This window comes from Seriola dumerili, unplaced genomic scaffold, assembly GCF_002260705.1.
Source record: "Seriola dumerili isolate Sdu_G_001 unplaced genomic scaffold, Sdu_1.0 BDQW01000073.1, whole genome shotgun sequence".
Classification (NCBI taxonomy): domain Eukaryota; kingdom Metazoa; phylum Chordata; class Actinopteri; order Carangiformes; family Carangidae; genus Seriola; species Seriola dumerili.
The window spans coordinates 5,317,662-5,389,750 of record NW_019174328.1 but is presented as its reverse complement, the minus strand read 5'-3'; the positions used below and the strand labels follow the sequence as shown (position 1 = coordinate 5,389,750).

The 72,089-nt window shown below is 40.7% G+C and overlaps 1 protein-coding gene across 1 annotated transcript; it reads left to right on the top strand.

Annotated features, from left to right (window-relative positions):
• The first annotated feature begins 22,810 nt into the window (after window positions 1–22,810).
• Window positions 22,811–30,390, top strand: btbd3 (BTB domain containing 3). Its single transcript, XM_022743932.1, has 4 exons — window positions 22,811–23,749; window positions 25,056–25,146; window positions 27,168–27,286; window positions 28,008–30,390. Exons 1-4 carry the CDS (start codon window positions 23,439–23,441, stop codon window positions 29,038–29,040), a joined length of 1,554 nt encoding a protein of 517 aa, XP_022599653.1. The 5' UTR covers window positions 22,811–23,438; the 3' UTR covers window positions 29,041–30,390.
• The last annotated feature ends 41,699 nt before the right edge of the window (window positions 30,391–72,089 follow it).

Here is a 72,089-nt window from a genome sequence, read left to right as displayed (position 1 = left end):
ATGCTGTTTGCCCATTTTTGGATAACATATTCAGTAGCACTCAAATTAGCAAAAGGAAGAAGCTACTACAAGCAGCAGATGTAAAGTTATCTACAGTGAGATACTTGTTGCCTCCAACACATGATGCATGAAATAATAAATAAAACCGTAATTTGTTTTGGCATGAAAATGTGACGGTGTAGATTCTATTACCCAGCTCTGGTTATTTTAAACTGACATCGCAACCCATTTCACCTCACAGCGCACACAGTGTCGCATCCTTTTCGTGAGATACCATATACAGTCACACTGACACACAAACACACATGTAAACAATATGTAGAAGCATTTTACATGTGACACTATGCATACCCGTTCCTATATACGACACACTGAGGCACAAACACACACTCACACACAGAAAGGGTTTATGGAGAGTGGTTGACGGCGAGTGAACAGGCCAGAGGAGATGGAAGAAGCACACCGGGGGGAATGATGAGAGGAAATGATGCGCATGATGAGTGCTGAATGGTTGGCCAGTGGGACAGACCCTGTTAGACTGTCTGCTGAAGGGGTGGAAGACAGACAGAGAGATGACTGCAGAGAGGACAAGAAAGAGATAGAGCATGTGAGAGCAGGAGAAAAATGATGATCAGTGTCAAAATACTATTACCCCGTGACAGCAAAGGTTTTCCCTGTCTTGTGCTTCATGACCGCTGCACTTCTTAGTGGCTGCGCTGCCACGCAGCTATAGCCCACCAATGGATGATTACTAACTTGAAGGGTTCAGATATAGAAAAGCGGGCCAGCAGCATGTTTTATTCAGCTCTTATTACATAAATTCTGTGGTGCTGTTCCGATTCCTCCTTTGCATGAGTATTTCTGTAGCCCAGAAATGTCTAAGGCTCCCGGTGCTGTATTGAGCATCGTTTGCTCCTCTTGTCTTCAAGCTTTTCATCTGCAGAGCGGGCCCTCACACAGAAACAATGATGACCCAGTTCTGAGTTTGTCTCTGTCTTACAGCCAGTTCTCTTCTGTCCTAATCATAGTCCCTTAGCTCCGATAGCTGCAGCGCTACCAAGACAGGGGAGAGAGAGAGAGAGGGGGAGGAGAAGACAAGGAGAGATAAAAAAGAGAGAGCGAGAGAGAGACAGAAAGAAAGTCGGCATGAGAGGGAGGAAAGAGAGCTAATCTCCAAGGAGAAAGAAGAGAAAGGATGACAAAATATAAGGATGGATAGATACATTCACAGATAGAAATAGAAAGAGAAAGACAGAGAAGGTTAAACCACTGCACCTTCTCTGATTCAGTCCCTATAGGGAGCACATCTAAAGGCAAGATTGATTCCATGACAGGTTGTGGAAGAAGGGAAATGGAGGCCTGATGCACCGCGCTCCTTCATCTGCACAGATGTCTCTGGAGATACAGGAAATCAGGTCATTCTGTTCATCATCAGGTGTGACTATACGTTTGCTAGCAGGGTTGAGGAACCCTGTTGTGCTTATGTAATATATGATATAGGACTACATGTTTCCATTAGAATACCTGAATATCAAATAAGGAAATGCAGCTATGCACACAGATTGTTTTTTTTTCCTGATGCACTGATCTTATGAAATTGAAAATAAAGATGCTGGAGTGACATTAAAGGTTGAAACATTATAACCAAGTAAACCGGCTGATTGAAATCACTGGATTACAGCTTTTCCTGGAAGCATTTAGTGAGAAACACTGCGTCTTCAATGAGCTAATTTCACAGTTTTGTATCTCTATAATCTGCTTAGATGGGTTATATACAGTGTAATAAGTCTTTGCTAATTTCACTGACATTTATTTCAAAGACGCCTGTGAACAATGTGGAGAGAAGCAGGGTTCTAACACTCCTCTGTTAATAAGCTGCGATGTATTGAAACATTTGGCAAGTGAGAAGATGCAAATCAACAAGTGCACTTCCAATTCCCAATTTGTGTTTCAGAACTTCAGAGTCAAAATACGTTTGTAAAGTGATGACTTTCTGGCTGTTCTGGGGGTTACGGCTTGGTTTTACAACTAACAGAGTAGTTTAACATTTTGGGAAATACACTCAGTGGATTTGCTTTCTTTCTCCGGGGTTAGATGAGAAGACCTATACCGGTTCTCTTAGTTTAGTATAAAGATTAGAAGCAGCGGGAAACAGCTAGTCTGGCTCTGTCCAAATGTTAAAAAAAATCTTCGAACATCTCTAAAGCTCACTAATAAACACAATGTCTTGACTTCTAGCTAAAAACATCAAGCTGTAGTTTTATGCGTGGTTGTGTGCTAGACAGTTTTTTTGGCCTGGCTCCAGGAAGCCACTGCCCCTGATAAAGAAATAGTCCAGAATGTAACCCTCTTTAAAACCACAACTGTCATTACATAATTCAGCTTCGGTGCATGGTGAAAAAAAAGCCTAAAGAGGTCAAAACTCACTCGCAACACTTGACAGTATACAGCAGAACTTTATTATTAGACCAATGTGCATCATAATGCAGCTTTGGTACAGTTTAGTACTTTGGACACAGCCAAGCTAGCTGCTTACCCATGCTACCAGTCTTCATGCTAAGCTAAGCGATCTTCTCATCTAATTTTCAAATAAGCATAACTCCCAAAGTGTCAAACTATTCCTTTGACACAATTTTGTTCATGATAAGGTTACAGCTGGGTTTAAGTTGGAGTGGTGACTGTTAATGTTAGAGAATGAATATTGTCCATGAAATGTCCTTGTAATACAAAGACTCTACTGCATGTGTGTACATGCTATTGCTGCACATGTATCTTGTGAAATCATGTGTGCATTATGTGCAGAATTTGGGAGAGGATTTTCAGGGCTTACCAAGAAAAAAAAGCAATAGCATTCTGTGACAGTGGCTTCATGTTTATGTCACTCTGGTCGACTGTCGGTGATGCAAATGGACAGGGCAGTAAACACTGGACAAATTGTGCATCCAGCCTGAAAACGTCTCCCTCTCCCAAACACCCTTGTCACTGGGGTTAGTGCCAGCTGGGGACTGTGGGGATGGATTTGACCTTGCCTGTCTCCCTATATCTGGCAAAGTTCTCAGCGAAAAGGTGATATTTGATGAGCATAGAAAAATTGGTTTATTGGGGGGGGAAAAAGATGAAAAAAAGTGAGTAACTTAGTTTGAGAATGATGCACTTTGTCCCCTTGCGTAGCCCTTCTATCATTAGTACACGTAATGTCACCAGACAGGGTGGTTGAAGTTGATGTGAACTATACACTGCCTCACTGTATCCTCTGTGTCTGGGGGAGGGGAGGTGTGAATGAGAGAGTCAACGGTCAAGGGTGCCAAAGCTGGAGAAGCACAGAGTTGGCATTGTGCTGGCAACGAGCTGGTATGGAGGGGGTGGGGGATTCCTTGCCTGGCAGCGTCTGTCTATAGGAGTAGAGGGACCACATCTCGATGACTCCTAAGCCGTCAGTATTATGCTAAGACATGTATCCTTGAGGGAGCATGGCTTGGAGTTCAATGTCACACAAGGACGGAGATTTAGCAGGGCCAATAAGAAGATGCCAGCTACATGTCCTGGATGACACGCAGCTCTGCATCTGCATACATTTTCTTTGATTAGATATGTTTATTTTGGTTGATATAGCTTCATCTTTTTTAACAAATAACAAATCAATATTGGATTATACTTTTTATACTGCTGCAGTGAAAAGTGAAATTTACAACAATATATGATTTACAGCAATAAACATAGAATTGACAGACTTTATATGCATGGTTTAATAGGCTCATAAATATAGACATCTGTGCTATGTTTGTGTTTGCGTTATCTGCGAGTTTAACTGAATGTGCTTCGATTTCCACTGTGTGATATATATCTCTGACATGAAGAGATGAATTACACCCTCAGCTCATTTCCTCCTCCTTCACAACCTTTACACAAGGTGACCTTGCATGTAACATAATTTACAACTGAATGACATGTTTGCTGTTCATACGGCTGCCAAGCTGCATCAACAGTGCTAGTGTTGTGACACATTGCTTAGCCGCTCTGTAGCACTAAATGCTACAATTCAATGAGGGGGGAAATGTCTTTCCTTCCATATGCCTTCCATCTGCTTTGCTTACACTGATCCTTTCTTTCTACAATGAGACTGCAAACAGTTATGGCATGTATGGGTGGATAAACAAAGCACAGATGTCATTTCAGTGTGATCAACAACCTCCAACTCATCTTCCTGTAAACTGTGAGCTGAACAGCCGCAGAGCAGAGTGACTGAATGTGGATTTAGCACTGAAACAGAAAATGCTCCACAGTGATACCTGGCTTTTGGGCACCTCTACATTTCCTATTGTACAAGTGTAAGATGCAGCCACTAAGCTCTAACTGGACTTCCTTGACTTCTCTTGCAAATCACTGACAGTATTGGCCACACCTCGTCATCCTGTCCCCATGCTCCACCAACCAGTGGCTGATGATGTGAAATATTGATTTGTATGTCCACCCATATCACCACGCGTTGGCTTTGCTGTCAAGTTCATTTAGATGAAGCCTCTTTAATGGCCTCTTTGATGCCAAGCTTGTGGCAGTAGCCAGAGCAGAGGTGGAGAAAGAGGGGGAGGAAGCCCCTAGCACGATGCACACAAGAAGGCAAAAAAAAAAAACAACAAAAAAAAAAACAGCATAATGCTGCGTAGAAATTCTCATAATCTAGCACTGGGTTTAAAATGAAAAATACACTGGCTACTGTGGTGTAAGAAGCTACACATAAGTAAGGTATTTAGGGCATAAACCTGAAGTTATTCATGCAAAGGGAATAAGTTGCTTGGTGCATCAAATGAGGTTGTACACTATATTTCCCAATTAGTCATTTCAGCATGGATACACTCTTCTGCTTCATATAAACAGCCAACAGCCTTGCCTGAACTTAGACACAGAGAGACAGATACACGCATAAATGGATACACACAGGCGCATACACTCAGAGGGTAAGAAATGCTGGTTTATGAGTTCCTTTAGAGACAGAATGGCCTTTGCAGAAAACATGAGGTAAAAGGTTACTCTCCCATCACAGAGTGCGGGTCAGTGTTACGTTCCTGGTTCGGTGGTCTATAGACAGATTTCTGGCTGAAAACTAATGCCACAGGAGACCATGTGAGGGATAACAAGGTGACCTTTTCATGCACAAGATCTAAATGACAAATTGATGTTAATGCCTTGACTCAAAATCCCTTTGGTCTTCTTGCAAACAGCCAGAGTTTTTGGTTTAATTTCTCTTAACAAGAACGACTGCTACAGCTCAGGCTGAACAACTCAGCCGGCGAAAGTTTCACACAAATCAGTTGCTGTTGATAGTTGATGGGTTTGTTTTTTTTTCTCTCTCAGTGAATTTCAGAGGCTGCTTCAGTCAGACAACGACAGTTCATCATGAAGCGAGAGAAACCAGTGGCCTTTATTCTGACTGCCACGGTCCCTGACATCGTCTGAATGGCAGAGTGAAGAAGAAATCAACTGAGACAACAGAGGGAGGCAGACAGACAGACCGGAGGGGGGGGGGTGCGGCTTGACATGGGTTAGGGACAGAATGAAGGAGGAAGGCCACATCACCGTCCATGAGACAAAGACTCTAAAAGCCACCTTGTGTCAATGTCCCGGTGCCTGAAATACACACCACTACATGAAAGCAAAAGTATTCTCTGTGCTCGGCGAAAGTGTGCAGAGAGAGGTGAGTCATGGCAGTATACACTTGAACTAGAAGAGGCCAATTCAAACACAACTGTGCTGGAACAGATAGGCGGCATTGTGGGATAGACTGATTATGGGGGTAGAGGAAAGGAGTAGGTGAGGGAATGAGTAAGACAGGATTGGTCTCCATTACACTCTCAGTGTGAAATCCAAAGTCTTTATTGTTATAATGTCATTAGCTCACTCTGTGTCCCACTTCTGAAGATTTGCATCATCCTCCCTAAACCCCTGTTTATTTATTTATTTTCACTGAAAATATAGGTCATGCATTCATACAGACCATACATTTTTAATAGTTTTGCAGCTTTAATTCAAATGTCTGCAATCTGCCCCTGTGAGCCAATCTGCTGCAGACGCTGAGTATGAATTAAGCACAAACAACACACACAATGCGCAGCAGTGCAGGGCGTCTTTTCAAAAGCCTGAGGTATTTAGAAATACCCCTGCTAATACGTCTGTGGCATGATTAAAAACACCCTCTTTTCAAAATGTGTGCTCTGATATTCAAGGTGAAGAGAGGAGAGAAACCTCGGCTCATAACTGTGGCTGATGAACAAGCCCAGCATTCGTGCTCCGCGCTGGATGTGTTGCACTTTGTGAGTCACTCTGGATGACAACATGAGGCCATGCTATATCCTACAAACCTAGCAATAACCCAGTGATCACCTGCACCAAAAGACATGGCTATAGACTTAACAAGCACAATTTTGGGACACAGCCACAGAGTATTTGATCTGTGTTTGTGTTGATCAGTCTAGCTCCAGGCATAGGGGAGCCCAGAGGCTGAAACTGGCCTTTTACCCTCCCACAGCACGCTCTGTCATTTCCACTCTTCTATCTATCAGTGATGAGAAATGAAGAAAGGGCACTCTGTCTTCATCTTCACTACTAATCACCACCACTGTGATTATAAGAGTCTAACATGGATGCTCAGTCAAATAAGCACCCCAAATGTGCCAAGCTAATAAATCTCTGAAGACAGTGTGTAGTGTAGAGGACAAGTTATCTTTGAATGTGACTCAAAATGTGATTATTAAAATCCTGAAAGTCATGCAGACCTCCTAAGCCAAGGGATTCAGGAACAGTGTCCATGTCAAACATGAAGTACAAGCAAGGGCAAGAAGCAAAATGCACTAACCAACTCCATGTGGTTGATCAGACAAGATAACAGCTTAAGTGTGTAGAATATGAGCGGTTTGGATGTTGTAGTAGCACTGGAGTGCTGCTACCACAGCAACATTTCTGTGGTATTTTAGCGGAAAGAAAGGAGCAGGATTGATATTGTGGTTCCACTGGTTCATTTTACATCCATTTAAATCTGATTAGACTGCGATCAGTGCCCCTCTGTTTGAGAATACGAGAATAATGTCTTTGCTTTTAAACAAGGTTTCCTCTGGGAGGCAACTAAACGTTAACTGTGTCTTGGATCATAACAGGAGAAAAACGACAGTGAGAAGATGTTAAGAACTATCTGATTGTTCATTTATTACTTTTCTCACATCAGCAGTTTGCCAAATGACACTGCATTTCAATTACCATCATTTTCCCCTATGGTTAAATCCCATTTCTTTAAATGTCTGCCAAATTACCATTGTCTGCCACGTTTGTTGCTTTTGATCTCAGTGGACTGGTATTGCATCTGTTTAAAACCTGTTTACATCAGTGTGTATTCTAATCCTTATTGATTATAGTTAACTGCAAATAAAGGGATGATAAAGGGGCAATTCATGCACAGGGGTGCAAACTCATCAGGGACGAGAGCCAGGAGCTTTTCTTTTTTCTTTTTTTTTTTTAACAGTCAGAAGGTGTGATCCTCATTTCCCCATGACAGACCCAGACCCCTCCCCCTTACCCCACCTCAAACTCATCAGATCTACACAAATCACACAAATGACCTACTTTGGATGCAAAATGGTGATTTGCACTGAAAGGTGACAAGTTGGTACCCCAGATGCAAGCTTTAAAGTCACACATAACATATAGTTGTAGTGTAGTGTACATTAACAATTCAATAGGCTCTCTGGCATCTTTATGCAGAGAAGGCATGCAACCATAATCCAACTGTAGCAACAACGCTCCAAATGAAATGTAAGCTGTTATTTTATGCTTGATAAGATAAAGATAGACAGGTTCCTCAGCTGAGTGGATCCGCAGTATTATATCTTGAATGCATTAAATGGGAAAAATCAATAAATGTCTACACTGTCAGCCTGCCAGACCGGAAAAACACATTTTTTTATTTCACGCTCTGTCTAAAAATGAAATTGCCAAGAAAACAGAATTTAACCATGGTTAAGACATTAGAAATGGTTACTTTCACTTTGTGGACACGCTCTCTGCCCACCAGTCCTCTGATTACAGCCTCCGGCTCACATCTTAGAAGCACATAAGAGGAGAAATGTGATCACAAAACGTCACAATTGCAATTGATTACTTTGACTACTTTCAAATACACAGTATAGAGCATCAACTGTCGCAACTATTAGGGAACAATTTGCAATCTGACAGAGAGCCAGCAGTCAGAAATAGCACTAAGCACTGTGGTATTTACTCAAGAACATGTTTTTCTCTCTGGGCAAACAGTGTTATTTAATCATTTAATCATGTTGTTATCATCAATTACTCATTAAAGAAGAATTATATACTTTGTTTGTTTTCATGCTTTGCTCCAGCAGCATGGTGGATGCCCAGTACATGGAGCATCCCAACCGTTGTAAAAAGCAAAATCACGTTCAGCCAGCTGTGTTCACAATTTATCAGGTTACAGTATAATGTCATTATATCATAAGTTAGTGGGAGCAGCTGGAGAGGGGACATCAGGAAAAGGGTAGAGGGAGATTGCACTGATGAAGCACAACACTGATGCTCTGGTGAGTCAGTGCCCTGATTGTGTGTGTTCTCAGTCTGAAACATGAACAGAGCACCAACTTGTAAAACGTCCTCCAAGTCCTGTGCCTCAAACAGCTTTTAACTTTCATTATATATTTCATGTGCAACTTACAAAGTAAGTGAATTAGAGAGAAGGTATTGTTTGGTGTGCATTATAAAACTAGTGGGGAATTTTTGAAATCATAAAAATGAACAAACCAAACACCTGGTATGCAAAATGTGGGATTCCTATTATGGAACATCCAGACTGTATGTGTGAAGAATCATTGTGTGGGTATTAAAAGGCAATGTGGAAAGCAAAGGATAAAGTGTAAAAATTGTAATTTTCATATTGATCCTGGTCTTAATAAAGCTATTACTGTCTTTCTGATATTATACAAACATGATCATAATTTATTGAATGTTTAAAATCATCATGAATGGCCTGATTTTGTCAGACTATTTTGGTAAAACAAGATTCCTCCTGCTGCATGTTAATGTATCATTAGACCTGGCTATGACCGGACCATGATGGTTCAAGGGTAGTCAGTATTTCATTATTTTATCCTTGCAACTGCAAAAACTATGATTGCAGATCTCTATTCAAGACAAAACTGGGAAAGAAAATTATGTATTTCATTTGGTGATTTTGCATTTGTGGGAGCATTTGTGTCAGCGTGTGTGTAGGCAAGTATACATGTGTATATGGGTTCATCTTGGTGAGCGCTGCAGTAAAACAGCGGAGCCGACAAGCACACCATCGGCCCTCTGTGGCACATCAGGGACAGCTGGATGTTGTCAGGCAGCCATAACACTGATGGAAATGGGCTGATCGCAGCTCACGGGCCCCTCCCTCTTATAAATCAGCTTCACAGCACTCAGGGGTGGAATACAGCAGCGACAGGCTGCACCACACCTACTGTACAGTGCAGGAAAGCCTGCAGCAAACAGTATGTGCAAATGTTTGTTTTACTCTTCTGGCAGACAGGTGGGAGTTACTGCATCAAGGTAGTTTTAGTGGAGTTGTACTTTGGCAGTTAAAATACCATACATTACACTTTGTTTTTGGCACTTGATATGTTCTCTTTTGTTAAAAACCCAAAACAGTTATATCATAATATATAAATGACAAATTACATGCAAATCTCTTTGAATTCCATCCTGTACTGTATGTGATGAAATCTCATGTAGTATGTTATTTGCTTTGTTGGTTTATTACTGGATGTACGCCCTTTTAGGCTGGAAAAAAAAAGATATGAAGCTTATCCTCAAGGATTGACAACAAATAATAAATAAATAAATAAATATCCTGTACCATTTCATACTGTGAAGATGTTCTCTTATAATAAGTATGTGCAGTCTTTTCTCTTGGCATGGTGAATATGAGCTGCCAGGCATTTACACCACCCACATGGGCTGCACCACTGTCAGACAAATCTGAAATTAGAAAGCAAAACTGTAGCATGCAGCTCCAAAAGCAGCATCATTCTAATTAGTCACCTTTCCATTCAAAATAAATGAAGATGTGAAAGGTCTGAATAGATTGTTTTATACTCATAATGGTATTCGATTTGACTGACATTAGCACTTTTGAGAATATAAAAGGTTTTACAAACCACAAATATGACAATGCTTCAGGGTAATATCACTTGTTATCCTGTGTATCTAAATTGGTTTGAAGTCAAGAGTATAAAGGAGTGTTTTAATGTGCATCAGTGCAGTCACTCATACCTAAGTGACATGCATACAGCATTAGCAAATAGATCCATCCATCCATTAGTTATACTGCTTATCCTTCAGGGTTGCGGGGAGGCTGGAGTCAATCCCAGCTGACACCAGGCAAAAGGCAGTGTACACCCTGGACAGGTTGCCAGTCTATCACATGGCTGAAATATGGAGACAAACAACCATTCACACCCACCTATACCCTGCATATCATTAAACCGCAAAGGTTCTCCTGTGGGGGAAACTGGAACACCTGGAGGAAACCCACGCAAGAATGAGTAGAACTGCTCCCTGTCAGCCGGCAGGTTCTGACCCAGAACCTTCTAGCTGTGAGGTGACAGTGCTAACCACTGCATCACAACTGCATCAATAGATCCAGACTATTTAAAATCTCCTGCAAGTCAAAAAAGATGGTTAAAAAAAAGCTTTGCATTTGTGTTGACTCACTATCTCACTTTGATCACAGAAAAAAAAAAATCTTAATTAAAACAAGCCATAATCCATCATTCACTGCTGACCTTTTAAGAAAGTTTACTCAAATTAATTGTGCTGAGAAATTACCAGATGCCCAGGGGCTTAGCACACACAACAAAACAGAAAAGAACACAGAATCCTTCAGCTGGCAGTCTAATTGGCACTGTGCATATGTTTGATTTGCATGCATGTAAAGGTTAGACTCCAACTGTCTACAGTGACACTGTTACCTGTGTTGTTATAGGGGGTTGGGCTTCTTGGGCCGGGGAACAGTATACAGGTTGGGTTGAGGTGTCAGGAAATATGAGACTACCTCGCCAGAAAAACAACATCACTGATTATTTGTCCAAATGCCTCAAATAACAAATGTTTACTTGTACTTGACAAGACAAATCTCTTAGCCTTTCTTTTAACCATTACCTCAATATCACCCTAACCTGTTCAAATAGTTTTGTGCCTAAGCCCAAACCAACCTTCACCATAGAGATGGTTGCTCAGAAAACACACAATCTCATGTGTCACCTGACATCATATGAATCCTTTTTATAGCAAACATATGCATTTTTGGAAGACACTGACAAAAGATGTTGTACTTCCGATAAGGACACAAAATGACAAATTACCTTTTTTAGCATTTCGTCTGGAGGACTTGTTGCTGTTATTGTTGTTGTTGGACTTGTTCTCCATCTGGGCAGTTGGCCCTCAGGACTGATTAAGTGGCTTTAATAACCTCTGTTTCCACTCCTCCCTCCAGTCCTCCACAAACTGTTTTGTTTACAGTAATTCAATTTTTTATTCAGCCACACAGTCTTTATAACTGACTGACCACCTTGGTTAATAACTTATTCTAGTAAATAAGTTACTAATAATAATAATAAAATTCCTTAAAAACTCATTCAAACCTGTATGGCTTCTCTTCTGTCACTCACCTCGGGTCTTTTTGTGAAACTGTCACATGTAGCATGGCTCTCAAAGGCACACAAGTGCTTTTGTCTCAAATAGCCTTTATTTTGTCTCTTCCAGGGGCAACAAACCAAAAGCTGTCTTAAAGCTACCACTGTGTGGCTGGATGGACAGACAAATGAACAAAAGTTCACAATCTTCCACAGCAATCTCTGCAACAGGTTTAATGCTTCAGCTGTTCAAACCCAGTGAATACAACACACTGGTCGACAGCCAGAGAACAAGTTTGAGACAAAAACCCCACAAGGCAAACAGGAACATGTATCAAAAATACATTTATTGGCATATTGTCATCTATCGCTATAAATTGAAATGGAATGAAATGCTGTTTAAAGGTGCCAGCACATTACCCTGATTAGTGTCATTTTGTTTGTGATGCTGATAATAAAATTGGAAAAGGTCAGATTTTGCCCCTGTGGGGCTGCAGTGCAGCTTCGGAGAAATCATGAGAAATTAGCTGTGAGAAGGTTAAACCATCCACTCCCATCCCAGCAGTAGGTAATTAGTATAAATGAATAAATCGAGGTGGTCGTGGTGTACACTAGATTCAAATTGCTGTGAAAAATTTAAATGTTAATGCAGTGTCAGAGATTAAACTGAGGGAAGGAGAAGGGAGGAGGTCTGGGGTAGAAAAAGGATTAAGAATCAGCTTTGAAGGGCTTTTCCCGTGTGCTCCACAGAACCATATCTCACTTTTTGCTTTTCCACGCCTTTCTATAGGGACTGTTTTCACTCAGTTCAGAAAACCCAATCTCCTCTCTGACCTTCTCCTGCCCAGCAGTTTCTGTTGATTAACACTCACACATATACACACACACACACACACACACACACACACACACACACACACACACACACATAAACACAAACCCATGTACAATTTCATGTTGCAATACAGATTATTGGGGTCACCCGACAGCATCCATAGTGCAACAACCTACAACATCTGAGCACAATGCTACAGCACCTCAACAGCAGCATTTCAGTGTGAAGCTAAATAAGATATAGTTGTCGACATTGTAATATGTTTAATTGTGTTTACATGTTATTCTTTTACACCACTCTAGCTCCCTTTCTCTCACCCGCTCTCTTTGTATAAATGCCATGGATATGATCTAGACAGCTGAGCACATCATTACCGTTATCCTGCTGCCATTCTCCCTTCTGCTTTGTTAAGACAGTAAGGAGACGTCCCCTCCTCTCTCAACAAAAGGACCCTCATTACAAACTGTCTCTATATCTCTTTTCCATCTGTCTGTTCCCTCTCTCGCTCCTTCCCTCTCTCTCTCTTTGTTTTCTCCATGCCTGTATGTGCGTGGTCAGCACTCTGCTCCTCTGGGGCTCCTTTGGCACAGCTTGAACACATAAGGAGTCTGTTTAGATACTCATATGCATATTTATCACAGTCCAAGACAACACAAGTCCTATGGTAATATGCGGTTCAAAAATGTATACGCTGAAGCCACAGTAAGTTGTATGTTATGACACAGACTTCCTGTGTAAATACACTGGTTCCTGCATCTGTATGGGATACAGACATGTTAAATCACATCTCAAGACGAACCATATGGCCAGTCTCTCCAGCATCAGTGGGACTCCTGCCAACGCTGAAACAGCTTTGTCAACACCTTGCTTTCCATATTTTAGATACAGTGGAGCATGGTGCTGTTCTGCAGGGATAGGCAACTATGTGCCTCAGAGCATGCAGGCTTTAGCTCCTAAAGATCACTAAGCTGCAGATTTTAGATGACAAGCACCTTCTGTCTGGTTGACGTTATGCTAATCAATTAAATCACCTGGTGTGATGTTTGGTTAGAATGCAGACCTGCTTGATTACCTCGTCACTGACTCAAATATTTCAAGATTTAACAACCGAGTGATGGTGCAGATGAGTTGATGCAGGTGAGATGTCTAGAAAGAAGTCTGTGAAATCTGAGGCTGAGCCAGCAGAGGTCTTTGATGCTCATGTGGTGGCCCCATCCCCTCCCCAACACCCAGTGATATGATGATAAACATATGAGGATACAGCATATAAATATTTGACTGCAACTGAAACAGATCTGGCACCAACTTTGAATAAGCTTTACTGAAAGCTGAATATTTTAAGGCAGCATGTTAAAAGTGCTGGGTAGCTCCCTGTAGCTGCCCCAGCACCCACACATCAGTAGCATCTCCTCTTGGAGATGTCAGGGAACACAGTCTTGTACATCAAAACTCATATCCACAGAACATTAAGTATTTCCACTGCAGGGCTTTGCAACCTCAGTGCCTCACTGATCTATGTAAAGGAGATAAGCTGTGTCCACACTGGAGTAGAATCACAGGATAATCAATGTTGGTTATGTAATTTAGTACATTCCACGTCAGTGATTTTAATGAACGATATGAGCTCATAAAGTAGTGGTTTATTACGCTTATAAATTTGTGAAGAAGCATATCCTGCTGCCAGAAGTGTTTGTAATTTATGAATCACATATTGATCTTAATGGTATTAGAATTTAAAAAGAGGAAAAGAGAGATCTTAGTATTTCCTGTGTGGGAATCTAAAATGTAATAATCACAAATAATCTTGAGCTTCACAGGACTAAACGCACTGAAAATCACCAATAAAAGTCCACACAGCTGGATATTCCTGCTAGCACTAAATGCTATTCAGAGAGGGCTTTTCAGTAACTTCTGGCTACAGCGCTCCTTATTGAGTAGCAGTTTGTCAGGATTTGTTCAAAGTGTACATTTCGCATTTTAAAAATGTCCCCAGACAAATTTTCAGCATTTCCCCATCTCCACTGAGCAGTATCCTCCCTCCTACAATGCTTTGCAAGAACCTTTTAGGGGATCAGAAATCAGAAACTAAAAATAAATTTCCATTACCTCTCTGAACTCCACTCACAGCTGAGCTGTCACTTCTGTAACAGCAGGTGCTTTGGTCTCTGTGGCTTGCCTGTTCCTGTGTGTTGAACCAATGAAAACCAGAACCAGACAGCCTTCATCTCATCTTGGCATCTCTAGATGTTGCCATGGCTGGATTTCAGTAAAAGACTAAAAGACAGGTCGGATATTTTGGAAAGGGGTTGTTCTGATCTGATGTTCTCAACCTCCTGCACGATACAAGATCTGATCTGATTCAGATCCATAACCTCGACCATAACCTAACCTAACTTACCACAACTTAAACTTGTTCCCTACCTACCACCATCATCTGATACAACTCATCACCGGGTCTTCATCAGCCAACTGCCCACTTAATTACTTTTGCTATGCCTCTCAAGCTTTCTGTTCACGCACAGCACACATGCAGGTTATAGTGATAACAGTGGCAGATTTACCACTTGATGTCAAGCTAAAAGCCAGCATACTCACCAGCTAATGAGGGTGTATGAGACATGTAAATAAAGGAGCAGCATTTTCTTGTACTGCACTAATAATATGTACAGTATGATAATGGAAAATATTGACAGTTATTTCAGTTATGTCATAACCTTGTTAGGATACTTAGTGCTGGGTTATAATAGAAAATAAATAATTTATATGACATGTTGTCTGACTACATCAGATAGTGTTTATACCTGATCGAAACTGTCACATTCAAAGGTAGAGTGACACCTGTCCTTCACAGAGAGGGGAGGGGACAAAATATCGTTAGCAATGGGGATAACAGCGCTAATTTTCAGTCTCTCTTGAAAACATTCATAGTGTTGCACTTGGTTGTTCACATGAAAAGTGACAGACATAGTTGTGTGTTACACAGAATAGGTGTGAGGGGAGGGGGTTTCCAAAGCTATTTAACCAACTGACAAGCAATTACAGCAGTTTAGCTCAGAGAAAACCATACATGCTGATGTGTGCATCTTACACTATGGCAGACAAAGACTTTCTAATCCATTCCTTACACTGTAAGCTCTTGTGTTTTCCACCTGCAAAGGCTAAAATAACTTGAGTATCTTACCACAGCCCCTACAGTACAATGTTTCAGCCTACACAGACCTGCCAAACCTAGTTACAGTTGTTAAACTGTGGTTTTAGTGAACACTCAGTAATGATGGTGAATTGGATGATCATCAACCTTAGGTCAAAGTTTTCCATTTCTAAGTCATGAACCTCTTTGCACCTTAACATGCGATTGGTTGCAGTAAAAGTTGTAATCTCTCAATTCGCAGTCTACAGCAAAACTGATAAACGGTTGATCAATATCTCTAAAATGTGAACTAATTAAAAATCCTATCTGTTTACAGTTTTGTTTTTAGTAAAGCCCAAGAAAAGGAAGCAAGTTGATTTGATAACAGAAATGTTTGACTAATTAATCTGTTATGTAGAGTCCATATTTAAAACTGCAGCAGAAGTCAGCGCATCCTTAATTAGTGAGATTTCGTTCTTTTTATTTATTTTTTTTTTTTTGAATGTCCGCTTTTATTTTCATGACAGATTTGATCCCTCTGGGCATGAATGGTACCAGTCTCACACAATTCTTCACAAATTACTCTTCAGCTGTTCTTTGCTGGAGGGTGTTTGTTGCTCTGCCTTTCACTTTAAAATACTCCAAACATGTTCTACTAGATTATAGTGAAGAGATGCAAGTCATAGTTTTCCCTTTTTTTCTTCTTTACAAACTCTTGTGTGTGTTTTTTTTCCCAGTGTGTTTGGAAGCACACCTCCACAAAAGCTTCTTGACACTTGGAGTCACTTCACTATTTGGTATACAAACTTGCATTCATAAGTGCCATCTATAAAGGTCACTGTTTGCACTCATGTAGCCTCATGTCAGCACATTGCTACCTCCATGTTTCACAGTCGCCACTATGTAGTCACTGTGGTTGTCCTGGCCAGGTCCAGCCAAACATGCTGGACCATATCCGATCCAAACAAATTTATTTTGGTTTCAACTGACCAAAGAATGTGCTGCCAACATTCATCAGGCTTCATTTCATGTTCTTTGGCTTAATCTTGCTGTTTTTGTGCTGTTTTGTGTTTTCTTCTTGGACGCCGTCTGTAGAGCTCCACTTCGTGCAATGTCCTTTATACTGAATGTATGAGCATTTACTGAAAGACCCATTTCCACAGATAATCCTTGTGCCAAGTCAGGGGCACTTACCCGTCTGTTTTTCAATGCAAGGCTGCGTAAATAGCGAATTGTGTGTGGCATCACTTTTCATGGATGGCTACTGCGCCTTCTGTTATTGGTAGTACGGCTCTTCCTATACTTCCTAACCAGTGCTACAACTGTGTTTCGGCTGATGTTCAATAGCCTATTGATCCTCTTGTGCTCTCTCCCATCTTTATTTAATCAAAAAATTGTAATCAAATTTGCTGCAACAATCACAAGTAAACTGACGTGTTGCAGCGGTCACAAAGGTACTGGCTTATGTTGCACTGAGGCTGTATTTTCATTGTACTCTAGCTAACCTGTTTGTTTTTAATTATACATCAAATACCCTATAGTTCAACATAAAAATAATACCATTATTGTAAGATGGTATGTTTTTAAATCATTTAAGCACAGGGGTACACTCAGTTTTGTTGTATACTGTAAATATGGAGTTAAAAGGTGAAGTACCATTAGGTGTGTAGGCACATACAAACCGAGACCAGGCTCAGACAATAACTCCCACAGTTAATGGTCTACACTGAACCCTCTACCACAAAAGAACTGTCAATTCTTTAGGAGGGCACCAAACTAGACTCAAAACAAAGAAACTGAATTAACCGCAGTGCAGAGTATGTAATGCATTTGCAAAGACCGCGTCATACCACGCGTGAAACATTTAATCACACTGAAAATTACGGCTATCAACTTCTATATGACAGCAGAGAGAGGGCGAAGAGTGAGCAACGGTAGAAAGTGCGTGGGAGTCGGCGCGTGAACATGTGGTGGGCTGGGGTTGTAAGGTCTTCTCTACACTGTCATTATTGTGTCCACGCACTCAGCAGCACCCATACACACATACACACGTATATATGCAGCTGCAGGATTGACAGAGAGAAAGACGGACATACATAGACAGACGGATACGTAGATGCAACAACAGATAGATACTGTGTGGGGTAAATGTGCCTACTTTAAAATGGCTGCTCTTGTGCATGTAATCCAGAGAGGCTTGTGACTCTTGCAGCCATCCTACACTCTGGCTTTTCTGTGCTCTCGAGGCAAGTAAAATTACCCCCATACATCTTCTGACTGTGACATATTGATTGTAAGCCAAAGGAGAGGCTATCATCTCATCTACTGTGTTAGACCATTCGTTGGAAATTGACATTGTTAAAAATTCCACACCAAACAATACATGATGGGTTTTTCGAATTAAATGTTTATCTTTGACATTGTTAAAAGTTGTTATTCAATTCAAATTTTGACAAGCTGATTATGCAACTGAAGCTAAATCTGAGATGACTGGCAAAATTACTGCTGTGATGGTTTTTGTGAACATGCAGAAAAGAAAAACGGAGACACAGTTCAGTGTCAGAAAGAGAACCTGGCTACACCACAAGTTTCAGTTTCATAAAATGCATTAACTTGCATATTGGCATTTACTTTCACTCAAACACACACACACACACACACACACACACACACACACACACACACACACACACACACACACACACACACACACACACACAAATGTCACACTGTTCTTGTGCATGACTGCAGGCTCTCTCCCAGACCCCGCTGACTAACAGTTCTCTTTTTCAGGAGTTCTAAGCCCCGTCTCTGGGCAGACGCCATCACTTCCGCCCCTTCCACCTGTCAGGTGCCCTTGCCTGCTTTAATGGTGGCAGAGGAGGAGCGTGTGTGTGGGTGTGTGTGTGTGTGTTGTGAGGGAGGTTGTGGGGTGGGGGTGGTAGGGGGGGGGGGGGTCCATGGGGTGAGGGTGAGGGGGTTTCCACTGGACGAGCTGCTGGATCCTGTCCCTGCCTCCATGTGCCAGGCCTGCATCACAGTTCATTTCCCATCCTCCTCTCTCCTCCGCTGTGCTCAGCCAAGCCTCTCAGCAGGTGTCTCTCTGCAGAAGAGTTCTGCCACTACACAGGGCTGCATCTCTGTGCTCCAACTAAGAATGGCAAGCAGTCACCTCCACAACATAACTACTGACTTCAGTATTCAGTGGGTTTCAAAGCAAATTTTTTGTTAGAATTTCAAATTGTTGTGTGGCAGGTCATTGTGAGCACAGGCCGGTCATTGCAATGTACTGTCTGAAAGCCACTAAAAGTATATTTCTTTAATTCTGATAAGACAATACAATATAATTATCTAATTATTTATGAATTAGCCACCATGCATTTATATTGCAATTAGAAGTGTTTTCTTTGCTCACACATTAATTACTGGAAACTCCTTGAGTGTGTTGACAAAATCTACTTTGTGCTGGTGTAAACAACCACAGATACAGAGTAACTTGATTTATTTCAGGTACCTTACTATTTCTACTATTTCCACCTTTTCTGGCTCGTATTATTTTGCGACAACTGAAGTTACTTCTTAAAAGATGAAGGTGTCCTGGTATAACTACTTTGAAGATAAAGGTGCTGTACTGAGTACTGTCATCAAGAAGCAATCAACAAAGGCGCAGGTGGATTTCTGCTGCTTTTTAACTTCACCTTTTGAAGTTAATACACTGAGGCTGGGGTTTTGCCAAGCACCGAAATATGAGGGAAACATTTAAACTGTGTACTATGTACAGAAATTAAATTATCTAATAGTCTTCACAGTGCCGTTATCTCAAAATCATACAAAAAAAGAAAAATTGCATTTGAGGTATGTTGAGGTTGTTAGGTATGTTATATCAAAATGGTTAATAAATAGTTCTCAAATTTTTGTGCACTCTTACATCAGCTTATATTTTAGTTAATTCTTACCATTATTTACCATTACCAGCATTTATTTTAATCAGTGATTATCTAAGGACTGTCGGCCTTTGTCGATCATAATGCAGATTTCTGTGCCACTACTGTCGTGCTAATGTTTTCCTTTTCTGTGAAAATGTGTGACTGCATGATGACAGTGTGAGACAAAGGTGATGTTGACGCTGTGACAACACCATCATTACTTCCTGCTCTCGCTCCTACCTCTGAATGTGTGAATAACAAGATTACATTTTCTGCTGATGAATGGAGAGAAAATGCAATTAAAGAAAGCAGGAAGCTATTTACGGTAATATAGAATGGCAACCTATTTATCATATTGGCTGCTAGACCATGATGCCAGATAAATCGCAGAAATGTTGGTTTATCATGTGTACTCTATCACCAGTTATCAATGTTGCTTTTTAAACATTACAGTTTCAGTTTAGTGGTTAGTAAGGGCACTGGGTGGCTGTAAAATAAAATTCACAACACAAATACATCTCTAAATTAAGACTATTTACAGTTCACTGTGACATAAATAATTGTTAAAAGCTGCAGAGTAATATTAGGGCTTCTCCTGTACTACTTTCATTGTTTTTATGTCTGTATACTACATTTCTATCCCGCTGTTGCTTGTGGATGTGGTTACCAAGGTAACATCTCTAGTGGCCTGCAATTTGAGAGTATGGTGCCCTGTAATGTTGCCTTCATGTTACCATAGCAAATTTCTCTGTTCTACAGCACACACTGTATGAGGAGGCTTAGTGTGCTAATGCTCCTCAGTGCAACAAACACTACAGTTAATTAGGGTTTATGGAAAAATCAATATTGTGACAGTGGTTCAAGGAAGACTTTCTAATTTCACCTCATTCTGCTCTTTTTGTCAGTTAGATTTTCAATCTTAATAAATAAAGATATAATACTCAAATAATTGATTACTATTACTATGAACAATAGAAATAGTGCTACTTAATGTACTACTATTATCAATGCAAGGTGCATAATAGTTGTCATAATATTAAAGGTCCAGTGTGCAGGATTTAGATTGATCTACCAGCAGAAATGGAATATAATATTCATAATTATGTTTAATTACCAGAAACTAAGAATCATTGTGTCTCATTTAGCTCAGAATGAGCCCTTCACATCTCAGCCAGGAGCAGCTCCTCTTCCACAGAGCCCGCCATGTTGCACAGCCATGTTTCTACATTAGCTCAGAGCGGACAAATCAAACACTGGTTCTTCTGATTGGCTGACAGTTTTTTGAGTGCTGTATGGCCAGAGCCACAGCCAACCACAGCTAGCTTGGTAAAACTCACCTGTTATGGCGATGGTCAATCAGAACTAAAATGAGCAAATGGCTGACCGTCAAATTCACACACTGAAATGCTCCAGCTGGATTTTGTGTGGAGCTATGCAGTGGAGGTCCAATGCAGGAGTGGCAGAACATGCTGCTCCTGCCTCCAGTTCACTCTCCTTGGCTGCTAGACCAGTACAGTGCCAGTGTGCATGCAGAACCTGAGACCATCTGGGACATTAGGGAGGTGCATGGGCAGCTAGGACAGCAACAGTGGAATATGGCAAGTGGATTACCAGGAGAAGGGGAAGGAGCAGTCTACCCTTTTCGTTGCGGCCAGAACATGTGGAGTTTTGAAAGGGATTAATTGGCACTGCAGACGAGAGACCAGCAGCGACATTAAGGCGCATGCATGGAAGGAACGTCTACTGGTGGTGGCGTGGCGGCGTGACGGCAGTGCTTATAGGGTAATTATGGCGGAAGTATGCTTTGCCTGGGGTATGCTTTGCCAGCAGCTATGGAGACAAAGCCGTCAAGCAGCTTATCTTTTTTTCAGTGCTGTGACTCGAGGCGGTGGATATCATCCCTTAACTGTGAGTAAGCAAGTTTGCAGTCCACACAGAGACAGCCAGAAAATAGCTGTTTTTCAATCCAACTGTAACTCATAAAACATTACATAAAATAATTGCGAGATCGGTAGAAGAATAGTGTTAAAAAGATCAAAAGCTGAAAAGACCCTTGGAGAGGCCAAACAAAACACTAAGTGACCTTAATAGTAATCAACTAAAAACATTGCAGATTTCAGGTAAACACTTGGAGAAACCAAATCCTGCAAGGTTGGACAGTAGGTCAAGGTGGGTCATACTGGGGGCATAGCTGAGGGTGGTGACTGTTTCCTTGCGACATCACAAACTTATGGAAGTCCTGTCAGCTTGTTTCTGAATACAGGCTGTGTGCATTTCTCCGTGGACATTGATACTTTCACAGTATTTATATAGCACCTGGACCCGCTCCATAATGAAAAAAGACATGGAAATCTCACCTTCTACAATATGGAACCTTTAAATAGAATACCCAGTGTGCACAGGCCCAACTAGACAAGAAGAGAAAAGGAACTGTATGCATTATACATTGTGCAAAGAGTGCATTACATTTATAGCCCCATGTATTCTCCTGAAGAGATGACTTAACAAGAAAGCTTAAGTACAAGCACATTCTTGGTTGGAACTGGAAGCAGTTGGTTTTTCAAAAGAAACTCCATGGTATTACACAGCAGTTTTACTAATTTGAAATGCAAAAATCTGGATGTTAATTCAAAAAAAAAAAATGTTAAAAAGATACAGAAATATCAGCACACTGCAATATGCTACATTATCAAATTCTAGTAGTATAAAAAAAGCTTGTGTATTCTGTATATGATGTTCATTTTGATGTGGTATTGCATCTAAAAAGGTTTTTAACTGGCAAAACAGTTAAGAGGTCAGAAGTCCAATCAAAGTAGCAAAGAACAATGAATTGCAAGTTTGTATACATTTATGCAAAGCTCATTTAAAAAGAAGTATGACTGTCAGAAGATGCATGAATTAAGCAAATTCTGCCCTTAAAAGAGCATATAAATTTGCATTGCCCTTTTGAATTACAGCGTGGAGTCTATGTTTGCTGTAGTGAAAACTTAATGCTGTGGTTCCAGGTAAAGCAAACAGAGGAAGTAAAACTGTGGATGAGTAAATCATTCTTATGGAGCGTGGCTGTCACTTTAATTGAGACGTTGACTATTGCATATTCAAGTATGTGCTGCACTAGGCTGCTTTAGCCAATCATGAACGCTGTGCGCTGCCATTGGCTGAGCTCCGGAGAGAGCTGTGTACTGTGCTGTGAGGGGTGGGGGTGGGGGGTTCTCTAGCTCCTCTGCACTCTCCCATTCAACCTCTGTAGTCAGCAGAACGAGTAGCTGAGCAGAGCAACACAGCATCCACGGCTACAGCATCCTGCAGATGACTCCGCTCCATGGAGGAGAGGGAGGGGGAAAAAAAGGAACAAGTGTTGGAGAGAAAGAGGGAGATCCACAGATGAAGAGAGACTGAGAGAAGCACAGAGGGAGTAAGAGTGGGAAATGAAAGGAATTGAGTAAACACCGCTGGTCGCCTGAGGACCACTGCAGCTGTACTAAATCTGGGGCTATCAGGCCAACCCTCAGCAGAGCAGTAAGTGAGAGAGGCAAGGGAGCAAAGGAGAAAAAGAAGTGATTTGAAGAGCTGATCACATCATTCTGGACAAGCAGGAATGGGAACCCCAAGAGCCTCTCCGTCAGCAGATCAAACTTCACACAGGAAAAGTGCCTTCAGATCACCGGTCTGAACCTGCCTCTTCAGAAGAGTGAAGAAAACGGGCAAAACAAGAGAGTTGTCCTGTTAGTTCCCGAAAGGTATCACACAGGATCTGAGTTCAGCCCAAGTCTGTGCTCTTTCCAAGTCCCCCCTTGGTCGTCCCTCGCACCTGCCTGCTCCTGGTGAATGTCTTCTTTGCATGCACTCCCACTGCTCGGCAGTTGAACACACTCATGGTCGATGCCAAGGGAAGGAACATGAAATGTCTGACTTTCTTCTTAATGCTTCCCGAGTCAGTGAAAAGCAAGTCAAGTAAAAGCTCCAAGAAAGGGAATGCCAGTGGCAGCTCCAAGCTGCCCCCAGTCTGTTATGAGATAATCACTCTGAGGAGCAAGAAGAAGAAGAAGATGGCAGCGGATATTTTTCCCACCAAAAAGCCGGCATCCACCACCACAGTGCAACTGTATCAGCAGCAGAACCTCAACAACAACAACACCATACAGAACTGTAACTGGCAGGGACTCTACTCCACTATAAGAGAAAGGTAGGTACAACCAAGTCTCTGCACACACTAGCAATCGTTATTGTTGAGCTCAACAATTTTTAAATCAACATTACATTCAGGGGAGATGAATTTGAAATTGTAATCTGAAAATTTCTCATAAAGTTCAACTGTATTTTCATTACACAATACACAATTTTATGAATGGAATCCCTGATGTATCCCTGAATGTAAAAATTTATCACAAAACACTTAGTCTAGGTAACTACTCATGTATATTGTTAGTTTAAATGTGCGTGCCTGCGTGCGTGTGTGTGTGTGTGTGTGTGTGTGTATATGTGTGTCATAGGCTACTTTTGGGGAAAAATTTCAGACTAAAAACCAGTTAATTGGGGACAGCTTGTGCACTAGGGAAAAAGCAGATTTTTGGGTCAAGTGGGGAAGGTTAAGGTTAGGTTATGTTTAGGGTAAGGGAAATGAATGGAAGTCCATGTAATATCCCTAAAAGTGACCTATGACAACTTGTGTGTGGTGTGTGTGTGTGTGTGTGTGTGTGTGGGTGGTTCCCTTTGCCCTGCCCTCAATCTGCTGGAGGTATCTCTGTTTACACCCTCTCCTGCTCCTGCAGACTTTGTCGCTCTGACATAACAGAGGGCGAACAGGCACTGGGTGCGTTTGACATGCACAACAGGCAGAGGCTGCTCTGTACTAAAAGCAAAATATTTACCTTGGCCTATCAGTAAAAGACCCCAGCTGTCCAGAGCAAAATGTGTTCTTTGCGACCTGGCTTTGTTGTCTCTCCAGAACATCATGGGGCTGTTTACACACCCCTGTGACATGTTCCACTACTCAATAATATATGAACGCAGCTTTATTGTTGGTCCCATTCTTTCACAGTGGGGATTTTCCATTCAGTTCATTGTCTCGTTTGTCTTTCTTTATGGAGATATAAAGAGTTTAAGCTAAAAAATGGTTAAGCTATGAAATAATTTAGCTGATTTCGCTATGAAGTGCATAAGTGTGCTATGTAATACTTTAAAAAACAGTTCTCAAGTAATTTGGACACTTTATCCAATCATAAAACTTTTCTTTTTAGAGGAGCAAAAAAGATAAAAATACATTTAAGTTACTATTTTTGCTTGCACTTCTGCTAAAGACTCTCACCACTAATTAATCTGACTTTCATTTACATAAAATACATAAAAGTTGATTTATGTGCATTGATTCTCCTCTAATCTCATCCCAAATATTGTCAAGATATGCTTTTTGTGTCTTACCTTCTTCTTGCACAGAATAATAAATGTAAAATTAATTTTCAACTGTTTTTTGTGCTTCTTTCCCTTCTTAGAAATTCAGTAATGTTCAACAATGAGCTGATGGCAGATGTGCACTTTGTGGTGGGTCAGCCTGGGAGAACCCAGCGGCTGCCAGGACACAGAGTAAGAATTTCATCAACCAGTAAAATCACAGTAGCAGGGAGGAAATTAACAAACAAGCAATCAGCCAGCCCAGTCCATTGTTGTTCATATCATATCAGCATAAAAATTATCTTCCTCATTGCCAGCAGTAATGGAACTGAAATCCTTTGTGCTCCACTCTCACTTCCGCACCATGTGTCTTTTTGAGACAGTCCTCAATTATTTATGTAAATGAGGCTGAAAGATAGAGGCAGAGAGTGAGCGAAGGAGGAAGGGATATCCTCTTCAGCAGTCATATCACACAGGATGGATCGTCTTTGTCTCTGCTTTAGCTCAGCCTTTTAAAAAAAAAAAAACCCCACTGCAATTACTCAACCTTTAATCAAACACATCCAACAGAACACGGTTACAATGATAAAGCATAGAGTAAGGTTCATTCAACTCTGCATCTCACATCCTAGAAATACTTTTGTGCTCACTTACTTGATTAGCTTTCGGATTTTGGAATGACAGTAAAATGAATTTACTATAAATAGCTTTGATTATTATAATTGGGCCCATATTCAACCTGTTTATCCCAGCAGTCACCTGCAGGTTGACACCCTCTGTCTTCTTTGTTTAGTTCACCTTCTGACCTCATTGCTCTTTCAAGGTGTTCACATAAATGATTGATTACGGTTTATAGTTGCCTGGACCACATGCCTCATCTAAAAGCACATCATGATGTCGACTTTATTTGAATATGATTATAACATTCACATTATATTTGGTAAGTGATTTTGTAGCCATAGCTTTGGCTCAGTTATCTATTCCACATCTTCACTGTCAGATGAGCCCTGTATGGGTCATCTTTTTTGTTCTTTTTATGGGGCCCAAATGTATTATCTATGATTGGTAACTGCAGTGCACTTTGTGCATTTATAGAATGCAGTTATGGAAGGGCATTGTGGATCACTTGACTGCACTTTATGTTGAGACATTATGTCAATGGGATATAATGACGTTCAGCACAGCAATCTTTCTTGTGACCATTTGGCAGCAAGTCAGATAACAAAGTTATATCCCTCCAAGATGGAGGATGCAACCATCAGCTAAAAACAGTAATGTATGAGAACATCTGAAAAAGAACAACAAAACAACAAAAAAAAAACAAAAAAAAAACAAAAAAAACAATGGGCTAAGAGGTGGGATTAATTTTATTCTAATATATATATATATCTATATATATATATATATGTATCGTCTCTAAATCCACATAAAAGAGCGAGCGTATTTCAACTGACCTCTCTTTATGAAAAAAGAAACATGAATTTCAGTGTGTACAACAATCACATCATTGTTTTCAGAAACCCATATTTGCAAGCTTTACTTTAGAATAGGTTCACTGCAATTTAATCACCTAAGAGAAAGTCTATGCGCCTTTTTTGGGAAAATTTATACCACCCACACACCCACCTACACATACTCACTGTGTGCACACACACACAAAAACCTACAACATGAAATGTTCTCGAGTATGATTAGGATTCACAGTCTTGTATAAAATGCTTATTACTGAAATTATTAGTGGCCTTGTGTTGCATCTGATTTCATCATAAGTTCAGATAAGTCATTAATTTCAGTAAATTGAACTTCTGTTGCACTCTGTTCAGTTGCTTTATTAGGATTTTGTTTTTTGTTTTTTTTTGTATTTTTATCAGAGGCAATCTTGTTCATTAGAAATCTGCTTCCCTGTCTTCAGGGGAAACAGTAAATGGTTGAGCACTGCTCATTATGTGAGAAACTCAACAGGGTCAATCTCTCCAGTGATTAGAATTGAAGCATAGTTCAATATCCACAAAGAGATTTGTGTTTTCATGTAAAGAGAAAGAGCCACATGTGAACAAATTAGATTTAGTGCAATTCCCTTTCTTGCAATATTTCTGTTTTCCCACTTTGTTACTACATGTCATGCGGTTTCCAGTGAAAACACAGAAAAACTATGGCATATTTTCATTTCCCTTTTCCCTGTGTCATTTTGCTTTCTCTTCTTATTCCAACAGTATGTTTTGGCCGTTGGGAGCTCAGTGTTCCACGCAATGTTCTATGGTGAACTTGCTGAAAACAAGGATGAAATCCATATTCCAGATGTGGAACCAGCAGCCTTTCTGGCAATGTTGAAGTAAGGATTCTCCACTGTCTAAACTTTTCAACACTCTGTGCTTCCTTCAACTGGCCCTGTTCTTTTGATCTTTGAATGCCTTTGTTTGACAAATGTCCTCTTTGTACATAACTGCTATATGATAAAACTGCTCTATATCTATCTCTGACACGTCTTGGACAAAACTGTTCAGCACTTACCCTGTCATACAATTGAACTGAAATGAGTTCTTTCCTGTATCTTAAAGACAGAATCTATATCTGTCTTTTTTCTTTTCATTATACATTCCACTTTTCATTCTGAATCAGTCCATATTGTTCTCTACCTCCTGCTTCCTGTTCCTCCATCACTTTTATGTATGAGTTTTGTTTTCTGCATCCTTGCAAGCAGGCTACAGTAGGTGGGAGGAATATTATTTTGTTGGCTAGTTTGATTAGTTTGCACAGTGATTTCACTCTGTTTAAAATCCCATTTCATGTCTTCCAACATAGTTTTGAACAGATGCGGTGATTCATGCAGTATTCCTTAAATATCAGTCAGTTTCAACTTTAGTCATCTAAAGTATTTTTTGATGTGTGTATATATATATATATATATATATATGTACACACACACACACACACACACATATATATAGATCATTTTAACAAATATGTGTCCACCATGTCGCTTTGCATGACATTTCTTTGATGTTTGATCTGGTATCTATAAAGCTGACAAAGTCACATTTTTATGTCAACAGGTATATTTACTGTGATGAGATTGACTTGAGTGCTGACACAGTGTTGGCCACTCTTTATGCTGCCAAGAAGTACATTGTCCCTCACCTGGCACGTGCCTGCGTCAACTTCCTGGAGACCAGCCTGAGCGCCAAAAATGCCTGCGTGTTACTCTCCCAGAGCTGCCTGTTCGAGGAGCCGGAGCTGACACAGCGCTGCTGGGAGGTGATTGATGCCCAGGCCGAGCTGGCGTTACGCTCAGAGGGCTTCTGTGACATCGACGCACAGACCCTGGAGAGTATCCTACAGCGAGAGACACTCAACGCTAAAGAGATAGTGGTATTTGAGGCAGCGCTCAGCTGGGCTGAGGCTGAGTGTCAGAGACAGGAGCTCACCTCTTCAACTGACAACAAGCGTAAGGTTTTGGGCAAGGCCATGTACCTGATACGTATCCCTACAATGGCTCTGGATGATTTTGCCAATGGAGCAGCCCAGTCGGGCGTGTTGACGCTTAATGAGACCAATGACATCTTCCTGTGGTACACAGCAGCCAAGAAACCTGAGCTGCAGTTTGTCAGCCAGCCCAGGAAAGGCCTAACACCCCAGCGTTGCCACAGATTCCAGTCCTGTGCCTACAGAAGCAATCAGTGGCGCTATCGGGGCCGCTGTGACAGTATACAGTTCGCAGTGGATAAAAGAGTTTTCATTGCTGGCTTTGGACTGTACGGATCTAGCTGTGGCTCAGCAGAGTACAGTGCCAAGATTGAGTTGAAACGTCAAGGAGTACTGCTGGGACAAAACCTCAGCAAATACTTCTCCGATGGTTCCAGCAACACCTTCCCAGTGTGGTTTGAGTACCCAGTCCAGATCGAGCCCGATACATTCTACACTGCCAGTGTGGTTCTGGATGGAAACGAGCTGAGCTACTTTGGACAGGAAGGGATGACAGAGGTGCAGTGTGGGAAAGTGACATTTCAGTTCCAGTGCTCCTCAGACAGCACTAACGGCACAGGGGTGCAGGGGGGACAGATTCCTGAGCTCATCTTCTACGCTTGACAAGCCCTGTGCACATATTTGACTGATTTTCAATGCATTTATGGAAAATAGAAAATGATCACTTTGTGCATAGTGTCACTTTCTGTTATTTATTTTTGTCACTACTGTGCAAAACAAAATCTGGTCTCAAACCTTTGAAAGGGTCTTATGTGGTTTTAATTTTAGTAAATGGTCCACTTGAGTAGGACCAGATCTATTTCAAGTTGTTGGATTGTGAAAATACGCTGATGAACAAAAGTTCTAAAAGATTAAAAATATCTTGCACTAAATGTGCCTGTATATATGAATATATGTAAATTCTGAAATGTATATGATGCCACCAATTGTGGCCAATGCTGGCCACAAAGATATCTTATATGATGAATATGCTACAGTATGTTTATTATGTCTATTCTTGCATAGAATGCACATATAGAGCAGCAATACTTCACATTCTATATTCTACGATGAACATTTCCTGTCATGACTCAGTCTGGACCATCAGCATTATACGTCAAAAAAGCTGTATGATACTTAAAGCAACTTTTCAAGTTATGATTACAGTCAAAAACACTGTTTGTCCTATTGTAGTGTGTAAACCCCATTAGGCATTTGTATTCGAGTGGTTTCAATTGAATCTGCAGCTTTTTGATACTTTGAATCTAGTAACAGGGCACTTAGAGAGGTCTTGAGGGGTCTTAGATTAGGGAGCACTGAATATAATGAGACACACAACCCCTACAGTATCTCTCTGTAGCATGTTGCTCTGCATCTACACAAATCTCAGTCACTCCAGTGAGGTATCATTTGCATCAGTGTCATTATGTTTACAGTGAAAATGAACTTAAAGTGATCACCATTCACCACTACAGGGTGGAGTGAAAGATTTCTTTGGTTTTCCCTTGGATTCTGTCTGCATTGCAGTACTGACGTGTGCTACTAATTGTTATTGCATCTTGGTTTTGTTTACAGCAAAAAAATCAACGATTGATTCAGTGTTAGAAGCTGTTTATCTTATGGACATTTACTTCTCTTTGTTAACAACCCTGTGCACTCTGAACTGCTGAGCACTCCCTCCCAATGTGATCATTCAGTATCAGTATTTGCAGAAGCATAATGTTTATGCTACAGAATTGCACTGATGTTGGTTTGTAATTGAATTTGTTTCATTATTTTTATGAGTCAGATTTTTTTTTATTTAATGTGATACTGAATATTCTTTCTGGTGTAGGATAAACATCCACAGGCTTGTCTGCCGATGACAATAGATGGGAAAACTGGTGTTCATGTCCTGTGTTTACGTGCTACAGTGCTGGGAGACCAACGAATGTGTATGATTGTTGATGATGCAAATAAACAAAACAAATGGTACATATTGATTGTGTACACCATCTGTGGAAAACAGCACCATCACATGCTACATACTCTGACTGAAATTTGGAGATGGGGACAGATGATGCCCTTCGGCACTGCAGTGATTTACAATGCCAAGGAGAGCTGTCTGCTGTTTGATGATCCCTGTCTTGATGCCACTTATACACCCTGCTTTTTGTCTGTCAAACTCTAACTCTATCTGCATCCTACTGAGCTATGCAAGACTACGCTTCCCCCTCCTTAATGAGAATTTTAATAGCCTACAACTCTAAAGTATGGCTTTTTGATGTGCAACCTCTACAACCTTGAATTTTCACAGACTGCAGTCATAAAGAATGGATTGACATGACCATCGCATGTTTTCAAGTTTCAGGAGATAGAGAAAGAATGATATTACAATCTCAAATGTTGAAAAACCCTGAAGTGTTGAATTCCCAGGATACCACACTGGCTGTTTGACCCATGGTTGATCTTGATGTGTCTGTCTGCTGATAAGAAAAAGACAGTAAGTCTCTAAAGTGGATTTCAACTCCTGTTCATATCTTTGTCTTGCAGACAGTCTTCAGAAGTTGTGCACTTGTGTAGTGGATGAAGTTAAAAAATTCCAGTCACTGATACAATTGCCCATACACTGACAAAACAATGAATTGACAAAGACATTTTATAGATTTCTGAATTTAACTTTATCTGAGTGGCTGATATGCTGTAAAACTCAAAAACAAGAGTCATTTACTGAATCTCAAGACAAATCATATCTGTTCGTGAACTGTATGTTCAAAAAGATAATCACTCCTGGGAGCTTATGGCAGGTACTTGATTACCAAGGCACTCAATAATGCTGAGACCAAGTTTGACATCGCCAATGAGCATGAAGCCCTTGATGAATTGAACTCAATATGTTGGGGGACTTGGTGCTTCAACGCGATTTTTCATGATTGTGGCGCTAATGTTGTAAGCAAGATCATTAATTGCACTGGAGGCAGCAGGGGACTACAATGTGCCAGGAGTCAGAAGCACGTCTGCTTTCCACAGACACACACTCACGTTTTCATTTTGCAAATGTAACCGATCTACAGCTGCAAAATTACAATGCAGATACAGCTCAGATACAGTGAGACGTAAAAGAAGGACACACTTTCCCTAATTTTATTCTCCGAGAAAAATCCCTTCTCACATCTACTGACCTGACATTTTTTTGGTGTTGGTCACAGTCAGTTCAGAAAGCAGTAGTATTGCCAGAGGCTAACAGCTCACTGCCAGAAAGATGGCGGGAACAGCTCTGCTCTTCATGGAGCACATTACCAAAAAAACACTGCTGAATCAATACCAAGACTTCAATCTGCAGATGAGCTGGAAGCTCTAATTACTTGTTATTGCAAAGTAGTATTCATCTTCCAAAACCCTCTAAGACATAAATCTATCATTGACCCATTATGTGATGAGGCTATACTTAATGAAAACATAGTATTTTTTTATTCTATGAGCAGTGACAATTATTGTGGGAAACCATTTTAATTGAATAAATCAAATGCAATTAAATTCTAGAGGGCTAAAAATAAAATGCATGATGAGGCATCTAAATTAAGATTGGTTTGTCAGAGAGGGAGCTATAAAGAGAAGCCATGTATTACTAATGAGGAAGTCATCCAAATACTAAATGTAACTGATAAATATCTCCCGCAGTTTTTAGGATTGCTCGCTCACATATACAGTGCTGGCATCCAGTTTGATTTTAGCACTGAAATTTCAAATATATAATTCAAAGTGTTTACAGTCTTACATCTGTTTATCAGAGTATAGAGGAAATTACATGTAATATTCATAATCATAAATGCGGCTGTGAATTCTTGACAGACAAACTGTGGAATAAACATATGGTTTAGCATTGGAAAGGAAAAGGGGAAAAACAGAGCTGGTGGATACCGAGTCAGACTGGGCACATATTGCGCAGGAGAATCACATTGAGGTTTTATTTACTGTTCAATAAGAATTAAGGATGAAAAGATTCTGTCGGACTTGAGGGAGGACTGTGGATTACTACTGATCAACATTCCTAATGCTCTCTAAGATTGATTGTTGAGGTGCAGATAAGTCTGTGAGGAGAACCAAAAGATCTTCTGTATCTAAGAGAGAAGGTGTTGTTTCTTTACTCCAGGGTTAACATAATGCACAAACAATCACATGACTGACTACTTTTCATATTAATGTGATGTAGGGTTAATTGGGATAGAAATGTCTACTAAATTCACGCAACTGCAAAACACCACAGTTCACAACCACAAGGGGAAAGAAAATGGTGAGAGGAATCTCATTCTGTTTTTACCATATTAAACATCAGTCTATTCACTGCAGGCAATCACATACCCACTCCTCAACATCCTGATTATTTCCATCCAAGCAAAATGTCAATGAATTAATAATGGCCAAAGAGAGGAGGGAAACACAGCTGTGGGTTTAAAGAATTCATCAAAGAAAATAATTTTAAAAATATGTTTTTTAATTCAACAAATCTCAAAGGGAATCTCAAAGCCCTTTTCCCCTACCTCCTCTTAAACCATATGTTTCCTCTAAAGGTTTACATGTATCTGTACAACAGTCCTGAGAGCACAGGTTATGTTACATAGTGTACTGGTGTATTCTAAGTGCAAAACTGTCCAGTAAGTGTTATGAGAGCATCTGGCAAGGGCTGCTGAAGGTTAAAATGAATTGCTGTAATCCAGACAGATGTAAGGGTGTCTGAGCCCCCCCCTCCCCCAACTACTCCTATGGCAGTAACCTCAGTCTACTGGCAGCCAGTCAAGCAGGAACAAGGCAGGGGGTGAGAGGAGAATGGAAAGGGGGAGGCAGAGGTAAGTGGCAAGTCTGGCTTGAGTAACATTCAGGTGACGCAGCCATTCCCTTGATAATTATCACACAGATTATTAGTGGACAGCCAAAGTAGCAATTAATCACATGTGAGTATAGCGAAAGGTCGCAAGGTTCAGATACAAGGTGCAGGTAGAGGCAAGGAGAAGACAGGAGTTTGACTGATAATCACTACCCTCCCTTCTCCGTCATCCCCATTCCCAACCCTGTGGCACTAAAGACCTGCAAAATTTAAAGGATATTATTTCAAATAATCTCCTATCTCAGAGCTGTTGCCTCCAGTCGCATGCGGTTGGGATGCTCTGCAGGATCAAGCCCGTGATTGTGTGTCTCATTTATCTATTTATTTATTCATTGCTACCAGGCAGAACTAAATCGTTTCAACAGGCTGGGGCATTGAGAGGCCAGCTTTTATGTTAGATTAGCCTGTTTATAGCGATGTCGCTCGGCTCCAGATGGATCAATATGGCTAGGATTTCTGGAGGTAAGCGCTCCGAGTATCAGGTGAATTATGATTGCTGAAAAGAGAGGAAATACGCTTTTGGTGGACAAAGGACGCTCCAGAGCCTATTCAAAGCAGCCAAAACACACACAACATAGTGACAGAGCATCATGCACAAAGTGGAAGTAAATTATATTACCTTCCAACGGTGCAGAGGTAAATACCCTGTTTACATAATTGTGTTTTTGTCCTATGAAATACAATCCCAGAAGGTATATGAATGCTGCACTCCGGCAAAAAGTAGTTCTTTCACACACTCTGAAAACTGAATTTGATGGTGATGCATTATGCTAATCAAGCTATTTATTCCCACAACTATGGTCTCGTATACCTGTCACCCACAGCCATTACGGCAAGGCTTGATCAAAACCTTGAATGTTGGCAGCTTCCCACTGAGAGGGGTGATGAGGGCTGGGCATGCTACTTTTTGTATATACTCTAGAGCCTCTATTCATACTGAAGCATGTCCTCTAAGGCAGCTCCATGGCTTTGATAGTATGGAGTGAGAGGTCCCTTCTCTCCCCAGGGTCTGATATAATGAGAGAGAGCTTACTAAACATGATCTGCTCTCTCTCAAATTCACTACTTGAAACAGCTCAAGCCTGAAACAGTACAACAAACAGCACTGATTCATTTGTACACATGCTCCTTCTCACTCCCACTCTCTCTCTCTCTCTGTGAGCTATAGAAGGGGGGGGGGGGTTAATGTGTTTTAATGTGTGATAGAGAGTGATACAGAGATGGGGAAAGAACAGAGAGGCACCACAGTCTAGGTTTATGTCCATTCATTCAGAACTCCAACACAGGAAATCTGCTTTCCTAGTTTGCAAGCACGAAGAAAATGTGATGTGGCAGATTTTAAATGATTGCATTCATGGTTTGCATTTGTACAAATGTGAATAGAAATGTACTATATGGTTATTGCCACAATAATGGTTTAACTGTGCCATTTCTCATATTCAGTCATTATCTGCTCTAGGATCTTATCACATAGCAGCGGGGAAATCAACAGAGACATTATACTGGCAACAAGGTATTTCTTTTGTCAAACAAATCAGAAATATCAACTAGACTGAGAGTCAGCACAATTTAACAGTGCTACAAGAATGTATTTCCTGTCCATGAATACACATCTACAAGAGTGAATTTTATTTGCTGAATGCCCATTTTCTCTCTATTTAACCTTTAAGTGCCCAAACATTTTCCAACACTAGCAATTTCTGTCTGAATTAAGTATAATAACACCTATAGCAGTGATACTGCGCCTGACTTCTTTGAAATCCAACTGAGCTCTACGAGCCTGCTTTTCTGGCCTAATTTAAGAAGTGGAGCGCTGTCTCTCGTTCCTCTGCCCTTGTTTATGTCCTGCTTACCACAGGGAAAACCAGTTACTATGTCTAAAAGTCCACACAATTAGCACCGTTCAAAAAGCATTTCCTAGGCAATTCAGTCCAAAAGCGTACTGTTAAAAGTTAGTGTCACACAGTTCATTATAACTTTGAAGCAGAGAATCCACATTCAATCAAAGAGGGATGGAGAGTAATACACCTGCATTCACAGCAGCTCCACGATTCTACAATCTGTCTGCATAAACATCCCCACAGCTGCACGATCCAGGCCTAATTGTCAAGCTGATGATGAATCCGATGTTGGCGAAGCAAAGAATCTTTTCTCATCTTACCATTAACTCACATAATTAGCCACAGCTGCCTCAACTGTCAAAAAGAAAACCAGTTTCAAAGTTGTTCTAAAATGTCAGAAGCTATTTCTTTATGTTGAATCAGAAAAAGGGAAATACCAGTCAGGGTTTAAATGTGCAGTAACGTCAAGTGATTGCACTTTTTCTGATTTCGCAATTAAGTATAAGACAGATAGCTCGTGTAATTGGCAGGTGAGGGTGGGAATTCAATGTTCTGCACCTTTAGATCATTTCAAAGATTTATAGCAGCTGTTATCTGACCTAACTAAAACTCTTTCTGCCTATGCTTTTTTGAGGAAAGCCACACACTATTCCCTCACTGCCCTCAATAATGGCCTCAATTTAAGCTTTACTGTGCCTTACCTTCCCCTTATTTTCGCTTTCCTTTGAGATACCAAAGCTTTTCTCGCTCTGAGCTGCTGGAAATAATCACAGGACATGAGATGAATAAAAGGGTTGTGTTTTGTGGAAGTTTTCTGGGTTTGACTTGAATTCCTGTGCAGGCAGTCAAGCTCTAACTCAACGTATTAAAACATGCTTTGTACAGAGAAAAGCCAGGTGACAGCTCTGATAAATGCGGCTGCCTGTACTGTAGGTGCTATATAAATAATGAAATTATGTGTAAATGATAGATAAAAACAGCATCAGACCTTTATTTGAAGCGCTCGACCCCAAAAAAAGGCTGCTGTCTGTTTGACTGTGAGTAATGTGCGTTTATACTGGCAGGCAGTCATACAGTCTGGGGAGGTGGAATATATGCTTCATATGTTTTTTCATATGGTTATAAAGGATGGAGAATCCTACACGATGAAATGATTGGCAATGTGTGGGCAGATGTCATTTCAGTGGCATTTCCAATGGACCCGTGATGCTGTCATGTATATCTAGTAGATAGTAGTAGAGGGATGAAAGGTAAAATAATATAATAATAGAATCATGTTTGCTGTGACATATTTCCAACTTTGACTAGAACAAAATCTGGGCTTGACATATTTGATGCCGACATATTTAGCTTTTAATTTCAATGTGATTCATTTGTTTCTGTTTAACAATCTATGAGAGCTTGAGAGCAATAGAGAGAGAATAAAACAGGATGAATCTTTTGGATTCTCTGACAGATAACTTGTATTGTGGAAGATCTTGACCACCCTAAGGCAACAAAGTACCAAGAGAGAGATGTAATATCAACCAACCAGTAATGCATCCTATTCCAACATATTTTCTTTAGCTATCAATCATTATGTTGTCACCCAAGGCAGCACTAAAGCAAACCGAGCAAGAACAGAACATTTGCAAGCGCCCACTACTAAAACACAACTGTTTGCAATTCTTGCAGAATTAGTATTCATGAATAAAGGTGGAACAATAGAAAGTATTTAAATATGCTCAAAATGTGCAAGGTCAGGAAATGTGCACTGGTACAATATGCAAGACACTATGTGAATAATTAATATCTTTCATCATCAAGTACCAACAGTGGGTTCATTGAGAAGGCACATCCTGTAGTCTCTCCTCTCACTTACACATCCACAGTATTCTCAGTTTACTAGGAAAATAAATTGGTTTGAATACGGGGGTTGCCGGTTCTGAACAACCACCACCCCCGTCAGCATCTCCCTGCCCATCCCTCTATTGCAACGAAGAGGCACATAAAATATCAAAAGGCCAAGTACGTCAGAGCTCAACAAGATTGGAGTGGAGGGGATTTTCCGCCAGTGTGCAGAGCTGCACCTCCAGCAACACTCATGACCGTGGGGAGGAGGAGGAGCAGCTGGAATTCCATTTCTCAATGATGAAATTCTTTTCATCATGCCTCTTTTGCATAACAAAAGGTGCATAAAAAGCATTATATACAGCAACGTGTAACTGTAAACCATCACAAGAAGGTTGTCTTTCCAACACAGTCCTCTAGTTTCCAGGAATAGAAGCAAACTCTGCCATTGCCTTAAAGAGGTTAAAAATATCACCTCCCACCACCATCTCAACATGACAAGTGTGCACGAGTCACTAACCATACATTTAATCAGATTAGAGTACTTATGTAATTTCAAAAGTAATTTGTCCAATGACTACAATATGTGGGGATTGCAGGCACTCTGCTATTTCCTGATGTTATTCATTCCTATTTGAATACATCCTTTTAAATTGCTATATCATTAAAGTCTCATGAACCAATGACTTGTTTCTTTCGACCCCACACACAGTTCAGTGAAGCACACAGGAGGAAATGTAGGTTTGTAATATTTAATCAGAGGTCTATTATACTGATAAAAAGGATGGGATGAGAAGAAGGGCCATTACAGCTGAGGATCCATGCCAGGTGTCACTCTAATTTAATCGAGCCGCTAAAGACAAAGAGGCGGCCTGAGGGAAGCCTCTCAATAACAGGCCTGACTGCAGATGACAAGTGGCACAGTAACCGGTGATTGAAGGGACAGACAGGAGGCTCCAGGGCAGCCTCACCCTGCACAAATGACTAGACCTGGTGGATTAAGGAGCTCAGACACAAAATGTGTTTTTTTTTTCTGAATAACTATAAATTAGAAATAAAATTTAAAAAAAAAAAAAAAAATTATAATATATATAATATAAAAACTTTAAAATAAAATTTTCAAAACGACAGATTTGCACTTGAAAAATGTATCAAGCAAGACGATGTAGATTTGTTATTCCCTCTGAAATCAGCACATGCGGTGTCACAGCTTCTAAACAAAGAGAAGAGGCAGTTTGTTTTCATGATAAACATTAGGGCTGTGGGAGGTAGAGCATATGTGCCGGCTTCGCTCAGCTCTTGATAAAGGAGGTATTTCACTTTCTCTGTGCCGTATTGGATCTGTCTGTGGCTGAACCAACTGTGATCAATAGCTTTAGATGTTTCTCTATCTGCAGCTGTGTATCATTACTATTTAGATCAAACTAATCCCTGATAAGGTCTGAACAGATCAGAGAAGCCCAGGAAACAATAGTCTTGGCAAGCAGCAGATAAAGCAACACAGGCTCAAAGTTTTTGTGCCAAGGCTTCAGTGGGCACTGCAGCTAAATATATCTTGATGGGAGAAAGGTCGCCTGATCTTGAAAAATCACTGGGCACTAGTGAGAATGAATGTGGACACAGGCAGATGCATTACATAAATTATGCTTAAGCAGTGCTATCCGAGTCATTCAGATATTCAATACAGCACTTCAGGACCTCAAGAAGATTTGCAGGATTAGAGGTTGTAAGCCAGGCCAGCTCGATATATTGATCCCCCCCTCACTGAGAGCTGCATTCAATTTCCCAACAATTAGATGCACCTGAAGGTTAATATGGTGCGTTGTTAATCTGTTGTGTGTTGTATTGTCTAAAACTAACCCTCTCTCTGTCTTCCCCTGTTTGTTTTTTCTGCATATGCTGGCGCCTCTCTGTCAATCTGCTTGGCTGAAAGGCTCAAATCTCTGGCATACTGGTTTCACAGAGGTTGTTTAGTAATTAGGAATGCCATGATACTAATGTATTAGAGCGAGGCTTCCTCTCACAATACTGCTAGGTAAGTACTCTAGATCATTTTCTAGGCAACATTACTGGCCCGAGTGAATTAGGTTGGCCCTCGCTGTGACCTTGTAACCACACTTACTCCTCCCATGACCGCAGTATGTTTTTAATAGGGATGCCTATTATACCCAGTGGCAATTTTGTTTTCATCCGTTCCTGCTGGCAGATTTCATATTCTGAGAATGTTGCAGGACTTACGGCCATGTGAGAATGAGAATTCTCTCATGGGATCTGGGGGATATTTCTCTGGTTTGGCATACAATGGGCTCCCAGAAAGTAGAAATGACAGCAATATTACATGGTTGAAATGAAACCCCCATAATGTTATCCATTTTTATTCATAAGAAGCTATGACATGCCTGTCATTGGTTACTGTGTATGAATGCAGAGCGGTGGAGGGAATTTTGTAGCAATTCTGTAGCAATTCTCAATGATAAATCATGGACAACTGAGAATTATGAGGTCAACAGAAATATAAAGTGATAGCGTGTCCGTGGACGTGTAGCACACATGGCCTGATAGAAGGCTCACATGTGTTCATTTTATACAACTATAGCCACAGCCAGCCCAATGAATTCATACATCCTAATCTCTGCTGAAAGTGAGCGGCGGAGCGAGGAAGGGGGCTGATACTGACCAACTAGGAAGGAGATTAGCTACAGAGGATTTTGCTGCCGTCTGCTATTTTAGGGGGAAAGTAATGGCGACTGAAAAGGAAAACAATGACTCCAGATCTGGCTTAAAAGTAGCTGAAGCGAATGTGGGGGAAAAAAAGTCCTTCATTCAATACCTTTCCAGGTGAAAAGGTAAGATAATGCTTGTAGTTACTGTCACAAATGCAGGGGTCTATAATTCTTGTTCTGGGTACATTATTACCATTAAGCCTCGCTTTTCCATCAAATAGCCCTTTTCCTTCAAAGCTGATATTTTAAGCAGTTGGGACTAACAGAGTGCAATAATTGACTTTTCAAACTGTTCGAACACAGTAAAAGGGTTTCACATAGCAGCCATGCAGTCATCGGGCATTTCCTTGCCAGCTGTGCAAGCCAGGAAATAGTGAAAAAATTAGGCCTGATGGAAGATATGTTATAAAAGCAATCAATGTTTTTGTTCTTAAAAGCCTCGGTTTTAGAATCACTACTATTCATGCTCTCTAATTCTGCTCAAAAACACAGCTTCAGTGGTCAATCATTGTGAACTGCTTACCTCATCCAGAAGTGACAGTACTGCTAACTGGTACAGCTAGTATTCATGATGTTCCCCGCCCCCCCAGAACAACATTAACCTCCACTCCAATCGGAGTGAAAAGGTGACAGTAAATCCAAATCACTCGTCCACTCTCCCTGCCAGGTTTCAGTCATTTTCACCTGCACCATCGTCCCCTCAGCACCATCATATTGTCACCTCTGCTACAGCTGATTCTGCAAAACTGAGAAATGAGATAGGGTGTGAGGGTGCTTTTACTGCATGTGTGTATGTCTGTGTGCGTATGTGGTAGTATTTTACAGTGTGAGTATATTGCTGCAGATGTTACAAACTGAAATGTCTCTAATCAGTCAATATTTCAATAAGATTGATCCTGCCGCTTTGCCATTTAAAGGCCACTGTCCTCACTGATGACTGATAATCCATGAGGTAGTCAATGACTCATACAGAGAAGTGTAAATCCAACGTGAATGTATGACATCTATATTTTCCCTCAAGGATACTGATTCACTCTGTATCCTGCTTTAGCTGATGTCACACTGCCATTTTTAAAGGAGCACAGTGCATGTGAGAGGTCCCCTCAGGGAAATATCTGCTGCAACATATGTTTGTCCGTGTGCATCAGGCTGGCAGTAAGAACAAGGGTAGATAAAAGCAAGCTCTCTACTCTCACTGTAATGTATATATAACAGGAGCTACAATGCAGATATCCCTCACCTTCAATTTTACGCTCCCCTGTAGAACTGCTAATTTAAACCATTAATTCAAACTCACACTGTTCTCAGAATGCTTCAATTTTCTCATCCCCTCACACACCCTCCTACTTCGCCTGCTGGTGGCGGATGTAGAAGCAGTTGGGGGTACTGCCTCAGTAATTGGAGAAACCTTCTGAAACATGCAGATGAAGCAGAGTGAGAAGGAGAAGAGTGAAAAGTGGAAAAGGAAATGGACCAGATTCCTAATTATCCAGCCTTTTTCTCCGATTCCCTCTTTCTTTGCTCTGACAGGGTTGGAGTCATACATGGAGGCTCCTTATACTTCTCGTGCTGGCCTCAGCATAATTAGGCGTACTGTACAGGGCTGAACTGGGTTTGATGCTCACATAAAGGCCCGAGTGAGGAGGGGGTTCAGAGGAAAGCTGGGGCTTTGATGAGAGGGTTAAGAGCACTGTCAGCACACTCACTCTTACACATGTTACGATGAAACACCCTGTCAGCTGACACACAAGCTTCCTTACATGAAACTTGGACACAGTCGCAAATTAAATGTGTATACTAAACATGCAGCATGCACTGAATATGGTCTGAAACATCAAATACATTTTTGCATTAAGAGACCTAAGGGTAATCAAAGGCCAGTGCTGTTCAGTGCATTTTCAAAATGGGGGAAGAAAAGGTAGCCCCAAATAGCAAATAGACATCTGAAATAATATTACTCCTGTGCAATGAAAGAGAGCCAATTTCAATGAGGTGACATTCATTTCCTTTCAGGTGGTGAGAGGAGGATGAGATAGGCTGTCTGCTTTTAATATATCTAACAGTGTCAGAGCCCCTGGTAGCACACAGCAGAGGCAAGCACATAGAGAGATATACTGTCGTCGACTGTATTTTTCAAAGCACAGCGCAAAAATGGTTGCTATTTGCATAAACATAAAGTACAATGTGGATAAATATAACATTTTGGGTCAGATGATTGTGTTTCTGTTAGTGTGTTTTGATGTTTGTGTGCTCGAATTAGTGTGTGCAAAATCTACTCATGCATATTTAAGTGAATGTTAAATTCAGGATGTAAATTTTCTTTTGCCTTGAGACAAGCAGCATGTACCAGCTGTTGCTACAATGTAGTGAGTCAGGAGCTTAAATTGTATATAAAGATGGACGTAGCCTCCATGATGTCACCCATAGGTGTCTGAAGAGCGGTTCTGAAGCTCAGACTGAGCTGCTCCACCGTCACTATTTAATTTTCTTGCTAATTAGCAAGTTAACAAGCTAAGCTAAGAAGCCACGTATAGTATGGCGAGTGCAGACACCGATACCTGCTGATTCATGCTAACATATAAATAACACTAGAATTTCACTCACCTTAACAAACAGGAGCACAGACTTCCTATTCAATTATCAACACAACAAGCCATATCATTTGTCGAATATTTGAATGAAGACTCTCCAAAAGGCACCAACACCACAAACACAGCCAAGCTGTCACACTCAGTGGCTCGAATTAGCTGACATAGCACTTAGCAGACAGCTAGTGGCTAGACACCGAGTGGCTAGCAAACTGCAACGGCAGTCACTCGTCACTCAAAACTACCATGCCCTCAATTATGCATAACTTTTAGCCTCAATAAAATTTAAATAGGTGAGTTACATAAAAATTCATGTACTGTTGCCATGAAGGGAGGAATTACTTATATAGACTAAAACCGTTTTTTGTACCAAGCTGTAAACAAGTTTATTTCCACTATAAAGTTGAACATTTTTTACATGGGAGTCTAGCCTCAAGTGGTCATTCAAGGAACTGCAGGTTTTGGCACCTCCATGTTGGCTTCATTTTTCAACCCCCAGGGGTAGGGATGTGAAATAGGCTTCAATTTAACTCTCATTCTTCAGTATGATATTGCATTGTTCTTTTTTCTACAATTTAAAATGCAGTTCTGTTTTCTCCACAGATGTCCTTTATTTCCTGCCTATTTTTATCTTAATGTTAATTTCAATGTTTCTTATGCTATAAATGATTTGACAGCCATATTCTGGTTAATTTTTCTCCAGGCAATTCCATCTTTAATCAACATACACTCCTCTTTGCAAAAGCTACTTCTCACTAAAATGATGAGAGCAAAAGCTCTGTAGACCATTCTTCCCATGATTAAACCACCTACCGCAGCTAAAGGAGGCTCAGCAATACACCTCTTGCAGGGTGCCGAGCTGCTCTTATCGCCCCACCACGAGGCTGTAGAGGGGTAATAGGATTGTGACTCCCAGAGAAAGTGCCATGCTCACCAAGTAGGGGAGGGCTGAGGCACAAGTGTGAAGGGCCTCTGCGGCTGTCCAGCATCATGAAAGCAGAGAGGAGCAGGCAGGGAGGATGTGTTCTCCTCGCTCCATAAATAACCCTGCTAAATTGCAGGCTTTGGAGGGTCAGTGGGACACTGGTCTGCCAGTGTATATCTGAAGTCCTGGATATAACCAGTAATCCTACAGCCCAGAAAACCAACAGCACAGCATTTACAGCAAAATGTCTTTTCTGCAAAATGGAGGGAGGCCTGTTTATGAGCTTGGAGAGAGAGGGAGAGAGAGAGAGAGAGGGGGAGAGAGAGAGAGAGAGAGAGAGAGAGAGAGAGAGAGAGAGAATGAAAGAAAGAACAGAGAGTGAGAGAGAGTCGAGGCTGGGTGGGGGTGATTTTATAGTTTGTAGTCAGTGTCTGAGTGGTAGACTCCTTCCTTAGCTGGCTGGGTCCCAGCAGCAGCACAGCATTCACTTTGTACTCGGAGGAGGAAGATGAAAGCATCACTGGGTCAAATAGGAATGGAAGGGGTGGGAGAGGAAAGGCAGATGCAGGGGGGGTGCATTATTTTATAGACAGCCGGATCACTTTGGTTTCGGATGCCAGCTGGGTGTGACTGTTACCATTCAGTAAGAACTCCCGGGGTTAAGCAAGCATTCAAAGATTAAAAACTGACTTTAAAAGTTGCACTGATTCTCTGTGATAATTAGAAATCAGAATCCTGGGGCACCAAAGTGAAACAATATTTTTTTTCTGTTTGCCCCTCAACAGTGTGTTCAGTGCTGCAGGGAAAACCATTCCACCTGTTGGCAGTTAGGTGAGTGGGTGTGTGTTTTAGTTACATTAACAGCCCGACGCTCATGGGAAGGGCGGTAGAAGGCACTGCAGGTGGTGGAACACCGAGATGGCCATGCTGGTTGTTTTGATAGAATATAAGTGGCCTGAGGCAGTGAGCAGTGGATGGAGGGCTACAGTGAAGATTTAGGGTTATTACTGAGAGGCAGGCATGGTGGAACACTCAACACTCAAAGATGCACACAGATATCTCTATGAGACAGGTGAGATAGGTGTCCTCCCCTGCAGGACTGATTACTTTATCTGGAGGTCTATACAGCATACAACAGATAAAGACACTGAAGAGTATAGTAATAAATCTGGCCTACACCAACATCGATTTTTACTACTGCAAATAAATGTTATACCTATTTATATTATATTTACTTATATTTATTTAATATTTGGTCACTCTTGCTTGGCTGTACCAGATAAGTATGATTAGAATAAATTGATTGGAAGGGATTGGCAATTAGGAACATGTACAAACACTGGCATACAGTAGCGTATTCATGGGCAGACAAGCAAGTGAGTTTTTGATTATGCTGAAGTGCCCTCTCATCTGCATGCCGTATTATGCCATAAGCTGTTGCATTGCCTGTCTTATTTTGTTTGATTGATGGTACTGTTTACTGCTCACACTCCCATCAGAACAGTTTCATTCATATCACACACGCTGGATGACGGCAAGTCACTAGCTGATGCTCAGAAAGCTAAAATCAATGTCTAGATATTCCTGTCCTCACAGACTAAGGACTTTTTTGTTTTTCTGAAGGACTGTACAAAACACCTTTCCCACAGAGTGGCTGAATAAACTGGATTTGTAAATGGAGAGAAGGAGAAAGCTAAAGAGCTAAAGAGGTCAACAACGTGGTTGACCAGGTTTGAAGAGCTGCAAAAAGCAGTGAAAGATCATGGAACATGCACTTTCACCCCTGCTCATCTGTACTGGAGTAATTGAGTACAGCAGATACTCCCCCCGATGACTAACATGTTCAACACCTTCAGACATGTCTGACAACTGAACACTATAAAGGTAAGTGTTCAGTTATCAGACATGTCATGAGACATGAGTTTAAGGATCACCTTGACTTGTATGTGCCTGTGGTTTGACTCCAACACTGAAGGACACTAATAATCCATTACCTTTTGACAGCTGCTTGCGTACCATAACCCTCTGATCTGATGGCTTTCTCAATGCAAACTATTACTATTTGACCTATTATGGACAGTTTTTGTAATTTGTAATTTGTAATGTGTATCACATCAAACCGATGGAATTTCATTTTTCATAATGTGAAAGGCAACAGCAATATATTATCAAACCAGAGCTGTGCATCAAACTGTAATTAATCTCAAAATGCACATGAATGACATTATCAAGACAAAACAAGACTGTCAGCCAATGTCATGTGCACCACAAAGGACACGGCTTCTGTTTTCCTTGCGTTAGCTATACTCCACTTTATTTCTTGACAGGCTTGATGAGATAGAAGTGATGAGTGGTAGGAGATGGTTGTCAGGAGGAGACAGGGTCTTTCTTCTGGCTCTCTATTGGTGGCTATCAGGGCTTCTGATCTGGTTGAGAGCATGCCTGTCACACTGAGATGGTGAATAGCCCTCACCCTGCAACAAAATAGCTTTTTGTTCTGTGACTGACACTAACTGTCCACACACATAATTGGTGTTAAGTGTATAAACGTCTTAATGGGGAAAAAGGATTTTACCTACTGTGGATAATTGAAAATAAATAAATAAATACACTTAAAGAGCAAGCTGAGCTGGAAATGCATTATATACATATATATATAAGGTAAACTGGGAGATGGCAATCAATGTGACAATGGTAGAATAGGTAATATTAAAAGATACACCAGTGTGTGTGATGGCAACACTGATTCAGATGAAGCCTGAGAGCTTTCACTGTTATCTACTAACACACATGTAGCTGTACGACAGGACCTCCGACACTGTGCACACAGAAAGACAAGTCTCATGTATATGAAGTATCATAACAAAAATCTGCACGGCTACTGGTGGAATTTATATTCCATATTTATATTTTCTACGAAAGCAAAATGTGTCAGTGTGTGTTTATATGTATATTTTGGATGTTTAAATAATAAGCCGTCATGTGGTATCTACTGTCACACACTGCCTTTCAATATTCAAATGGACCAAAGTTTACTAGTTTTACTGCATGAAATTTCCATCCCAATTCTGTTTCTATTTTGCACACCTGGCAGTTGTTGTTGGTCACTTGACAACAGGACATATCTTTTTGTCATCAAAGGACTCAGCTCTCTTTGCACAAAGATTTTCTCTCTGCTATTATTATGTATGGATACATTTTCTCTTTTCATTTAACGTCTCCCAACTTGTCACATGAAAGGACGTTATCTGTTCCTCTTCTAAAGTTTCTACTGTCTAATGTCTGGATGATCCACATGGTCTGATCCACAGAGTTACAGTATGACTTTGATATCCTTTGTACAATGGGATATTTGCTTTTTATAGTGAGGTTTCTCTCAATATACCACATGTTGTATTCATTTTCCGCTTCCTCCTTGTGGTTTTCTTTTCTTGTCTACCCCCCTGTTTCCCTCTCTTCTCTCTTATGTGCAAGAAGAAGACATACTGTACTTTGTCACTGGGTGAGCTTATGCTTCAAGTCACACAATCCTGTTAGGAATTGGCACAGCTATGTCTATTTGATGCCAGTCAAAATATTACAGTCTGTTCACCAATATAATGAGCTATGGACATGCAACCCATAATGAGGCTTGTTTATATGTCTACTTGGTGCAGTATGCATTGGAACAATGCCATATTGGTTAAGCACCCAAATCTGTTTACCTTGTTTCACACTTTTGAGTGTTTTCGAGCATGTGTGTATGTGCATGGGTGTTTGAACCTCAGTGGCAAGACGCGGATGCTATCATGTCAAAGTGATGGGCTTTACTAATGTGAGCCAACAGTCTGATCGGGATTCAGCAGGTGTTCTGCATAGAGGAGACTGACGTCTGCTTGGGACCATCCATCAGAGCTAAATGGCAGATGGTCCTCTCTGTGGCCAGGCAGGAAGTGCACTAACACAATCGCTGCAGAAACACAGGGAGCACTCTACCTGCTGATAATCCACTTACGCAGAGACAAAGCTGCTTTAATCTGCCCGCTCCTTTCCTGCACACCCCCTCGCCACACGACAAGGCCAGGCTCCATGCTGGAGAATCACCACTGATCCACTGCACACATGTACAGTCTGAGCTCTGACAGGCCATGTTATAATAGATCCCTAATCATTCTCATATGTGACGGGAGGATCAGTGACAATTAACAGAAAGGAAAAGAAAATAATCAGAAGATTGCAACTGAAGTTTTACTTGATGCGTAATTAATTCATTTTCAAGTAATGGAGGAACTGATTGTAGAGAGAGATTTAATCCATTTTGACTAACGAGATGAGAAAAGGAGTACAAGCAAAGGAAGGAATCAGGTACAGCATATATTGTGAATTAAACCCTGAATTAACTGTCCTTCTGCTGTATGCAAGCAGTAGACCCGCACATAAAAGATCATTTGAAAATTACATTTATCATTACAAAGGTTGATGCTTATTGTGCAAGGAAGCTGTAGTAGTACAAGAGATGAACAATGCTTGTGCTTATGCAGTGCTTGTGGCACCAGCATACATAATGGAAAACATTGTCTGTGTAACATTTGAGGATAACTCAAATTATTTAGTTCATTATTAATGGCCACAGAGGAAAAAGCGGTGTACAACATACATGTTGTTTAGTCAAGCACTGACCGAAAAGTATGGTAAACGGAATATTGCTTGGACATAATATCTTTATTGGATCATGTATTACACGTTGGTACTGTTACATCCATTCAACTAACTAAGGTGATGATGTTGTGTTGCAATAAAGGTTTAATAAGACAGTTCTGATGGTTAATGTGAATATTTCCAAGACTGATTGTTTCATGTCAACAATTAAAATGTGTAGTTTGAAAAATAATGTGGGTATTTAAATATTCTGTCACATGGAAACACTGAGAGATTACTGAGGGAACAGGTACATTTAACACAAGAGCCACAAACACTATGTAATAATTCAAACATGTTACTCTAGTAATATGTCACAATAAATCCCAATCTTCTTTTGATAATCAATAATAATTCATTTTAATCCTGAAATGAGATATTTAATATCCATACACTACAATGCACACAATACATTACTTACAGTGCACTGTCATTAAAGTAACAGCCCACTGTACTATAATCAAAGTGTAAATAAAAGCATGACCTGCACCATTTGATCAGAAACTGAAATGATCAAAGTCTGCAGCTGAATGGACAACTTTTAAATCGTCCCTGAAGCACGTAGCGTACAACCAAATTAAGCACATTTTGTGTACATTATTATGCTTGTGTATTTTTCTGATTTTGTGTCCTTTAATTAGTACAGATTGCCACTTCATATTTGGGCGCAGGATGATTATTGGAAAAGCAAGTCTTGCAGTTGGACTCTGAGGAGCATCAGGCCAAGACCTGGAAGTCCCAGAGGGAGTCATTAGACAGGAAGATGAAGTTTGATTGAAATCTTTTGCCAGGTTGTTCGTGCTGATTGTCCTTCATTAAACACCACAGACTTATTGAGGCTGAGCAGGAGGATGTTACGTTTATCTGTTCTACCATCAGAAAGTTCTGCAGCACTCAAACTGTCCAGAACAAAAAGGATTTATAGAGGATGTCAGTGTTTCTGTATCCCAGGGTGCATAGCTGTTCTTGCTTATGAACTCATCTGTTTAACAGTTTGAATAACGAGTTGTCCTCTTTTCTCATGGCATGAGCATAGGAGCTCTGCAGGGAGGAGGTGTCAGAGTGGAATAAGAGGGAGAGAAGGAATGAACAATTAGTGTGGAGCGGTGGAGCGGTGGAACAGTTCCACAAGGAGGCAGAGGCGAAGGGGGGAGGGAGCCCTGAAAGAGGCCAGGTGCAATATCGCATCCTTCCTGTCAGAGGGCTTAAAAGGAGAGCGGAGGAAGAGCATTTAGCTCCAGGGGACGCATGTAGAATGCTGACCACAGGTTGGGAGAATCGACTATTCAGAGAGCGTCTTTTCCATGTGCCCTATCGAGTCGGGGAGGTATCTGCCAAGTAAAAACTGTTGCCAGCGTCTTCTGAGGTGCTTGGAATACCGACAAGGAAAATCAGGTCTGGAGGATGAGAGCTGACCTTGATCACAGCAACTGTGATACTCTGCTGGGACTGCATGCTAGTCAAAAGAAGCAGACACCATGAATTTGCCAGTTTTCTTTTGGTGCTTTATATCATGAGAATGTCTTTAAGGAGAATCTTTCTTTCTTCCATACTGGTCTCTCCTCAGCGGTTGTTTCTCTGTGTGACCACTCCTGCTTTATTTGCACTGCATTTCATAAAAATCAATACAAATTACAATTCTAGTATGTCAGCAGATACGCTGTAAATGTTTTTTCATGGCACTCAAATAATGAGGACATGTATTGAGGTCTTTTAATGCATCCATGAAACAGACCTGTCACCTGCCCGTCATGGCGCTGTTAAACCAGAAACACCGCGGCTACACCTTCGGCTGGAGGGCTGCACTCCATAACTTTTAAAAACACAATCACAGAGCAAAGTGTCTAACACCGAGGCTCCAACACTTACAGTAGCACCAACCTGGGGATGAGACATGACAGATCTGCTTTACCAGTCCCCTACATCTGTGTGTGCTCTATGTGATGACATTGCTCCCTTGTGTCTGTGTCCTCTCAGTATGAACAGAAAGGTAAATCTGCTTATATGTGCTAATTTTGCTGTAATAAGGGTATAAGTCTCTGCTCCTGCTTCCTGACAGACATATCATGATTCATGATGCAACATTTGTATCCTTGAGGGAAATGTTATTGTGTTATTTTATACATTATATAAAATATGAATTGAATGTTGGTGTAACATATTCAAGAATAAGTCATTCCCGTAGTTCCTAAATATCTTTAAACCCATATATAGTGAATTTTGAAATGTGGCAACAAAGGAAGATCAGAGGGGAGGGTGTGAGTAAACAGAACGCAATAGACATAGATGGAAGGAACCCTTTTTACAGCATCTGGTGAGTCAGACCAGAAATCTTTGATTAGATATTACTTCCACTTGCCTCCAAATCAGGACAATTGTTTGCCTGATTATCTATATCTCCTTGAGTTAGAGCTGTCCTATTGTTTCTTGTTTTATGCTTTGTTCATGTATTGTATAAAAAAAAAAATAAAAAAAAAAAAAGTTGTGTCCTCATTCAGCTCTTTCTTATTTGTGATATTAGAGTGTCTCTAATACGCTCATATGCCAGCAGTTCGTATAATACAGAAATTTCAAATCAACAATTATTCTGTGACTTTTCACAGAGATTAAAAAGCACTTTGAAAACCTGACTAAAACATTCTTTATAACATTTCTCATAAAACTGTACCTCACTGGCAGACTTTAAATCTCTCTCCTATCCACTCTGCCATGGCCATGAGTCCAAGTAAAGGCTAAAACATAATGGTCTTTTAATTTCTGATTGCCTGTCTCTTTGATTGGCCTTAAGTGCTACCCAATCTACTTTCAGTGGTGATTACTGTGGGAACTTGTCAGACTGGTTAATTGGTTCTATTAGGAGACTTTTTCTTGAGAAGGCTTCCTATTTCTCCCAAGGGCAGCAGGTGTTCAAGGAACAACACTTTAGCCCCTTGATGCTACGAGGACCGCTCCAAATTACACTAAATTCTCAATTGTACAATTACAGCAATTCAAATATAAGGACACTTACATAATTACATGCTATTAAAGAACTCAAGCAAATTTGAGATTAGTTTAAAAAAAAACCAAGTCAAATTCGCTGCTACTATAGAGTTTTAATTGTACTCTCAAGCTGGGAGAAAATTTGAAAAGATTTAGAAGACTTTCCCTTGAATGACATAGCAGTAGTTTTGCTTTTTAATCATCAATGTGCTCTAAATTGTCAGTGACATCTTTTGTTTCTGTTCAGATAGAGACCACAGGATGTCCTTGCTCGGTCCTTTTCTGAAGCAGAGCAAAGTCCCTGCTGAGAATTTGTGGTGTTTGTCCCTCATTGATTAGGAGGTCTGTTAACAGCGTGCACTAACATCTCAATTCTCTGGTGACATGAGTGCCAGGTTCAATAACCACCCTCATGCTCTCATAGTGTCTTTTTTCTTTGTCACAAGTATGCAAAGCAATGTCTTTCAGTCTTCATTGACATTTTTATTCCAAAGTCAATATCAGCCACTTATTCACTCAGTCACAAGTACAGCACACGTCTTCTGGGTAAAGAGAAAAAAAAAAAAAAAGCAAGGACACAATGTTCTTTAAAAGTTTTGCCTTTTAAGGCAGCTGAACAGTTCTTGTCATTTCTAAAAAAGCTTTTCTCCTTCCAAACAATCTAGGGTGAAAAACAGAGAACACTGGTACTTTCTATAAGAAATGTCAGTTTCATGGCACACGACAACTGCAGAAATAACAAGAGAGCGACAGATTAGTCTTGCCAAGTGAGAAAGTATACTGATTTGCACAGCTACTAATCCAAACGGACCCTTTGTTCTATTGATCAGGATGGAGAGCTCAACCAATTCACCAGTGGGGACTGACAAGGCAGAGGACGTGTTCTCGGATCAGACACTGAAGGACACATACATCTAGCCTTAATGCATCTCATTAAGGCACTATTTTGGACAACAAATGTACCGTCTGGGACGCCTCTGGGTGGCCTTGTTTGTCCTTGGAGGACTTTCTCTTTACATTGCTTTTAAAGTGCAACACACTGAAAGCTCCTAAGTTAGGAGGGATGAACTGCGGCACATTAAGACACTGAGCATATATTTAAACTAATGACCACATTGACTTGAGGTGGGACAAAATCAAAGCCTGGCTTTTTTTGACTGATGGCTCCTGGTTTTGGGGAGAGCCTCATGTATGTAGCCTCGTGTTAAGAACTGTTTTTTGTTTTGTTTTCTTGAGAAAGCAGGACAAAGCTTGGACATAATGGGTAAAGATGTAGATGTGTAAAGCTCAGTTATGCAGTTGTAGTGACTGAGCAGAAAGAGAGAGCACTTCATATCCTCTGCAGGTAAATGCCTTTACAAAAACTGAAGAAAATACACTGTTGCTGTAAAGCATCAAGGGTGTTCAGTGAGTATCAAGGAGAAATATGGCCCACTATTGGAAAAACAAAAATGCAATGTCCATCAAAAACAGCAGTTTTTGTCTCTGCAGTGAAACGGAATATGTGATACAACTCAAGTGTCATTTGGTACTGGATTTAATGAGCAGGAAAACATATGAGACTATTTTTTTCAGCAGCAATTGAGGTGTCCATGGATGTTCTTTAGGGTTCTCTAATGAATAAATGGTCAGGCAAATGCAGCTTGACTTAGGAACATGCTGCTACCCGGCTCCACAGTTAAAAGCCCAAAGTGAGATTAATCACTGCTGCTGAGGGGGATGATGTTCTTTGTTTCTGTTAATTTATGGTCTCTTCACAACCGAGATCCTGAACCAACATCATGCCTCTCACATACTGTATGTACTCCGCCACTAATCATCAACAGCTCCTTAGGCACCTTTTTAGCAAATTTACACAGCAACAACAAGATGAGTTGTACATAAACAAGATATCAGGGCTAATACAATGTTGCTTCCATGACAATAAAGGTGCTTGCGGCTGTTATTCTGCCATCCTGCTATCTCTTTATCCATCTGTCTGCACTATCCTTTCCCTCACCCATTCGGGATTTCTCCAACACAAGGTAAGAACTAGTCAATGTTGATGTAAGTTGGAAAGACCAAAGGCCAGCATGGTATGACAGGAAAAGGAGTAGCTTTGCATGCTTGGCATGGGGAGAGACAGCTTTTAGTCAAGAGGCCCAGCAGAGGATCAAAGTGAACAGTGACTCCTCTTAGCCAGGTCTGATCTGGGAACAGGATAGTCAAGCGAAGCTCTCCTTGCAGTCTGAACATTACTCATGGTATGGTGAATATTTCATGGCAGGCGTCACAGAGCTGACAGTAGTGCTGGCCACAGGGCAGCTCTGATAGACAGAAGAAAGTGTGTACAGTGGGGTTTTTTTTTTTTTTTGGGGGGGGGGGGATTAGTATTCAGAGGGATGAATCTGCCCCACATACTGTATGAACACAAATGTGTTTGCACCATATGAAGTGTAGATAGTCAAACTCACCTATGTAACATACAATAGTACACACTATCAGACAACTTAGTTTCTTTCCCGTCTTCATAAGGCAGCTGGGACATTGAGCAGTGACGTACTGATATACAAAATTCCCCCTCAGGCCTATTAAAGAGCATCTCCTGACAACATTCCTCCTCTTGATGCAGAGCACTCGCTTTAAACATTGTATAACACAAATATATGCCATATTTTTTTGGCTAATGATGCGCTTGTTATGTACTATTTAATTGTCACCCACACATTTTCATTTTTGTTTAACACAGAGCTTACATAACTGCACAGCCTTAAGCAAATCCATTAAATGCATTGTTGGTCTTCCAATAGTTTTAGAGGGCAGCGTTCAGCATTGACTGCGCTGTGACAGCCTCTCTGGAGAGGTGAAATCATGTAGTCTTATTATAGAGGAGACAAATCAAGTGTACCAAAACCCTCCCCTCCAGCCCTACTTTCTCAAGGTTATTTTCAAAGATAGCTCATGTCTTGGTACAGTATGTGGGTTGGGCTTTAAGTAAGCCCTGCCACTAGAGACATGGTGTAACCCTATGCTGTAAAAGTGAGGGGGCTTCAGAGGCCACAGAGAGACAGGGGTGGGACTAATTTAAACCCCTGGGAGGCCTGGATGGGCACTGGCTTTTGTCCCCGCAGAATAAAGTCAGGCCACTTTAGATCTGGGCGCGTTGTGCTTCACACACAGCAAAGTCACTGTCGACTTGCATGTCAGCATTATAGCACTTAAAGGTAATGAGATTTAGGCTTTCTGCATCATAAAGTATGACCGCCTTGAGAAACCCTTGAGACAATGGTGCCTGTGTTCTGCCTAGGAGCACAAAACAGACTTACATCATATCAGAATCGCCACATTCCACAGTGAAATATGATTATGGACTCCAGAGAGGCATGTTCCTTCTGTCAGTGATATTGCAGCCATCCCACAGTATATCTCTCAACAGCATGCTGACTACTTCACTCCGCTTCACTTCCGCTTGCGGGAAGGAATACCACTTTTACAGTTCACTGAATTCCAAGAGATGAATCTCTGCAAACACCCTGCCCACTCTGATAAGGATGTTCTTATTTACTCAATTCAGGAGCATACATCAGTAATATCTCTTAATAAAAACAGTCACATTCTCTATTTTTAAACATATTGTACTGTAGACGTGAAAGTGAGCAGACTGCTGCAGCAATGTATCCCTTTCGGTGGGAAGCCAGGCATCACTAACACTGATTTCTTTTATTTTATAGTCCAGTATAATGAGCTACCTTCAGTTAAGACCTGTCACCATGCATTACTGTCTGACCACACCAAATGAAAGCTAGAAACCTAGATGACTACATGCTGGAAAACAGGCACAGTGTTCATGCCGCTTGCATTTGTTCATTCTCTGTTTCTTCATCTCATGTGATCATGGTATAATGTTCATTCTGTCTTATTCATTCCATATAACATGTATAAAGAGCTATTTTGAGAGGAAAACAAAGATAAAGTGTAGCACCTGAGGGCAAGATGTACATGAATTTCCCGTTTCCAATATAACATCACAACTTTCGCTGTGGGACCGTGCCTGACTTCAGTCCTGTTGGAATCATCTTTTCTCTGAACACATAATACAACCAACCCTACAGCGGCAATGTTGAGATGTGAATCTATTAACTCTTTAAAGTGTAGTAACACATTATTATCCGATTCCCTCATTCGTTTTTTAAAGTTTGCTTCTTTCCCTTCAGTGAGAGGACATAATTCTCCTTTCCTTTCTCAAGAAATTACTTCATCAAAGACTACAGTGATGAAACTGCAATAGTTGTAACAGCTAGAGGACAAAATACATGTGGCCTAGAGAAAGGTGCATGCATTAGCATGTCATCAAAGGAAGCAACACCAGCTTGGCAAATCTGAATCTGATATATTAAGAACATGACTTTGTGCACAAGAGCTTACTTTTCATAAGTACAGTTCAAACTGTAAATATTTGGATACTTGCACCTTTTTTGATATTCAGGCTCTGAAGAACATCCCTTTTCCTCAAAAGAGCTCACACTTGGCTCAGAACTGACTGAGATATGAGAGTCGTCATTTAGATTGAGATTGAAGAAGATGATAATGAAGCCAAAAAAAAGCGATATCAAAGGTAGCAGGTTTGCCAAAATCAACAGCTGGGTACATTCTAAAAAACAAGAAAACTTGAAAATGGCAAACCTAGACCGAGGAGCACAAGTCTTGTGGATGACAGGAAAATCATTCACATGGTGAAGAAGAAAACCCTTTAACACAAGAGTGTTCTCCAGATGAAGGTGTACAGACTTCATGACCATAACCTCAGAGGATTCACCACAAAATACAAACCCCTGCTAAGCCTTATACACAGAAAGGCCAGGCTGCAGTTCATAAACACATACAAAAAGAGTGGAACAAAGTTCTATGGACTGATGTAACAAAAACAACCTCTGTCAAAATGATGGAAAGAGGAAAGTGTGGAGAAAAAAAGAAAGATCTCATGACCCAAAGCCACCACCTAATCTGTCAAACAGGGTGCAGGGTTTGTTATGGCTTTGCCATGTATGGCTGCCAGTGGAACTGGCACATTGGCATTTATTGATGATTTCACTGCTGACAGAAGCAACAGGATGAATGCAGAGGTGTACAGGAGCATTCTGTGTGCTCACATTCAGCCAAATACTTTCAAAACACATTCGACAACATTTCATCATTCAAAAAGAGAACAATCCTAAACATACAGCAATAGCAACCAAAGAGCTTTTCAGAGTGAAGAGGCGAATATCCTCAACAGGCCGAGTCAATCACCTGATCTCAGTCCAACTGAGTAGCGCTCCACTTACTGAAGACCAGACTAAAGGCAGAGACCTAACAACAAGCCAGAGCTGAAGGAGGCTGCAGTGAAGGCCTGGGAGAGCATCACCAGGGAAGATAAAAAGTGTCTGCAGAGGTCTGTGGGTCAAAGACCTCAGGCAGTCATTGACGGCAAAGGATTTTCTACAAATATTAAATATAATGCATTTGTTTGAGTTGTGCTTTTGAACACAGCACATAGTAAGTGCTGAAAAACTGTTTTGATTTAGAGTAAACCTACTCACTTAAAAGCTGAGACTTGGCAGTTTAGTGGACTATTCATTATCTTATTTCAAATTGAATATGCTGAGGCACAGAGCCTGAAAAGCAAAAACAAAATCCAAATACTTGGGGTGTGGAGTATATATATAAGAGAAGGAACTTCTCATAGATGGTACATTAAAACAGAAGGTTCCGAAATGCGGAGGCAATAAGTATCGTGAGTGCATCTGTTGTATAACTCTAACATAAAGAACAAAACCAAACTATACAGCATCTAGATTACAGCAGGGCAGCCCTTCACATCAGCCAATCTTGCCCGAGGCTGAGATAAAGAAACATCCAGATGGCAAGTGTGTGTGTGTGTCTCTCTCTCTCTCTCTCTCTCTCTCTCTCTCTCTCTCCTACTCTATCATCTCCTCTTCTTCTCTCTCTCTCTCTCTCTCTCTCTCTCTCTCTCTCTCCCCTTCTCCCTGTTTGACTCCTGACTGCTCTTCAAATCCTGCTTTGTCTGTCTTGCTTAATAATGATGCCACGTGGACATACAGTATCAATTATAATGCAACTACCAACTAAATCTGCTTCTCAGATCACAATCACACTTACAGAGGGCCTGCTGTTCTCAATGTGATGCATTACTTCCAGGATCTTACATGTACCATTATTAGGTATTTTAATAAACATATACAGTAAAATATACTATGTTAAAACAATATGACACATATGGATCATATTTATATTTGTTCCAGAATCTACTGAATTATACAGTCTGGAAAAAGTAACAACAAAGAAGACATACATGAGCTGCAGCATGTCTAATGGCAGTTCAGCGGTTGATACTGGTGTGTGTGGTACACTTGTGTATTGAGGACTTGCAGCAGATGCACCGGCCTCTTCACGTGTATGCACAAGCAGGAGTAAAGAATCGTCATCCAGGCAGGTAATTGGCTGCTGTTTACATTGCCGTTGGCATACCCCTCCTCCCCTGCTTGACACATCTGTAGTGTTCATTAGAGCCAAGGAGCTCTGTGCTACACTATGTTATCAAATCTGCTCTCTCAGGCTGTTCACTTTGCAGTGCTCAGTGCTCAAATTCATGTTCGGAAAAATCTAATATTTAAGTTAAATAGACCTTTAGAGTAGTTTTAGAAAATCAATCAATGTAAATAAATTAAGATGCAAGATATTGTGCTATTCAGTCTTTTCCTGAATGCAAGATTTCTGTTGAACCTATTTGGAAATAGTTACCAGAAACCTCGTGTATTTTTCTGTTTGTTTGTTTGTTGTTGGGTTTTTCTTTTCAATATGTTAATGGTTTGGTTGAAATCAATGCAGGGGGGTTGGGAACTAGAGGATAGTGGAGATGCAGAAGAAGAGAATAAAAACAAAGCGTGCAATAATGGAAAATCGGCTTACACAGGGAGACGTTGGAAAGGCGGGGAAAAGCAGTTTATAGAGGAAGGCTAACCCCAGGTGCTCCAATGCCAGATGGAGAAACAGCTGAATCAAATCCAGGGAAATTGACTCGTCATCAGTTCCAGCCTCGAAATCTTCATTAAAACCCAAACCAAAGTGAGACAGAGACAAAATAAGGGTGAAGAAGATGTAAACGCTAACAACAGCTCTTGAAACAACAAATTAAAATTCTAAGTGGTTTCACGGCAGAGTGATTTGACTCTGAAATTCAAGGCTTAATAGATTAAATCTTTGAATTATGTGCATGCCAACCTTTCTATTAATTACTGATTTCAAAACATATTAATTACACAACCACGGCCTATGTGTGCGCAGTAATTTGAAGAGAATGGGATGAGTGCTCTTTATTATCTTCATTATGGAAGTTAGAATATCATCAGCAAATGCACCCTTTAATGAATTACCGTATGTTTATCATATGATTAGGGGAATATGTCACACCACACTCCATCTTGCCTCTTAGAGACTGCATATGATGACACTTAAGCCACAGATGCGGCAGTAATTCACTTATGAAGACAGTGATAGGATTTAGTTTTAATCATATTAAGTTTGTACACTAGGCAACTTCACTATTTGTAGTTTGTAGTTCATTATATTGCAATTTACCTTTATTTATGGTTTAATTTAAGATTAAAAGGATTCCTGGACATATGTCTTTCATGCTTACTGCAGTTTATGTGAGCCTCCTGTCCGCAGGCTGCTTACCATGATTATTATCACCACAAAGGTGATGCAAACGGTATGCAATGCATACAGGTGGTATTGAATATATTAGCAGTGATATACAGTTACAACAACACAAGACAGGGAAAAAAAAAAGTTATACGAGATGCAAAATAGATCTGTCAAGTAACTATAATGTTGCTACTACGCACCACATAGCAACTAATCAAGCATGGATGGTATAACTTAGTACAATTTCTCTGCATGATTGAAATTCTTTAACTGCTTCTTTTAACAAAATGATGCACATATTTAACTCAGGCATTTAAATCAGCCATTAACATTACATTCTGTCACCAGGTCATACAGTACATCTTAATGCATACTGAAAATTTTCCCACATACACAACACAACACATTTAGAGCTGCACTTTTTCTTCAATAATAAATAATCCTTTACCACTAACAATGACAACTTTGTCTCATTTGCTTCCCGTCTATATGTATCTGTGGTATTTCATTAGTATCTGTGCTACCTGGTGGCATCCCTCAACATTTTGAATATGTGATCGTATTATTAATGTATCTTCAATGCACTTACACTCTCTCTTTCTCCCTCTCTCTCTCTCTCTCTCTCTCCAATTTCAGCAAAATTATATGCAACAGGCTAGTGGGAAATCATTTCACTTGTGGCTCTGGGAACACAACAATGGACTGTAATAACACATGACCTGCAAGGTGTGAGGTGACAGCGCAAACCCCCTCCAAGGATGGCCAGCCACAGCCAAATCAGCAGGTGTGAGTGTGTGTGCAGGAATCCAGGAGAGAAAAAATAGAAAAGAGAGATTGTCATTTTGTATTTAAGAGGCATCGAGTGGAGTTTTAATTATAAGCCGCCATGGTTCTCTTCTCATGCAACATTTTTCACAAAAATGCATTGCCTGTATCTTGACGGCCTAACAAACCTGTTGAAGGCACTTCCTCCCTCATAAAGCAAAGCCTTTGTTTTTGAATGCCCTTAATTCCTCTTCTGGTGTAAGGCTACTCTTCACACACATTACTGACACAAACTGTTAACACACTTTTCAGCTGGCAGAAATGTGCATCATATTGTCCCATGATCATGGTGTGCACATGCATTCTTGTAAACACACTGACGGAAGACATGATACAAACAATAAATTGTCAAAATATACTGCTCTCAGTAACAGAAACCACCATGCTTTTGATGCCAGAATATTGTTGCCTGCCTGCAGATGTCTGTATTTCAATGAATGTAGCCATCTGTAATGCATATCAAGTGCAACTAGTGTATGTTCAAATTTGATCATGTATGCTACGGTCATAATGACATGCATCTGCATATTTTCACCAAATGAGCAGATTTCTGGAGCCGCATTTGATACTACCCTGTAGACATAACAACTTATTTCATAACAAGTGTGTGCGAGAAAGGACACGTCAAATACCGTCCCTGAAAGTCGGTCACAGTCCGGCCCCATCACTGCTATGTCAGGGCCTGAACAGCCCCACTCAGGGACCTCGTGCTCATTCTATTGCCTTCCTGATTGCCATAGGAGATTAGCTGACCTCAGGACCTGAGAGGAGCTAGTATTACTCACCTTGACCGTGCCCCCTCTGCTCTGCAGTTTCCAATCAGAACTGGTGCCAAGCTCCTATTCCCCAGCAACCTCACTTGGAGGTCATGGTTCTCTGAAACATCTGCTGTGACAAATAGCTGCTGGATGGTTGGCCCATGGAGACACAAGGAGAGGGTCTGTGTAATGGAGAAAAGGTACAGTATATGAACAGGACAGGCCTACTGAGCGGAGAGCCCCGAGGCAGGGGAACGATCCTCCTGGCACCCCTTGTGCAAAGTGCTAAAAAATAGGAGACAATGTCACAATTGCATAAAATCACACTGACTCTCAGAGAGTGTCAAAGTAAAAAGTGAAATGCAGGGTGCTAATTAAGTTGTTCTTTTTGTTCAGTTGCTATAATCATCAAATATAATTTTTTTGAGGGTTGTGGGGGTGGGGTTGATAAATTAAATGGTTTTACACCAAGCAAACAGGCCTACAATTTCAATAACATCAACATCTTCTCTATGGTCTGTCCTCCTGACTCTGAAATGCAATGCATGCATGAACAAACATTCTTGAGAATTTCTGTTATAGGCCTTTCTGATTATCTCTTACCTTCAATTCACCTCAAAACTTTCAGAAAACACACTTACAGAAGGAAGCAGAAAGAGAAAGACAAAGAGGGTGAGAGAGAGTGATGGCAAGTCCAAAGATGTTTTAAACATGAGTGGGTTTGGTTGCCTGTGTTTTGCTCTCAGCCATAATTAAATTCTTAATTAGTGAGCCCTGTGGAAGAAATACATGAAGATGGAATTCAATTTAGAGCCCTAACTCATTTGGCCAACAGTAAAGGAAAAGAGAGAGGGGAAGTGATGGTGCAGAGGTAAGGAGGCAAACCCAGAAGCAACAAATGAGTGAACCGTTTTAACTTTAACTCGCTGCATTAATGCTCCTCCTGCAAATAAAGTTGTATCTACTATATTCTGATGAAAAGCTGATTGAACCTCTGCTGCCCATATCGCCTCCATCTACACCAGTCTGAAGAGGGATGGAAGACAGACTGGGAGGATGTCATTATTAATTTGTTGGTCTTGGTCTTATGTGTCATTACAGTGCTGCCTGGATGGTTTACTTGCTGTGCACCAGGTCTGTCCTGGTGTACTTCAGACTACATAGACAGAGAACATGGTTAAGATAGCTTTTTCAGAAAACGAACTTCAGGAGGAAAAAAAAAAAAAAAGTGGGATTCTGAAGAAGTGTTGCACTTAAAATTCATTCATCACATCTACCCTGTCATGCACATCTTATGATCCAGATCATCTCTCTTCTTAACCCTACGAGTTACCATGCCATGCTGGACCAGGAAACTATCAAGCTCTACCCACGGGCTGGCCTGACAACTTTAACTCATCGAAGTGGGAAATAGAGAATCCATTTTTTAATACGTCTGCTAAGGTCTTTAGTCATGCCTGGTCTCTCACTGCGCCTGTCTGGCCTACCCCAAGAACGGCTGTGACATAGCTGTGAGGCTCCGAGGAGGAGTGTGGATTTGCCGCAGCCCTTTGATGTGTCAGCAGTGCGTTGGCGGCACACCTCTGTGCAATATTGAAATGTGATGCAATGACGATAGGTGAGGGTGAAGAACTGCCAGCGGCTAATTGAATATGCTCTGCCCTGCACGATATTCCTTGGCTCCAGGTCCGCAATTCACCCCTTGAAATTGCAGATGTGTTGTGTGTTTGTGTGGGTGGGTATGTGTATGTGTATGTGTGTGTGTGTGTGTGTGTGTGTGTGTGTGTGTGTGTGTGCGCCAATCCAAGTATGTGGGAATTCAAGTGCAATGAGAAAAACACTAACTCCAACTGTTGTTCTGACCCGTTTTTCATCTAAAAATAATCTGATACATAAAAATAGATACATTCATTTTGAAAAATCCTCACTCCAGTCAGAATGCCTCCATGAACTGATGGTGAGCTAGAGGGTCAACTCCCAGGTGATAGTGTGTACTGGGAGGCAAGCTGACAAATTTGCTCATGGTGCGACCTTCGCAAGCGCTGCAGAGCTCTGCTGATCTGGAAGTAAGCAGCCGGCTTCCTGGGAGAACGGAGGCCTCATTGCCGGTGGAGTGGAGCTGCGAATAACGGGGATGATTGTGCAGTCAGATCAGCTCTGCAGAGGGAAGGGTTTAGAGGCTTTAACGTGTACGCAGCACATGTAATCCCCAAGCCCCAGGGTAGGAATGTGTGCCAGTAGGATTCTCAGCAGTGATGCCATTCTGACGAGGTCTGAGCAAAGATATTTTATGATAAATATATTCACGTACTTAATTGTTGTTGGATGCATGAGTTTTCTTCTTTTTTTACTCTCAACAAAGTCCAACAGACTCAGGGCTCCGGTATTTATCTTTCAGCTATATAATAAAATGTAGCTGGGTCAGGAAGTACAGTTTGTCAATTTGCATCTCTCCTACAAACAGGTTTGCCTTGATTCATCAAACAAAATCAGCAGGTTTAATGAGTGTGTGTGGTGGTCCTGCTATAAACACAGTCTGCAGCTCTGCTTGATAACTCCATCATCTAATCAGCCTATTAGAAATACTATTCAGAACACCATGAGTATTGGATTATTAATGCTTCTTTTCTTCTACTAAAACCGAAAAACCTGATCTCCAGAACAAGAAGATCAGGATGTTTGGCTTATTGAAGTTCACTGCCTTCTGTGTTCTCCGCCTCCTCTTTCTCCTGTCTCTACCCTTCCCTTCCCTTAGTTCACACCTCCCATAGGGAGGGTGAGGAAACCACGCATCAGCAATGCCGCATTGTGCAGGAAAAAAAAAAAAAAAAAGGCTCTTTGCAAAATATTGCAGTCTTGTAAGACATAAGCACGGGAAGAATTAGTCATTATTCTGTGCAGAATCTGTGACCAAAAAAGATAAATCTGCTACTAAGTGCATTTGTTTGGTGCTTTAGAAACAACTGCCACAGGGTTAAATTTGAGCAGGGCATGCCCATATCACAAATAATAGTCACGACTTTGACCTTGAGTTCAATGCAATGCAATTTATGTTACATGCTGTACATGGACAGAAAATTCTAAATTCATCTCAGTACTTCAGTAAATTAAACATGTTAAAAGGCCTGATTGTAATAGTCTACTTAATAGTCTAAAAATCTGCCCTTTTCCACCTACCCACACCTAATACAACAATATTCTAAAAATTGAGCCAATCAGCCCCCTGGCCTCATTCATTTTAACTTTGTTGTGTAAAACTAGGTGAGAATTTAAGATGCCTAATAGCAAATGAGAGTGCTGCTTGAAATCCTCTGAATTTTACCTTCTTAAGTGTGATTAATCATTGCGAGGAGATGATCATTTCCTTTTCAAAGTAGCATTAGTTCTCCGCCTGTAATCATATCAATCATCATTTCATGTCCTTGAATTAATTTTCCCCTTTTTCTGACTAAGCAGCCACTTCATGACATATTGTGAGCATGTGAGCAACAGATGATCTAACTCATAATTTATGCAATCAGATACATGCATGAGCTACTAAGAGGATCTTGATCTTCTAAGAGGTCGTCAGAGGAAATCAATCACATGAGAATGTGAAAAACATGACTGATCTGATCAGATAGAATAAACACTGGTTAATGTTGGATTATTATCATAATAACTACAGCATCCATAAGTCACCCTGCCATTTTGAAGAAAATGAATTGAACACATACTGTATTCCCACACTGATGTGCATCAACAAATGAACAGACAAATTATAATCAGATTATTAGATTAAAGGCAAAGTGTAATCAGGATCTTGCGCACTGCTGAAGATCTTTAAAAGCCGTGTGTGATGTGGGTGCTCATTTAGCGAAAAAGAGAAAATGGAAGTCGTTTAGCCAACGGAATATTACACCTTATGATGTCTTACAAGTGGCTATCTGAGCAAGAATAAATGAAATGTGAATTCCTCTCAAACACCTGTGTGTTGTGCTGCCACAGAAAATTCGGGTTCGGGGCATTAATTGTTTCTCTGCTATTCAATAAGTGATACTCATTTCAACTAGAGAAGCTCTTATTTTCTAAAATTCATGTGTTTCGTGAGAAAGTGCCTGTCAGCCATGAGACTGCCTTGAGACAAGCTTATTTATTCCATCACCTGTCTACTACATTTCTCTGAGCGCTTGCTTGTGTGCTGCCAGCTTGACATACTGCAGGAAGTCTATGATATCTCCCTCTATTAGGAACCTGAGTTTAACATAGGGAGCAGCTCCATGCTGACATGCAGAGCAGACTGATGGGCGCTGTGCTACTTTTAAACACAATTTTCTGCTGGTTTGAGGGGGTTAATTATATCTAGGTCACTGTTTTTTGATGAGATCTAAGGATGTGTACCAGCCGACACAAGCAAAAAGAAAAAAAAAAAGAAAAAGCTGCATATAAGCAACAAAAAAATTTGCATGTGTGTGCATACAAAGACAACAGACATTAACACATTTGTGCACATGTGCACAAACACAAATACATACACAGCGCATAGTGAATTCACAAATCCTACATTCAGAAGCCTCCAGAGCAACTAAGCCACTGGAAGGATGCCTGGAAACTGGGTCATCTAAATCCTTAAATGCAGTCTTTTTTTAAATTCCAAGTAATTCATTTAATCTTCAACATCTTGCATTTGCATTCGCATTCGTGTTCGATGCTGGAGAATATGTTCAGCAGTGCAACAAGCAAAGACTGCCCCAGATTTCAGTCAGGGCTGAACTGGTGGCCGTGCCCCACAACAGTGTCACACTGTGTGTCAGAACATCCTGACCAAGCAAAAATCAGATCAAACTGTTACCAGTAAAGTGCAGCTCAAGATCACAATGCACAGTACATCCAGTGGAAAATTAACAGCATCTACTGTGAGTCTACATCATCCTCTGAGTACTGCAAAGCAATCCAAAAATACTCTCTATAAAAAGGCTAAAAGAGCAATCTGAAGTGACACAAGTGGTATGACCCGTCATGCTGTGGCTGTCTAACATCTCCACCTCTCCATGGTCAGTTAATTAGGTCATTGTCAGTGGGGGTTGTTATTGTAACCCTTGATACTGTCATACTGTGTAAGATTAATACTTGCAATCGTTAGTTTTATGTTAACCCTTTCAATCTACATTCGTAAACAGTGTTACATTGTACTCTTTTCTGTGGCGTGCTCCCTTTCTGAACAATCTGGACACAAGTATGCACCGTATGATCTCTGCTGTATAACTTGCACTGTCCTCTTGAGATTAATGTGTGTCCTGTTGTTGCTACACAATAAAAAATTGAAAAAAAATAAAAAAACATATTTTATTAGACTTTGTGGGCTATTGCTATGTTCTTGCACTGATGTCACCTAGATAAATCCAAGTACATTGAGTCATTTTTAAAGAACGCCTCCCCAAGTGAGCAATTTTTAGATATAAGAGTAATGAATAAAAAGATATGAAACACCTTCACCCATTTTATTGTGTGAGAAAAGCATGCCAAAATACATTATGTTTGGCACTGCTTGTGGTGGTAAAGGAAAGGTTATGTTTACTGGATAAGGAAAGCAAGATTTTTTTTTTTTTTTTTTAATTCTTCTTCTAAATAATTTTATAATGCCTCAAAAAGCACCTCTCAGAGACACCAAAGGATCTGTGGTTCAGTTTGTTGTGAGTCCAAATATAATCAGAACCATTAGGAAATGAGCTCATTAGGAGAGCCCTTTAGACACAAGCTGTTATGGATATTCTGAGACAATAGACAGATAGCCAGCAGCTCCCAATGTTTGGAAAACGTAGAATACAAAAATTTGCCAAGAGCCAACTTCAAGTGCCTTCTCAATATATAGCACAGGCTGAGTATGCCAAGGAGCACATTTGCAAACTCCCTGAAAGTGCTTAACTGGCATGAACAGCGCAGAAGGTTAATTGAGAGTGCAGACAAATCATTTTATCGCCTTTAACCACAGTTTGGTCCAAACAAAACAAACTGTAAGCATGATTCAGCCATTAGAGAGCTAAAGTCATACACCCATTCATCCCTCACAGAAACATCTCAGCATTTAACTTCACAGCGATGGTGGCCATTTCACAAATACTGATCACCAACTTCATCAGCTGGAACATCATTATGCAGATACTGTTCTGAATCCCTATCTGCAATTTGCAGAGACACCCTAGAGTGTTGCATTATTAGGTTGCTGCTCTGATTTATTCTCACTGATGCTGTAGATCAATCTAAATGATGCCTTTCATTTCATGGGTTGTTTGGAATGATGCATGTTACCGCTCTTTAATTGAGATGTTCAGCCCTTCCCCGGTGTCCCTTCCTGACATTTACTGGGGGATCCGATGAAAAAGAGAATTTGCATATCAAACACTGGTTAAACTATTCTCCTGGGAAATGCTTTTTTTTCCATATAGCACTGTTATTTTATCTGTTGTTTGTTAATCTATTATTTTTCGCATCATGATTATTTGATTATTTTAAAGTGAATGTGTCACGAATGTTTACAGCATGAGGCTGGGTGACATGAAGATCCAGGAAGATCTGACGGTTGCCGTTTTGAAGTTCACTTAACAGTGTGCAACACGTTAGGACGAGGTCCCTATTTGAGTCCAAAGTCAGAGGTAGAATTTAAAATCTACATCATAATATCTGAAAGGACAGGTAATACACTGAGAGCGCAAATTACTCAAAAGAGACTGTCCTCAAACAAAAAATGCCTCAGCGCATGACTGTACAGTTTGTGCACTGGTCAGATTAGAGCCACAACAGCTAAAAAGTATTTTCTCTTACAGTAAAAATGCTCCATCACATGTGGCAATATCCCCCTCTTTTCTCCCATCACCGCCACTAGCCTTCATAAATAATTAAAGATTTAATCTGTGATATTTTCAAAAGGTCAGATGCACAACAAAGAGAAAGAAATGCCAGGCCCTCCTCTGCAGAAGCACATTCGGTAATCACTCCACACTGGGTTTATGTTTTCACCTGAAACCTCTATCAAGGGGGTCAGCAGATATGATGATGTGTGTGGAGCCCACGAGGAGCAGAGTGGAGTTAAGAAGAAAAGGTGGGGAGGCCGCCATAACCAAACAATGTTGAATCTGCCATTGTCGTAAAGACACCTCATGAATATTTCATCCTTTTGTCTGGAACTGGGCAGGACTGATGTCTAGGGGAGCCACTGTGTCCCTGAGACCTGAGCCACTGTACTCGGTGACAACCTGGAGAGGACAGCCCCTACTTAGCTTGCCCACAGGTTCAGAGCGAGAGGCCACGGGCACTTTCATGCATAAATGTCTGCTCCATGCATTAAATGGATGTGGTCTTGATGGATTTCTTCTCCTGATGCATTATCAATGAGACCCACTCTCTGCATCATAGCCCCAGTCGAGACTGAAAGGGCTCTATCTTCTATTTCCCTCTTCAGTGCTTCTCTCACCTGAGAAGCACTGGAAGTTTAAACAGACGCCTCTAGGTGAGGTTTGAATCTTTAAGTAGTGAGGCATTATTGAGGCAGTTTAGGGTCCTATATGTTTTACAAGTCAATTGTTTTGCCCATTTCAGCTAATAATTAGAACTATATCTGCCACTTCATCATAATGCGCACAACATACATCACCACAAACTTAAATAACTGAATGAAAAACATAAGAGGTTGCATCTGATTTCCTGAATCTTATCCTCTTATTACTGTTTCCCTTCCTTTAGTTAGACATACAGTACATTATGCTAAAGTTGCAAACTTGTCAAAATGAGTGATCAGACTTGGACTCACTGAATATGCAGGAGCTCTTCAGTAGAGAGGTTTTTTTTTGTTTTTTTTTTAAATCATATTCCAATGCCGTCCACTCTTGTTAGTGCAGCTGACTTATCTGCTTGTTCTTTCCTTCAGATTTCAGCTCAGACCCGGAGGTTTCATCTCGTCATGCCACCCTGGCATAAAAATGTTAAGACTTCACTAGAGTAAAAGTTTCCCTTCACTTCGATGGTGCTGACGGTAGCCTTAGTGTCTCCGTCACTCTCTCTCACATTTTGTCTCTCACGCATTCGCACTCATGACTCACTTGACTCGTATTCCTTTTGTGCTGTCTCCTTCATAAAGCTGGGAGAGTGGGATGCTGTCAGACAGATATGAGAAGCTGATTGTGTTTATCTTGCAAACAGAGAGTAAAAGACTTTGATTTGATGTTGTTTGTGCATTAATAGTCAAACAAGGCATCAGCAAACTGGTGGAGTTTTGTTTCAGAGATATGATGCACAATATGATTTTTTTTCTTTTATAAACCAGGTAATTTTTTAAAAACACATTACTGTCCTACTAAACCAACACCTCTCCTCCACACATTTTCTGAGTGCAATCTCAGTTCACTGTCGAACCCAATTATGTTTCCCCAACTTCTTTTAATATTATCACTTATTTCTGAAAACTGCTTATTGTTACTGCCTTCTTTTGTATTTATTTCAAGGTGTTTTGTGAATAGAGCATATATTATAGTGGTAGGTAAGAAAAACAAACAGACAGAAAAGGTGTCAGTGGATGCAGGTTGTGGGCTACACTGTAAAGAAGACACTGCCGCAATGACACCTCACCAACAGAAAATCCTGTTGTTCCTGTTCTCCGTACAAAGTCCCTCTCTCATTCTCTACTTCGCCCATGCTTTTTCACTGCCTGAGCTTGTTATTTGTCATCCTAGCTATCTAGATATCTATCCAAGGTTCTTTAGTGATATCTGATGGTATTAATTAATATAATATGGGTCACAGTGCTTGTAAGGTCGAAGATCCAGTTCAAAGAGATAAAATGTGAGATCAAGACGTGTGCGTGTGAGAGAGACAAAGCAAGAGTGGGAATTCGTTTGCATCTGTCTGCATAATTGTATGCCTCCCTCATCTAATGCTCACCTGCTTACTGTGGGTCTGAGGGGTGTTTACTTGTCAGAGATTGTGTTTTGTGTCCTCTGTTTGTAGCACCCACTGTTTTTAACCTCCACTCTGCCTTTGAGTTAGTATGATTCTGTCAGGCTGCAAACCTAGGTTGGCAGGCCCAAAACAGCCAGCCTTTCCATTAAACATTCATGAACTGCAGTGCAGTGGCACCAATGCAGAAAGGTCACTCAAGAATAATCGGTTTAGTCAGGTATAGCTCCGCACATCAACACGCCTGCCTATAATAAATAAATATGTTCCCTACAGACCTGCACCTGGTAGCCTGCGCCTTTCATAATAGAAAAAGAAAATCTCATTCTTACATGTTGCTGCTACTGAATATGGTACTAGAGCAAATAATTTCATGCAGTCAAATGCTGCTAGAGAAAGAGATATGTCTCCCGTTAGTTTATCTGCATTGGCTCCCTGTAAAATCTTCCTTCGTAAGTACAAATTACTTAATGACCAAACTCCATCAACCTCCCCTAAACCTCATAGAACCCTAACTCTTCGCTTTCAAAATGCAGGCTTGTGGTTCCTAGAGTTTAGAGTCGAATGGGAGGCAGAGCCTTCAGCTATCTGGCTCCTCCCCCCACCAGTTTGGGTTCAGGAGGCAGGCACCCTCTCTACATTTAAGATTAAGCTTAAAACTTTCCTCTTTGATAAAGGCTGGCTCAGGTGAGCACTGAACATTCAATTAGTTATGCTGCTATAGGCTAAGGCTGCTGGGAGAACTCCCATTAAGCACCTCTTCTCTCTCACCATGCATTTATATCACACTACTGCATGTCATTAACTTTGCATTTTCTCTCTCAAGCAAGCTTCTCCCCTGGCTTTTTCTCTCTGTCCTCATTCTGCAGGTATCTCTGACTCTGGAGCAGCAGGATCTGGACCTGCCACTACCACTCCACACTCACAAACAACTGTTCCTGGTCTCTCTCTCTTCTCTTTCCCCCATTTCTCTTCTCTCAACCCCATCGGTTGAGGCATCCACTCTGAGTCTGGTTCTGTCAGAGGTTTCTTCCTGTTAAAAGGGAGTTTTTCCTCCCCACACTCACTCATGGTGGGAACTGTTGGGTTTCTCTGTATAATACTGTGAGGTCTTGACCTCACTCTGTAAAGTTTTGATTTAGCGCCATATAAATAAAAGTGAATTGTATTGAAATATAAGTAATTCACTCTAACCCAACACGTGTGTCTCTTAAAGAGGAGGCCAATTATTGTGCCATTAAAGAGCCGGTTCACCCAAAACTCAAAGGAACTTATAGTGCAATCCATATAGCATTGGTGTGATTTGTTGGAAGATACTGGCTATTGTTTGTTCTATTTTGAAATGACTTAGTGCCATTTGATTTATGACAAAGTCCTAAAATATGCATTTGTAAATTCCAATATCAGTGTGCCAAAAAAATTTCTGAAATACGCAATATTATGTGCAGTGAATGACAGTGAGTGATGGCTACAGGTACTTAATGAAATGAAAGAGACGACTCTTGCAGTGTATGTCCTACAAGGAAAAGTCTGTGCACTTCTCCCACCTTTAACTGTTGGTTGCTTTGTTTGAGTAATTATGCAAGTAAAGAAATATGGATGTGTACCAGAAGCAAATGGTGTGGCACCAGCATCACCCCTCTGCATGTTTGAAAACAGTCATTGTATTTAAGGACAGTTCTCTTAAGTAAACTGCAGTGGTGCTGTAAAGACAGACTGTTTAAATGGTTATTCACTTTGCATAGTGTCATTGCAGCATTAACCTTATCATTTTATCTTCGGCAGTTGCAGGTTGTTTAAAGCACACAGAGGTAGCTGAGGCCATTAGAGAGTAATCACAGGGGATCTGATTCAATGGACTGGGTAAGGCTGTTGGAAGGACCAGCAAAACAAATCACATTACACCTCAATTAACACCAGCGAGGCCTCTGGAGTCCAGTTTCATTCTCAGCAATAAAACTCTGTCTCTCTCTCTCTAACACACTGTCCACATGCAAATAACCTACATACCATACATCTGATGAAATGAGAGTAAGAGAAAACAGACTACAGAGAGACATTTGCTGTACATGTACGATCACGGCTTCAACAGAGCTAGTTACAGTACAGAACTGCAGAGTCTCACTTGGTTAATTATGAAATGCTGCATCTGGCACAGAGGGCAGGGAGCTGATAAGTCCGCCCTGTGGAGCAGCCGGTGTCCCCATCACAAGACAAGGACAGTCCAACAGAGTGCCCACTGTACAGCTCAGGGCCAATTACCCACCTGCTTCATGACTGCAGCTCATGGGTGTCACTTCATGCTAATACCAGTCCCATAATTGCTGTTGTTTTCCCAGTTAGAGGGTTATGGAAATGAGATCTTAGCAGGTTTTAAAAGCCACTCAAATTAGACCATACAACTGATTGGCTTTATTCGGATCGTTAGATTCAAGAGCAGGAATTACTGATAAGAGACACTGCCAACTGCTAGTATTAAATAGTCATTAAAAAGAGACTGGAAATTTTTGGAGGCATATAAATCCAATTATCTGGTAAATTAAGCTTAATTATACCTGCTGAAACTTTGCAGCTATTTGAAAGCAACGTTTAATTTATATGAGAAAAAAAACAAGAATAATTCATTATGTAAAATTAAATCATCTTGTCATGAAACTACAATCATTAACTGCAGCTACAATGTGATCTCACTGCTCCAGTCAGAGTAGAATACAAGTGAAGAAAGTAGTAAATACATACAACAGTAGGAAGAGCACTTACTATTTTATTACCTGCTTTGTTATCGCTGTCACTATCTGTTTTTCACACTGGTTAAGCAGCATGCTGGAATAACGTGTCTCCCATTAATTTCACAGTCAGTTCCAGAAACTGCATCCTGCTCTCCTTCTCTTTGGCATTATTTCCCTCAGGACATCACATGAGGGGTTCTAAAAGAAGGGAACAACTCAAGGTCAGAGAAAAATTGTAGATGCCGGAAGGCCAAGACCTGTATTTTATTTTGACCATCATAACAATCCATGACATTGCTATTTTTACAGAAGTGATT

What these genes read in the sequence shown, in the direction of transcription:
- btbd3 (XM_022743932.1), top strand. Translation starts at nt 23,439, where the DNA reads ATGGTCGATGCCAAGGGAAGGAACATGAAATGTCTGACTTTCTTCTTA. An exon ending in TACTCCACTATAAGAGAAAG is followed by an intron (nt 23,750 to 25,055) that starts GTAGGTACAACC and finishes TTCCCTTCTTAG; the next exon opens with AAATTCAGTAATGTTCAACA. An exon ending in GCCTTTCTGGCAATGTTGAA is followed by an intron (nt 27,287 to 28,007) that starts GTAAGGATTCTC and finishes TTATGTCAACAG; the next exon opens with GTATATTTACTGTGATGAGA.